Source organism: Daucus carota, chromosome 8, assembly GCF_001625215.2.
Source record: "Daucus carota subsp. sativus chromosome 8, DH1 v3.0, whole genome shotgun sequence".
Classification (NCBI taxonomy): domain Eukaryota; kingdom Viridiplantae; phylum Streptophyta; class Magnoliopsida; order Apiales; family Apiaceae; genus Daucus; species Daucus carota.
Window position 1 is genome coordinate 18,128,820 of NC_030388.2, and position 71,556 is coordinate 18,200,375.

Sequence of the window (71,556 nt, forward strand, 5' to 3'; positions counted from 1 at the left end):
TCAGACATGTCCCCTTAGGTGTGACCGCGCCCTTGCCCCAGTACTATGTCGACATGTGCGACTGGTTCAAGGTCGCGCCCATTCAGCTGTCGCCCAACTCCTATATGTTGGCTGCGGGATTATACATTCTCTTTGATAAGGTGGGTCTGGGCGCGCCCTCCATGCGCGAACTAAGCCACTTCTTTAGACTTGCTCAGAGCCAACCCGGGTATTTCTACTTAGTTGTGCAACACGAGCACAATAAGAAGGGCCTCTCTGAAGGGAGAAATACTCATGTCAAGAAGTGGAAGGACACTTTCCTCTACACTTACAACACGACTCGTGTCACCACCCAATTCAACCCTAACCCAGGTACAACCTTCAATCATACCATAGGAAGCGCGCGCCCTCATCCTTTGCAGGGGGCGCGACCTCGCTCCTTTTTTGTACTTAGGTATTTTTCTTCACACTTCTCCTCTTCCTTCTCTAGTTTATCACGATAAGATCTCCCTTACTGCAACGGAGGCCGCCCGCGTCGCCAAAGTGTTCGAGCTCCCGCCCTTGGAACGCAACATCCCATCAGTTGTGACAGAGGAGAACCTAATAAAGGTCAAACTGTTGCCTGAAGAAGTAGGCACGAAGGTGGGATGGAAGAGATTCATCGATGGGCGCGCCGTTGGTGACAAAACCAAAGGCGTTAAAAGGAAAAGGGCTGAGTCTAGTGACTCAGACAATGATGATGAAGAAGGTAAGCCGTGGTCGCGCCCTCAATAACGGGCGCGGCCTCTTTTAAGTAATATTTATATATACCGCGGTCATGTTGTCTTTTACTCTGCATTCCCTTTATGTCTGGTACTTGCGTTATCTTTATTGCTTCGCATCTAACGCATTTGTTACAAGTACTTGCCCCATTTCCCACGTCAAGGGAGGGCGCGCCCTTTTCTCACAAGGGCGCGTCTTTCCATCTCTTATCCAATTCTAACCCTTTGCATTGGTTTCTCTTTATGCAGATATGCCGCGTCCAAGCTTCCTGGGCAAGAAGGGCTCCGCTGCTCATCAGCCAGACAAGGCCGCGGCCTCGGGTTCCAAGCAGCCTCAGGAGAAGGGCGCGCCTTCGGCCCTAACCCGCACTGTTCCTGAGGTCCTCGAGATCCCTTCCTCTGACCAACAACCTGCCAAGAGGAAAAGGCATTTGGTTAAGGGCGCGTCCTCGATGAGCAAGTCGGCGCGCCACTTTGCCGATATGGGTGACACCTATGTCGAGGATGGGGAGTTGGAAAAATGGAGGGCCAAGCCTCAGGAAGAGAAGGACTCCTTCCTTCTTAAGGGCGCGGCTGAATTTCTGGTCCATCTCCATGACCGAGAGGAGCGCAGGCTGGAGGACGCGTCCTCACTGAAAAAGGCTGAGGAGAATCTGGCTAAGCTGAAAGAGGATTTTCAGTCCCAAAGGGAGCTTCTGAAAAAAGCTCAAGAAGGCTGGAAAAACTCCCAGAAATTGCTCAAGGAAGAGAGGGCGCGCCTTGAACCTATCCAGAGGGAAGTGGAGGCCTTGAAGAAGTCCAACGAGGACTTAACCTCTACCAACCAGGCCCTGAAGGAGAATCAGACTTCCCTTACTGCCGCAGAGAGGAAGGAGATCGAGGGCGCGGCCTTTGATGATGGGGTTAACAGCTACGTGGCCACATTCGTGGCAGGCGCGCCCTCCTTCGACTGGGCCAAGCACTTTGGCTCCGGGATGGCGCAGTGGGTGGAGGAGTTCAAGGTTGAGCAGCCAAACCTCATTGCTACAAAAAAGGCTGAAATTGAGGAGGCTTTGGCTGCAGAGGCATCTACTCATCAGACCGCTGAAGAACAGGCGCGCCCTCAAGACAATGTCACAGAGGACGCGACCAACAACCAAACTTCTTGACTTATTTACCTTCTACTTGAACAGATCGTGAGGTGCGGGCCCTCTTTTAATGCCTCGCAGGTTGTATTTAATTAACTTGCATTTGTTTACAAGACCTTTCATTTATCCGGGGGCGCGCCCTCCGGTTAATGACATTAATTTTCCAAGTCCATTCTTGCTTGTATTGTTGATGTCTTTCGGTAATTCTTGTTGTTTCTGTTAACTTTAGCTATGTGACCATTTCATGTGACAAAGACACTGCTCAGAATCGCAGACTCATAGTTTTCCTTTTAACTTTGCTGCAGGGCGCGCCCTTAAAGTTGTTGAGGGCGCGGCTTTGCGCAAATGGACTGCAAAATCGTAAAGTCTTTTATCGTCCTTCACGATACTTATTTTAAGTTATAAGTGTTATGTTCCCAACACGCATATTCTTGAGAGGGGGCGCGGTCTTGCTTTTGCCACGGGCGCGCCCTTCTTAGAAACGGGATTCTGTCACTCACATCGTTCTTCCTTTTCTAATACCAATAAGAGGCGCGCCCTTTGCTATTTCATAGAAAACTGTAACTTGAACTGTGCTTGTTTAGTGAAGCCATAAGTTTTCTACTGTATTAGAAAATGTGTCAAGTTGTGGCTTTGTTATCTAGATTTAAGATGCCATATCTTTTATAGCTATTGCGGCCTCCGTTTATCCTGGCACATTTTATCGGTATCAATGTCATTTTCTTGAGGGCGCCGCCTCCATTTGCCTTAGCATATTTTTCTGGGATTATTTTCTTATGCTATTGGCAGGGGCGCGGCTCCAAAGCTACTTTGACAATCTTGTTTGAACAGAAACATGCAACACATCTTTTTGTGGAAAATAGAGTGGCTCTAGGCCTTTATTAAGATGGTTGAAACATATCATGGCCTCGGGCCCATACTTAAATATGATAGAAATAATGCGCTCGAGTACGAAACCGCACCCGTCCCAGGGAGCTATTAACCCCAAGGGGACTTAAAAAGACTAGCAAAAAACCTAAGCTAAGAGAGAGCATATATGCACTACTACTCCCCTAGACTAGGGGTGACATTAATGTCATGGCTAGTCTATGCAGCCGTAGGCTACTGATAGTATTTCTTTAAGTGTTCCGCGTTCCAAGGGCGCGGAACAGGCTTCCCATCTAGGTCTTCCAACCTATAGGTTCCCTTCCATAGTATCACCTTTACTCTGTAGGGGCCTTCCCAGTTAGCCCCGAAGATTCCATGCAAGGGGTTCCTGTTGTTGAGCACAACTTTTCTGAGAACGAGGTCCCCCACTTGGAATGGGTGAGCCTTTACTTTGCTGTTGTAATACCTCGCTGTTCTTTGCTGATACGCAGCTAGCCGTATCTGCGAGGTAGCCCTGATTTCTTCGATCATATCCAAGTAAAGTCTTTGGTTGACGTCGTTGTCTTGCTTTTCAAAGTAATCTCGCCTGAACGATCCAGCTCCAACCTCTATTGGAACCATGGCTTCGCATCCGTAGTTCAACACAAATGGCGACTCCCCAGTCGTAGTCCTAGGAGTCGTGTTGTAAGACCACATCACCATGGGGAGTTCCTCTGGCCAGTTTCCCTTGCTATCCTCCAGCTTTGTCTTCAAGGTGTGTTTAATGATTTTGTTTACTGCCTCCGTTTGCCCGTTGCTCTGAGGGTGGTACACCGCTGCAAAGTCCTTCTTTATTCCTAGGTCGTCACAGAGGCCTCTCAGTTCCTTGCTGTCGAATTGCTTTCCGTTGTCCGAGATCAGCTTATAAGGGATTCCAAACCTGCAAACAATAGAGTTAAAAACAAAATCCTTAATCTTTTTGGCTGTGATGGTGGCTAAGGGCGCGGCCTCCGCCCACTTGGTAAAGTAATCCACAGCCACAACTGCGTACTTCACACCTCCCTTGGCTTTAGGGAGTTCCCCAATCAAGTCTATCCCCCACATGGCAAAAGGCCAAGGACTGGTCATGCTGGTCAAGGATGTTGCTGGGTTATGGGTGAAGTTGGCAAACCGTTGGCACTTATCACATGCTCTGGCAAAATCGAAGGCGTCACTCCTTAGGGTAGGCCAGTAGTATCCTTGCCTTAGGACCTTCATAGCTAATGAGTTGCCTCCCGAGTGGTTTCCACATATGCCTTCATGGACCTCTCTCAATACATAGGTGCACTCATCACCGTCTATACACTTCAACAATGGCTGGTTGAAGCCCCTCTTATATAGTTTGCCGTCATACTCGACATACCTGGCTGCCTTATATCTTAGCCTCCGTGCTTCGGCTTTATCTTTCGGTAACTTCCCTTCCTTAATGAAATCCCATATTGGTGTCATCCATGTTGGATGCTTGACACCGTCCCCTACCTCCATGACATCTAGTTCCGGGATGCTAGGCACCTCTTGGACTTCCAATCGAATCACCCCCAATAAGGAAGCTTCTTTTTGAGACCCCAATTTTGCCAAGGCGTCGGCGTCTCCGTTGAACTCTCTAGGTACCTTGTTTACTTGTACTTCCTCAAATTGGTCTAGCAACCTCTGTACGCATTGGAGGTACATAGCTGTCTTAGGTCCCTTGGCTTGGTACCCCCCTTTGATATGTTCTACCACCAGCATTGAGTCAAGCTTTACCACGAGTCTTCTGACTTTCATCTCGAGGGCTAGCTTTAAGCCCCCCACTAACGCTTCATACTCTGCGTCGTTATTAGATAGTTGGAAGGTGAAGTGGATTGCGTTCAAGAGCCTGTGTCCCTCGGGGCTTACCAATACTATGCCAGCGCCTGCTCCATCATTATTCACAGCTCCGTCGGTGTGCACCGTCCACCATAGTTCAGGGATGTCTTCTTTCGGGGCATCCGGTTGTGGTGGTAGGTCTGGGTCGTATTTGATTAGTAGGCCAGAGTTCTCTCCATCTTCCGAGAATTCTAAAATGAAGTCCGCCAGGGCTTGACCTTTGATGGCGGTTCGCGGTCTGTAGTCAATGTCGAATTGTCCTAACTCAATCGCCCACTTCATCATCCTGCCTGTTACTTCTGGTTTATGCATGATTTGACGAAGGGGGTACGCGGTCCTTACTTCCACCTTATGTGCTTGGAAGTAGGGTCGTAGCTTTCGGGATGCATGTACCAAAGCGTATACCAACTTTTCCATACTTGTGTAGCGAGTTTCTGCGTCCAATAACCTTTTACTTACATAGTAGACTGGGGACTGACCATCCGCGTCCTCCTTCACCAAAACGGCACTGATGGAGTAGTCTGAGACAGCTAGGTAAAGTACGAGCGTCTCACCTTCATCTGGTTTGGCTAAGAGGGGTGGCTCGCCCAAGTGTTTTTTTATTTTCACGAAAGCGCTTTCACATTCTACCGTCCATTCAAAATCCTTGGATGCACCCTTCACGGCCTTGAAGAACTCTTTGCATTTTTCGGAAGACTTCGACACAAACCTGTTCAAAGCGGCGATCCTTCCGATTAAGCTTTGGACCTGTTTAATATTGGTTGGAGACTTCATCTCTAACAAAGCTTTGATTTTCGCGGGATTGGCCTCGATACCTCTGTGATTTACCATGAAACCAAGAAACTTCCCTGACTCTACTCCGAAGACACACTTTTGAGGGTTGAGCTTCATCCTGTACTTCCTTAGGATTTCGAACATGTCACATAAGTGGGACACATGATCATTGGCTTTCTTGGATTTGACCAACATGTCGTCGACGTACACCTCCATGGTCTTTCCGATTTGATCCTTGAACATCATGTTTACGAGCCTTTGGTAAGTCGCGCCCGCGTTGATGAGTCCAAATGGCATGCCAATATAACAATATAGACCTCTGTCTGTAATGAATGAGGTGTGTTCCTGGTCAGGCTCGTACATGGGGATCTGGTTGTAACCCGAGTATGCATCCATGAAACTAAGGAGAGCGTGGCCGGCCGTTGAATCTACCAGCTGATCGATCCTAGGTAGTGGGAAGCTATCTTTAGGACACGCTTTGTTAAGGTCTGTGAAGTCTATGCAGGTACGCCACTTCCCGTTGGGTTTTTTCACCAGCACAGGGTTTGCTAGCCATGTCGGGTAGAACGACTCTTTTACTAGTCCTGCTTTCATGAGACGGTCTACCTCTTCCTGGAGGGCCTCAGCTCTTTCCCCACTTATTGGTCTGCGCTTCTGTCTAATACCTTTTTTGGTGGGGTCGATGTTGAGATGGTGACACATAACAGCCGGATCAATCCCGATCATGTCGTCATGACTCCAAGCGAACACATCAAGGTTGGCCTTTAGGAACTCTGTCAGCTTGATCCTTACCTCAGAGCTTAGTTTCGACCCTATTTTGAGGACCTTGTCGTCACTCCCCGGTGTAACCTGTATCTCGACTGTGTCCTCAGCTGGTCCCGTGTTCTGTACGAGCATAGGCAACCTAGGGTCTAGATCAAAATCAAATTGTTGGGGGGCTGCCTGGTGTTCTGGGGATGCATCCTCGGGTGTTCCTTCAACTGGTACGGGATCATCCAGTTCCATCACTACCTCTGCCTTGTCTATCTTCCGGATTTTGGTGGGGGGTGTGACCTCTACCTCCGCGACTTTTTCTCCACATTCTTCCACCTTTGGCTCATGTGTGAGAGGTAGTTTGTCCTCAAAGTGGATGTGTTCTTCTGATGGTAGGGGTGAGGGCGCGCCCTCCGTATCACTTTCTGGGTATTGTATGAAGTAGATGGCGTGGACTGAATGGAGTTCTTCGTGGGGTCTCACTCCTCTTTTTTCTTGGAAATTTTTGAGTGATCGGCCATAGCAGTCGCGAGACTCGTATTGAGATCCCTTTACGCACCCAACCCCTCCAGGAGTAGGAAACTTCAAAGTGAGGTGATAGATGGAGGTGACTATTCTCATGTCTTTCAAGAGGGGGCGCCCCATTAGTGCATTATGAGCTGACGGGTGGTCGATGATTACGAATTCAGATATCTGTGTGGCCGCCCGTGGGGCTTCTCCCAATGTCACGGGTAGGCGAATAGTTCCTTTAGCTTTAATGGCCTCTCCTCCGAAGCCATAGATGTAGAGATTCTCTACTGTCATGTCTTTATCCGGTAGTCCCATCTTCTTGTAAGTGTCGTAGTAGAGGATGTTAACCGAACTTCCATTATCCACGAATACCCGGTGAACGTTCATAGTGGCGATGCGCATGGCGACCACCAGGGCATCGTTGTGGGGATGGTGTACCCATCTAGCGTCGTCCTCTGTGAAAGTGATGTCCATAGTTTCTCCTTTGAAGACTCTCGGGGCCCTGGCTGGTAAATGGTTCACGTTGGTAAGAGGGTAGTCCCTTGCCTCCTTGGCGTATCTCTCCATTGCCTTTCGACTGCCTCCACCTATGTAGGGGCCTCCGAATATGCTCCTAATGCTACCTTCCCTCACAAACTAGGTATCGTTCTGCTTCTCATCATCTTTGTTTTCGGGTGACCTTCCGCGGGCGCGCCTTTCCGGCGGGTGATCCATTCTATATTTCTTCACCCATTCCGTTAGGTAACCTGCCTTGAGTAACTCCTCGATCTCCTCTTTAAGGTGTCTACAGTCCGCGGTGTTGTGTCCAGCTGATTCGTGGAAGTCACAGTACTTCTTCTTGTCTTTGGCAACATTATAGGGAATAGGCTGCGGCTTCCGAAAAGGGGCCTTATCTTTGCTTACCGCATAGATGTGCTCGGCTGACGCCACGAGAGGGGTGTACGTGCCTGGTTGTCTCGGGGGACTCCAATTCCTTCTATCACTAGCCATGTGTACCCTTGCTGGGGAACGTCCACGCCCTTTTGGTTCCGGGCTAGGTGTGTGTTCCTTTCTCTTACCCCGCGACTTAGCGATTTCTTTCTGATTCTCGGCGAGTGACTGCTCTACCTTCTTGAAGGACTCAGCTGCTGCATACAGCTCTGACAGGTTAGACGGGTCTTTCCCCTGTAGGTGCTTCCAGAAATCAGTACCGACCTTTAAACCAGCGATGAGGAAATTTTTCAAGGTTTCGTCCGACGCTCCTATAACCCCCATAGATTCCTGGTTGAACCTTTTGAAGTATGCGGTTAAGGATTCGTTATCGCGTTGCTTGACGTTGGCTAAGGTGGTGACCGGTGGGGCGTATTTGGTTGCGGCCTGAAACTGCATCATGAACATTCGCTGCATGTCTACCCAAGAAGAGATCACACCTTCCCCTAATTTCTGAAACCATTGCTGAGCGCTTTCCCTCAGACTTGCCGCGAGGAACCTACACCTGACGAGGTCTGGGATTTGATACAAGTCCATCTCAATGTTGAACCTGATTAAGAATTCTCGGGGGTCTGAATTACCATGGTATCGAAGGTCTGCGTTCACATGTCTGAATCCTGTTGGAAGTTGGGCGTCACGAACTGCAGCGGTGAATGGTGAAGGGATGTTTGGTACTGCGGTGGAGTGTCCAGCCTGTAGGAGGGCAAGCAGTTTCTTAAGGTCTTCTCCATTGATGGCTCCGAGTCCAGGGATAGTTTGCGTAGTCGTTTGGGTAGTAATGGGTGTAACCGTTGTGCCGGTATTATTAGCTAGGGTAGTGATAGGTGTGGTCACAGTATTGGTGTTGCCGCCTGGGGTTTGAATGACTGTCGTAGCAAGGGTCGTCTGCGCGCCCGTGGGTGTTTGCTGTTGGGTTGCAGTGGCCTGTTGGTTGGTCATGATGGGAGTAGTTTGCTGAGTATTAGTGATGATTGATAAGTGGTATTTATACACACTTATAGGCCTTCATTTCCGCTTAAATTGGTTGGTTGTACTTAAGTGTTTAGTGTCTTTTGATGTGTTTTTATTGTTTTTCTGTGCAGGTCACGAGTTGAGGTGATGAAGTGATTTTCTATCATTTTAGGTTGGTTTTGGTGCATTATTTGCAAGAATAGAGGACTGTGGATTCACCGCGACTTGGGATTTTGTGGGTACATCTTCTACAAACCCTCACGAGAGCACACTCGTCCACTAGAGCTATCTAGGGGTTTAAAGGGCTTGTTGCATATGCTAAATGCAACCGTGATCACCTACGGAAGTGGTACTAGGAGCGAGGAAGGACATGCACGCGAGAACGAGCTGAACATGAAGAAACTGGACTGCCATCACAGTCAGTAGCGCGCCCGCGCTAACCTATAGCGCGCCCGCGCTATCCTCGGGTCAACTAGCGCGCCCGCGCTAGTCTAGCGTGGTGGCGCCCAGCAGAACTTCCCCGGGCCGATTTTTGAAGCTTTTCTGATGGATTTTCGCAGCGGTCGAGGCCCGGTTGACTTAGTCAATGCATTTTAATTTCTCGTGTGTAAAAACCCTAGCCTCCAAGTAGAAGTAGTTGAGTAGAGAGAACAATATCGTAGTTTTCAGTTAATTCATTCAAGCACATTATCAGTTTGTATTAGATCGTTCTTTGCGAGGAAGTGACAGTTTCGAGCGAGATCGTGAACATCAAATCTGTAACGTGTGATCCTTATTATTATTAATTCAAGCATTTTTATTCCATTCAATTCTTGTCTTTTCTTTATCATGCTTTCATTAGAACCCATGATGTCGATTAGTTCGATTATGAACTAACCGCCTTCATGGGATTCTAATGGATTTATCGTTGTAGTCTAGTAACGAATATTAATTACTTGATTGTGTGACATACGTTGATTTCTTTGCATGAGCCGTGCTTATTCTTCTTAGGAGCGTAGCTAACTTCTAAGTTGTTTGTTAATTTTTTCTGAAGCGAGAGTGGATGATTGAATTTAGAACTATGCCATGAAAACATAGGATTATGTGAATGAAACATAATTTGTGGTAGACTTGAACTATTTTTATCACCCTGTGTAATCACGATAGACGACTTGCTATTAAACCTCTCTGCTTACACTACCGCTATAGAGATATAGGGTCTGAGCTTTGTTGGTGTCCATGAGATTTCTATCTTAATTGTGGATTTTGATTGGTATGATATGTGTGCAACGAGAGTTGGCATGTATTACTTTCGTGTTGTCTGATTAGGATCAACAGTCGCATGTTAATCAGTAATTTCAATTCTAGATGAATTCGATAATGAAGTTAGAATCCCATGTGTTTTCCTATTCTGAATTTGATTAGTAAGTTTATTTATTAGTATAAAAGAAACCAATCCTTGTTAATTGTCTTGGCAGTGAAAATTGATCATACATTGTTGCATAGGTGCGTATTCTTAATTCACCAGTCTCTGTGGGATCAAACTTAATATATTACTTGTGATCACGTGCGCTTGCGTGTAGATTTCACCGAACAAGTTTTTGGCGCCGCTGCCGGGGACTCGGTGTTAATTAATTAGTTTATGTACTTGTCATCAGTGTGCATTAAAATTCACTGACTAGGATTCTATTCTCTTCTCACTTTTCTTCTTTTCTTTATTTCAGGTACTTGGATCGCGTTTATGCAAACACATTCTCAAACCCGTAAGGAAGCAATGGATTCGTCTTCTTTTTCTGATTCTGAAACAATGAATTATGCAAGGACAGCAGTTGGTGAGGCGTCACGTGAATTTTCTCGTTTGAACATCAATGATAATCAGGCTGACATAATTGAACCAGCAATATCAGCCAGTGGCATTCGCATCAAGCCATCAATCATTCTCAAGCTGCAAGATACCATTCAATTTGGGGATTCTGTTCTTGAGGACCCAAACCTACATCTAAGGAATTTCGAGAAATTCATTACTGCATTGGATTTCAATATTGGACCTAAGGATCTAGTGAAGCTGAGACTCTTTCCATTCACGCTACGTGATGTAGCACGATCGTGGTTTATCTCTCTCTCGGCAAGCACTACTAATAGCTGGAACAAGTTGGAGAAAATATTCTGTACAAGGTTTTATCCTCTAATCAAAGTATCAGCTATCAAAAACACTGAAGGCAAATTCTCTCAATTCTCGGGAGAATATCTTTGCCTAGCTTGGGACCGATTCAAGAAGATTCTCGAAAATCTCAAGGAAGATGACATGCCTCCTGGAATGGCAATTAATTACTTCTACAGGGGTCTTAATAGTCAATGTAGAGCAGAGTTAGATGTGGCAGCTGGAGGAAGTTTGTGGAATAAAAGCTTCGATGATGCTTACGAACTGATAGAGAACCTAGCCGCTGCTGAGCACAAAGATCTAAAGTGGAAGACTCCAAAAGAGGAAGAATCGGAGGAGGATGAAGCGGTCGAAGTCACTCAGGAAGTCCAGATGACTAATTGGCACAGAATTAGAGCTCACTCAGACTCAAACTTTAATGCATGTGGAGACACTTGTCCTCTATTCTCTACCAGTGCGAGTAACCAATCTGTAATTCAATCACCTGCTGATTCAACATTGAATGAAGCACAGTACCGAAGAATAATCAGGCGCATTGACGCGTTGGAAGAACGAATTGGTCGCTTTGCTGATATACTAACGGATTCTCTTGCTGAAGCATTCTTGGCACTAGACATCAATGTTACTTGGGATTCGTTTGGTTATGGAACGAGGTATCCTCCACAGGATACTTCATCAGAATCGGATTAATTCTGGACTTCACGTCGAGCTAACGACGTTAAACAAGCGCTTCGTGGGAGGCAACCCACGCATTGGAACCACATTGTACCATTGTAAACCTCAAAAACACAAAAATCGAAAAAATTCAGCCCCCGGTGTCAGACACTAGCGCGCCCGCGCTAGTGTCCGGCGCGACCGCGCTAAGTTGCACAGCGCGCCCGCGCTATACTTAGCGCGGCCGCGCTACTTACTGCCGAACCAGCCGAAATTTTTCCCAAAAATAGTTTTTTTTTTTCGTTTTTAAAAGCCCACAATCCTAATTTTGCATGCCTAGCCCGAAATACATCTTCTATAACCCTAACTCAGCTCTCCAATCCTTATATAAACACAAAACACATCTCCAAATCCCATTATAATTCTCTAAACCCTAATTATATATACACATCCATACACACAACCTTCATCCAATCTCTCAAACCCACTACACATAAATCTCTTGCAAATCTAAATCTCTATCAATGGCACCCAAAAGAGCCCGAAGATCACAAGGAACGAGCACCCAAGCACCCGCATCTAGCGATTCTTCTTCGTTGGGGGAGGTTGAGTTCACCTCGGATGGTGCGCGAACCGAGTTTCAACGGCTTATGAATAAGTCGTTAGTTAAGGAGAGGGGATTCTTACCCACGGCGGAAGATGGTGAGCTCTTGAACATGGTTCAAGAACGGGGTTGGGAGTCTTTCTGCGAGGCTCCGGAGGCGGTTCCCTTGGCTATTATTCGAGAGTTTTATGCTAATGCCAAGGAGAATCGAGATGGATTCACGGTGGTACGGGGAATCCGGGTTGATTATAGTGCGGATGCGATCCGTAGAGTTATTGGGGGGCGTGCCAAGCGCCGTAATGAAGAAGATTGGGTGGTTGAGAGGATTGGGCGTGCTAAACGCCGGTTTGATGATGATCCGGTTGATCTTGAGCGGTTGGTGTATGATATGTGCGTGCCGGACACGGCTTGGAAGATGACAGCACCTCCTTTGCCAGCACATGTTTCGTTTCCAGCAGCCGCGTTGAACCGGTATGCAAAGGCGTGGAACGCCTTCATCTGTGCTAACATCATGCCATCTTCACATGGGCATGAGGTGACAGTGGAGAGAGCTATTCTGCTCTTTGGGATTGTCTCGGGCAAGTATATTGATCTGGGACATGTTATTCATCAGGGGATCCTGAGGTTCTTACAGGGAGGAACCACTGGTGCCATTCCATATGGCACAATTGTTACGAAGCTCTGTCGGTCGAGTGGTGTTCGTTGGCCAGCCAACGAGCAATTACAATTGCCAGGAGCACCTATTGATCATTCGGCGATCAGTCGGATGACGGAGTGGGAAGGAGGAGTTCCCCACCCTCGAGGCCTTGGGTACATATATGATGAGATGCCAGGGGGACGTCCAGAGTTCATTAGGAGGGAGCGTCCTAGAGCTTCGGGAGCTGGTACTTCTCAGACGGAGAGGAGGAGCTCCGAACCAATGGGAGATGTTCATTATCGCCGATTAGCGAGACGGATGGACACCATGCATGACATCCACCAGAGGTTTGCGTTTGATTTGACACAGGCTCTAGGTAGTGCTTTTCAGGCACAGGGGGTCACAGTTCAGTGGCCGGTATTCGGAGCAGGGATGCAGTATCCTCCACCTGATTCACCTCCAGCAGAGGAGGGGGAGGACTCGGACTCCGAGTAGGTATGTGGGTGCTCTAGCCTTTTTATCACTTTCAATGGGGACATTGAAAATTTTAAGTTTGGGGGTGGTAATCTAAGGAAGAGCATGTTATTGTAGTTTATTATTGCATGTGTTAGTTAGTTCATGTAGTTCACGTTTATTTGATTTTGATTTTGCTTGAGTATTCTCACGTTTTTTTTATTTTCTCACGTTTTTCTATTTTTCTCATAATTTTTTTATTTTCACATGTTTAGTAGTAATTGTCGTAGCTAGTATCACGAGCATTTGCATGAATTATGAAGTTAAGCCAAGCTAATTGCCTATGATGAATTATGTGCGTAGTTCTTGATTAGTAGTTTCAATTGCAATGCTAGGTTAGTACTTGGAAATTGCTTGTGTTGGAAATTGTAATTCACATATGTTCTTGAGATAGGATTTAGACGAAATTCCATGAATTCTAGGATTGAATTGAACACCCTTCAGCTTAGGTCTGTAAATCTTAAGTTTGGGGGAACTGAGGAGTAGATATACCTTTCTAAAAAAAAAAAAAAAAAAAGAAAAAGAAAAAAAAAATAGTAGTAAATAAATTCACTAGAAAAATAAGTGGTAGAATTAACTAGGTTGAGCTCATTAGTACTCGAGTAATTAAGTCTGAGGGGACTTTGTGCCTAACAACCTAAAGCCCTTCTTGGTTTGGGATTGTTGACCCAACGCTCGCTACATGGGTACTAGTGCATAAATCTTTAGGGATCTCAACCATTGCACGGTTAAATAAACCACTAGAATAAAGTGAATAATTGGTGTGTGAAGTCTTGTGGTGTTCGTAACGCATTTACACTGTGAAGCGCTCTAACCTTAGACCGAGCAATTAATCACCAATAGAAGAAAAAAAAAGAAAAAAAATATAGTGAATAAAATAGAAGGGTGTGGACATTCTTTGGGACCTTGGCTTTTAGTTGGACTTGAGTGACGGGGTGTTAGTTTTAAACTTTTACGATTCTTGATGGGGATTCTGTGGGAGTAGTAGTTTTGGTCTTGTCTCAATAAAAGAGCATGCTTGCACACACTGGCACTCCACACTTGTAAATAGAAAGGTAATTGACTTGGTAGCGAGAGAGATGAAATTCGAGAACATTAGCACAATCTGAGGTATTAAAAATTTGCAAGGCAATTACTTCATAGTTCACTCATTCATCACGTAGTTGCATTCATGCATTGCATTGTATTATTGTTAGTGTCGTTGACGCTTGAGGACAAGCATCAGTTTAAGTTTGGGGGTGTGATAAGTGGTATTTATACACACTTATAGGCCTTCATTTCCGCTTAAATTGGTTGGTTGTACTTAAGTGTTTAGTGTCTTTTGATGTGTTTTTATTGTTTTTCTGTGCAGGTCACGAGTTGAGGTGATGAAGTGATTTTCTATCATTTTAGGTTGGTTTTGGTGCATTATTTGCAAGAATAGAGGACTGTGGATTCACCGCGACTTGGGATTTTGTGGGTACATCTTCTACAAACCCTCACGAGAGCACACTCGTCCACTAGAGCTATCTAGGGGTTTAAAGGGCTTGTTGCATATGCTAAATGCAACCGTGATCACCTACGGAAGTGGTACTAGGAGCGAGGAAGGACATGCACGCGAGAACGAGCTGAACATGAAGAAACTGGACTGCCATCACAGTCAGTAGCGCGCCCGCGCTAACCTATAGCGCGCCCGCGCTATCCTCGGGTCAACTAGCGCGCCCGCGCTAGTCTAGCGCGGTGGCGCCCAGCAGAACTTCCCCGGGCCGATTTTTGAAGCTTTTCTGATGGATTTTCGCAGCGGTCGAGGCCCGGTTGACTTAGTCAATGCATTTTAATTTCTCGTGTGTAAAAACCCTAGCCTCCAAGTAGAAGTAGTTGAGTAGAGAGAACAATATCGTAGTTTTCAGTTAATTCATTCAAGCACATTATCAGTTTGTATTAGATCGTTCTTTGCGAGGAAGTGACAGTTTCGAGCGAGATCGTGAACATCAAATCTGTAACGTGTGATCCTTATTATTATTAATTCAAGCATTTTTATTCCATTCAATTCTTGTCTTTTCTTTATCATGCTTTCATTAGAACCCATGATGTCGATTAGTTCGATTATGAACTAACCGCCTTCATGGGATTCTAATGGATTTATCGATGTAGTCTAGTAACGAATATTAATTACTTGATTGTGTGACATACGTTGATTTCTTTGCATGAGCCGTGCTTATTCTTCTTAGGAGCGTAGCTAACTTCTAAGTTGTTTGTTAATTCTTTCTGAAGCGAGAGTGGATGATTGAATTTAGAACTATGCCATGAAAACATAGGATTATGTGAATGAAACATAATTTGTGGTAGACTTGAACTATTTTTATCACCCTGTGTAATCACGATAGACGACTTGCTATTAAACCTCTCTGCTTACACTACCGCTATAGAGATATAGGGTCTGAGCTTTGTTGGTGTCCATGAGATTTCTATCTTAATTGTGGATTTTGATTGGTATGATATGTGTGCAACGAGAGTTGGCATGTATTACTTTCGTGTTGTCTGATTAGGATCAACAGTCGCATGTTAATCAGTAATTTCAATTCTAGATGAATTCGATAATGAAGTTAGAATCCCATGTGTTTTCCTATTCTGAATTTGATTAGTAAGTTTATTTATTAGTATAAAAGAAACCAATCCTTGTTAATTGTCTTGGCAGTGAAAATTGATCATACATTGTTGCATAGGTGCGTATTCTTAATTCACCAGTCTCTGTGGGATCGAACTTAATATATTACTTGTGATCACGTGCGCTTGCGTGTAGATTTCACCGAACAATGATAGGAATAGTTTGCTGAGCATTGGCTTGAGGGTTCGTGCCCGTATGACCGTGAGGAGTGGTTTGAGTGGTCACGCCCGTCTGGCCATTAGGTGTAGTTTGTTGAGGATTGGTTTGATGGGTTGCGCCCGTGTTACCATTGAGGGGGCGCGACCTTCTTCGACCTAGCTGGTTTGGCGTGTGCTGGCTAGACTCGCTCTGCGAAGGGAGGTATTCAATTATGGGTGGTCCGCGACCTCTTCCTCCGACCGATGTATGGTCTCTGCCTCTACCTCTTACTCCCCGGTAGGTTCTGCCAACGCCGGTGTCGCGCCTTTGCTCTGAGGGCGCGCCTTGGGTCCCCTGGCGTTCTCGCTGTTCCTCTCCCGCCAAATGCACAATCATGGCTAAGCTGTCTTGTGTGATCCCAAGTCTTTCGGCCAAGGGTCGGGCGTTTGTGTTCTGATTTCCTCTTCCTTGCCCCGACCCTCCTGGCTGAGTTGGTGGTATGGAGACGGTCAAGGGCGCGCCCTGAGGGCCCTGAGCTCCCTGATTGGCAGTTGCTCCTTGGGGACGGTTAGCGTCAGGAGTAGTATCTTCATACTCCAACATTCGGGGTGTAGGGCGTCTGAAACGTCTGCGTCCTCTTCGGTCGTGATTCCTAGGCTGGTGAGGACGTCTGGGTGCGAGTTCCTCAAGCACGGACTCTATGGTGTTCAGCCTCGTGTTGTACCTTGCCTGGTTCTGCTCCATTCGGTGGAGGGCGCCGAGCAGTTCCGTGTTACTAACCACCACCGGAGGTGGGTTGTTTGGCAAAGTACGGGGGTCCTGGATGTGCACCGGCGAGTATGGTTCGTCCTCGACGTAGTATTCTCCTTCGTACAAATCATCATCATGGTTAGCCATCTCTTCCTCTTTGAGATTTCACCTGCTGCCCCTCCTTCTAGCGCCAATTTGTTGATAGAGGAATTTGGTGAATCAACAAACGTGAGGTTCGTTGACGGACTTAGGTGTTTTACGGTGATTATATGACGGAGATCCGCCGTGGACGGTGGTTTTAGGTGTTTGAGGGTGGCTGAGATCAAGGGAATATATTTCTGCTCTCGTTCTCACAACTCTCGATATATCCCCTTGATGTGCCTACGTACCCCTTTATATAGGGGATCAAGCCGTACGTAGTTCTATTGAACCAGGAGTCCTAGTTTGATCAGGACTCGGCCTCTTGGGGATAAGACCAACCGTGGGTCGGTGACTTATCACTTAGAGTTCTACTCCAGTTAGAAGTAAGCCTCAAGGCAACTACCGTAGACTCCTAGTCCAAGTACATCACGGATACAGCATCATCTCCACTACGAGAGATGACACTAACCGCTACTCTTTCGTAGCATGGAGGAGACATCGGATAGGGCCGTGACCACTTCCTTGAGGTGTAGTGACGCGTCCCTACCCCCTAGTGAAGGTTCTCACTAAAAGGTAAGACAAATGAGGAGCCAAGTTACACGATCGTCCCAGTCCCCCAATGAGGACTAACTCACCAGAATACAGGACCCGGACATATGATCGGCCTTCATGTTACCCCTGAGGGCCTTCTACAATCATGATCACCCCAAGCCCCCGCACGAGGACAACCCGGCAGATAGCAGGATTGGGAATTATAGATCACGCCCGGACGTAACCCGGGAACTACCAGATGAGCCTGATAACTACCAGATGAGCCCGGCACTAGTCTTCATATCCCTCGGAAGGGTTGGTCTTCATATCCCTCGGAAGGGTCGTCATCGAGACTCACTCAGCCTCACACACACATTACCTTTCTGTGGGCGCGACCATGGAGGGCGCGCCCTTCACCTATCTTCTTATTACTCACTCTTTCCACACTTCAGACACGTGACACCTGCTCTTCAGACAAAGGGCCGCGCCTCCCGGGATTACCCCACAGAGGGCGCGCCCTCCTCTATTCCTTCATAGCCAAAAATGGCTATAACACAATTCATGAGCTATTTATGAAAGAAAACAAACATCCTAGTTCAAATTGTCGTATATCGAAGTTACGGGGTAAATAACGTTTTGATCGTTTAACTGACTATGAATATTTATTTACTTGAGTTATCAAATTCAAAAAAGTTTCATTCAAATCACTTAACTGCGTAAATGTTTCACACGAATCAATAAACACAATAAAAATTTCATGACCGTTAATGGAGTTGATTTTAAACGATCGACAGTGTACTACATCATGAAACAAATCAGATTTTTATCGTACATATCTTTAAACCCGATCCAATACTGATCCGATCCAACACAAACCCGATAAATATATACATACAAATCACCCTCAATTCTATATCCTTAATTTACAAAATCCACCCCCAAATCATACAACGTTAGTGTGGATTGATGGTGTATTAATCGTTGATGGCGGTTGATTGAAGGAGGCGGTAATAGTTGGTGTCTCGATTGCAGGTCGAGTTAGTTTCGAGATGAGTACAATATTGGTGCGGGTCGATGGTGTTATGTTTGTATATTGTTTATTGGGTTGATTGAATACTTGAACGGCAAAAGCGATGTACTCCCTCCATCCCAAATTAGATGAGCTAGTTGATTTTGGGCACGCAACTTAAGGTGCATTGATCGTCTAGTTTCAAAATTTATTTTTTTAATTTTTCTTTTGTAAAAGAAAATTTCATATTTAAATTTACATTTGCAAAAATAAAATTTTAAAAATGAGCAATGTAGCTATGCGGTCAATGGACTTTAAAGTGCGTACCCGAAGTCAACGATCTCAGCTAATTTGGGATGGAGGGAGTATTTTGATATCTCGTTATTCGGGGACTTCATTTTATTTTCTTCATTATTATTTTCTCTGTTTTGAAATTTTTAATTTTCTCACACATTTTTTAAATATTTGATCACGTCGTTATAATTATTATTGTTGAATATTTTTATTCAAAAAATAGTTTAAAAAATAAAATTTATAATCATGCGATCCAAATATTTAGATATGTGTGAGTGTGATCAATATTTCAAAATAAAGCGAGTACGATGAAAAAAATAAAAAAATTATTGCATATTGTGACAACTGACAAGTGTATGCAGGACTTTTCTCATGAGTAAGATGCAACTATGTAAATAGTCAACCTGGTCCACAACTTCCGTGGCTGCCACGTCTGAATTAATTATTCTGAGTCAGCATTGGTAGTATTTTCGTCCTGAGGTTGATTTGTCAAACTCCATGTTGTCGGATCATGGATGCTAGCGAATAGCACAACTACACAAGTAATTATAGCTGTAAACCTCACAGACAACTACGCGGAATCATCATAAACTTAATTTCGATACTGTCTTCACAATCTTTACCAGAGAGCCTCGAAACTACTGAGAAAAAATGAATCATGACAATCAGGAACTAACGAAGTTTCTCAACGAACTTTAGTCACTCTAGCCCTTCCATTATTTGATATCACCGGCCTAATTTCCTCAACGACTAAATCAACTTACATGGTTGAACAATACTGGTGCTGTATGACTGACTGTCTGGTTCATCACTTCTGTTAAGTTCAAATTGCCAGCTAAGCCGCCAGTTAGCAAATGTAAAGGTTTTGCACTATCGTTTTTCTTTTCTAAAGAAATCAGTTTTTATTTAACCAGATTATTTCGGTTTGATTTAAACAAAAACCTATATTTTGGTCTCAGTTATTTTGGTTCGGTTTTTGATTTAACTGCATTATTTCGATTCGATTTCGGTTTGGTTTAAAAAAATTTATATTTCGATATCAGTTATTTGGATTTGATTTTGATCTGAACCGACCGAATGCTCAACTATATCTTATAAATATAAATAGTTTATAATTTATAATATGTTTTAATTTTAATATTATAATGTTTTGTTATTGAAGGTGGAAAAGTAAAAAAGGAAATGTGATATTTTAAAAGTGCGGAGAATTGTGCCGAATACTTCTCGAATAACTTATCCATTTTTTTTTATAACGGAAAGACACAAATCTAGAGCGATTGAAGATATTTTTATAAAAGAAAGACACAAACCTGAAATGGAATGAGTGTCGGATGGGCAACGTGATTATCCGCATTCACATAATATTTTTTGACACTTTTAAATAATAAAATATCAAGAAAAAAAAATGAATGTATAAAGTGATTGTCAAGGAGGGAGACTCATTTTAAAAATTTATTTCAACACTTGCAAGTAAGATGCAAAAAGTTACTAAAAAGCAAGAAGAGGTTAATTACTTGTAGTAGTAGAAAACTAGTCAACCAAAAGAGGATTAAGGAGAGAACCAAAGCTAGAATTAAGGAGGCGAGGTCAAAGTGACCATCCTTTGAAAACGAAAACACCCAGAAATTTTATAGCAAATCTCGCTATACATTGGCCGGCGGCGTAGCTCACTCCCACCTACCCAACCTTTCAACACGCTCGATCCCCTCTCTCTCTCTCCCCACTTTCTCTCCCTAGACTTTGTTACAACAAATTTGACTCGGCCCTTCTAACTTGATCCCCACGTTCCCCCTCCTTTCCCTCACCTTACCCAACCTCTCTATAAATATCACCCCCAAATATCCCTCCCTTTATTACCACTCTCAAATTTCTCGAATTTCTCGAATTCTCGAATTTCAATAAATTTTAAATCATATGGGTCGTTCAAGTCTTGTGTTTTTACTCTTTTTGCTGACTCTAGCCTCCTTTGCGGCTACAATACATGGAAGGAAGCTGAAGCAAAGCATGCAAGTAGAGCAACAAGCGTATCCACCACCACCTCCGCCACCTTCAATAGGAAGCTTGTATTTAGCTTCGCTTCCGAAGGGGACGGTGCCGAATTCTGTGCCCAGCAAACAGCACCACTCTTTCGTGGTCGACGAGAAGCTCATTGCGCGGCACCTAGCGGCTCTTGATCGTATTCTCCGATCCGTTCCCAGCCCCGGTGTTGGACATTAATTATTATATTTACAATTTTGTAAAATGTTCTTTGGTTTTTTGATTCTTTTTTCTTGCTTTTTTTCTTGTAATTTTACGTGTAGAGATGGGTACAGAGAGATTGAGACTACTTAGCGATGGAAGTTTTGTATTTTCTTGACCTTTATTTTGATTGATTGTACAGTACTCCGAGTTAGGTGAAAATATTATCATGTATACAATTCATTTGACTTTTAGTTTGCTGTCTTAATGAGTTTAATTGGGGTCATTTGGCAAATCTGAATGTAAATTAACTTAACGATTAATAAATCTGAAACATATAAATAAATAAGTTATCTGAATGATGAATGAGTAATATCATTTGATATATTTGTTTTTTGAAAATATGAATGAAGGCGTATTTTTTATTTTGTTTCATTTTTGTAAATAAATAATATTTTTGTTTAAAATTAGTATGTATTTTATTAAATAATTTTCAATATAAAACATAATAACATCTATGAAATATTTAAGTATTGTTGTTTATTTGATTAAACTTATATTATTTTTATTATAATTATATATTTGATAATAAAATTGAAGATATCCCATGCTAAACCTGGTTATTGATATAATAAAATAGTAAAAATATATTAATAACAAAATTGTATAATAATGCATATTACTTGTGAATAGGGCTGAGCAGAATCGAACTGAAACCGAAAAACCGGACCGGACCGAATAATTTCGGTCCGGTCCGGTCCTAATTTTCTGAAAGTTCGGTCCGTTCGGGTATTTCGGTCCGGACCGAAATAAAATACGGACCGGTCCGGTCCCCATCGAAAAACTTCGGTCCTGGACCGAACCGACCGAACTTTTATATATAATATAAATAATATTTTTATTTTATATATTAAATAACATATTATACTTATACACTTATATTATATTATCTAATATCTATATTCAATGACTCTATACGACTATACCTAATCTAATCGAACTTTGAGCATACCTAATCTTCTGAGTTCTGACTATCTAACTATCCACGGTGCCGCAACACAGTATCTTACTTGGAGGCAGGACAAGTAAGTTATGCAGTCAAGGTTGGAAGAGCAGGAAGAAGCTATGGCTGTTTCGACTAGCTAAACTCAGAGGCTAATACATGCAGTGATTTTATTTTTGATCAACTAGCACTCTAGCAGACTAATGTCAATTGTCATTGTTTTAATTTTTAAAATTTGTAAACTTAAGGCTATTTTGGAGTGGTGTTTGAATGTTACTTGGCTTTCTAAATCATGTGTTGGTCGCTGCATTTTTTTACATTAATTATGCTTGATGTTTCCTTTATAATACAGATTAATTTAAATTTTTCAAAAAAAGTTCGATTCTGGCGGACCGGACCGGACCGACCGAACTATTTCGGTTCGGTTCCGGTTCGGTCCATATACAAACTTCGGTCCGGTCCGGTCCAGAAATTTTCAGAAGTTCGGTTCTCGGTCCGTTCGGTCCGGTCCGGTTCTGGACCGAACCGACCGAATGCTCAGCCCTACTTGTGAAGGAGATAAAGTAATGTAAAGGGCAGATACATATTGGTTGATTGTGGTGCTGAATGGCTCCTCGAGAAAAATCCAGCTGACCGATTTGGCTATAGATGAATCATTAATAAAGTTCAAAAAAGTTGCCAAATGATCTGACCGAGCTGATTCGTTCTCTTTCAGCTTGCTTAAGCTTCGTTAAGCAGTAAACAAATGACTCCAAGTATCATGTTGTTCAAATTTATACTGTGTAAAATAGGCAACCGAAAAAGAATGTGAGAATTAAATTGTTCATAAAAAAATTCTAAGATCAAATGCGAGATCATCATTTCATTTCATATAAATCATTCAGATGTACACTAATAGAAGGATAAATTAATTCCTTTTTCACTGCAGAAAATTCTCAATTAAACATGTTTTTCTTTCCCGACAAAAAAACACATTTTTTCAAGAACAAAATACTTAATTTCGGATAAACGGGAAGCCAGGCATTATGTTCCATTCTCCTCTCGACTCTTGAAATCACATTAATTAATTATTAAAAACTTGTTACATAGAATTAAGATGAGTTAATTAGATTATGGATGCACTCTCTTATTGTCAACGTATACATCACCCTAAACCAAAAGTCGGACATTATTCAACAACTTGAATTGTAAACTAGTGCCTAGTGCCTAGTGGTATAAATGTTGATTATTGATGAATATAGTAATGCTTTGACTTGTAGTAGTTAGAGCATCCCATGAGGAGCCCAAGTCCACTTACACGTGTGTCCTTTTTAATGCCACATAAGCACGAAGCGGGACTTTAAAAAAATGTGGTCACACATCTCCAATGCACAAGCCCACTTCCACTTACAAATGGGTCCCATCAAATTTTATCTTTCCTTATATAATACTATCCCTCAATTTTTTAGGTTGTTTTTTGATTTGTTTAAAATATAGTTTCATAATATTTTTTTTTCAAATTTTTTCTCCTGTTTATTCAAAAAAAAATTGATAACGAAACGATTGCCACCCCTAGTCTCAAAATACGTGCTATCAGTGAACGTAAACTACCTAGATAAAACAAATATAATGAATACTTAATTTATATAAAAATATTAATCAAAAGTATTATTCAAATAAGTTAAATAATAAATATAATCCAAACAAATATAAAGAATACTTAATTTATATAAACATATTATATTTAATATATAATTAAAATACATTACATATGATATAAAGAAGCAGAAAAAGAAGAGCAAATCAGCTTTGTTTAATTACTGTGTCAGAAACCGGGCTTGGCCAGGACAGTGGGCCTGGCCACTTTTCTAGCTTCTCTCCAACGCTAGCAGCCATGGCCAGGTCAGTTTACTCTTCCCCAGGCAGCAAACGGGCTCGCGCTGGGGATGCTCTTAGATATCTCCTATATGCATGTATAGTTAGGCGCATAATTATGAGTCTCACTCTCAGTACCGGCTGCCGTATAAGGTGGTACCTACCTAAAAAGATAAAAAGAACAACTTTTTCAAATTTTAGAAAAAGTTGCTGCTGCTTATTTCTCTTCTAGGAGCTTTTTGGGGGACGAAAGGAGTGTTGGAATCTGAGTTTCTGATGAAAATTGCAAAGTCAAAAGGTACGCCTGTAGCACGGATTGCATTGAGAAGGGCTTATGAGCAAGGGGTGATTATTGTGGTGAATAGCTTCAACAAAGAGAGACTAAAGCAGAATCTTGATATTTTTGAGTGGGAGTTGAGCAACGAAGGGTCCAAGAAGATTGCCGCAATACGGCAAAGGAGGGCAAACCTTGAGCAGCTCTTTATCTCTGAAACTAGCCCCTTTAGGACAGTCCAGGAGCTCTGGGATGGAGAACTTTAAAGATAATCATGCCCTAATTATAATAGCATGCGTAAACCTTCTGAACATTGATACTGTATTTATAATGAATTATGGAATGAGCTTGACAAAAGGCCAGAACATACTCTTTCTTTGGAATGCAGCTACTAACTTGATTACAAGTATTTTATTTGTGGTTTTATTTGTCGATGTTAGATCGAAATATTAGTTAGCAACTTCAATATAAAAGCCGAGACATTGGCATAACATGTTCATTGTCTACTCTTCTTTATCATCATCTCAGGGTTTGTGCATATTTTTTAACTACTTCTTTTTAAAAAAAGATTTTTATTTACATTTCAAAATCTATTGGATATTATAAAATTTTATATTAAAAAGCTAACTACTTCTACTAATTCTATTTAGTTACTTATTTTATATATTAAATATTAATCGGTCTCATATTTCATGATGTGTCAAGTGGGGGGTGGAGAGAATAATTTATTAAATAGAAAATTTAGGATTATTATTTTGCATCGATTTTGAAAAAGTAAGATAAGTAAAGAAACCTTTATTTAAAGAAAGTTGTCTTTACTGAGTTATGCTTTCCAATTTTTATATGTAAATTATGTAATGATTTCTATAACGCACATTTTTTCTCAGTAGTAAGAAATTAATAATTTGAACAACTTCTTTAGAACTATATTTTTCTAACAAATATAATTATCTATATTTTTAGTTTTATACTTCAATAAAATTGTGTATTATTACCAATACCCATCTAGCAAATCCAACAAAGTAAAAATGCTGAAAAGTTATAAACATATCTTCATAAAGATGTAAGAAAGACAAAAATTAAATATTAGAGGATTATGTTTTTAACCAGAAGATGCCACCATAACTTTATATTACAAGTGGTGTTAAATGAGCTTATCAATATAATATCAATATTTTTAGTAAAATATTTATATATTCAATTACAAAACACTTATCAAAAAAAATTACAAAACAAATATTGAAAAAATAGAATAAAAAAATCATTGTAGAAAAATCATTTTTTTTAACGTAGAAACCCGCGGCCGCTCTTTTTTATATGCGCACTGGCTAAACCCACGAGCTCACGTAATAGCCTAATCATATTTGCCATGCGTAGTGGGAAATCTTTTTAAATATAATTATAAATTTTTAATTACTTATTTTATAAGTAATTAACCAGCATTAACAAACTATTCTTTATGTTATCTTCTTTATTATTTTTCAAATCTTTCTTAAAATTTAAATTCATTTTAAAATAAATTAATTTAATAATATAGAATTAATTTCTTAAACCATGCGTAGCGGGCAAAAAATCCTAGTCTCCTATATGCATGTATAGTTAGGCGCATAATTATGAGTCTCACTCTCAGTACCGGCTGCCGTATAAGGTGGTACCTACCTAAAAAGATAAAAAGAACAACTTTTTCAAATTTTAGAAATACACACCTTTTTCTGATCATCGAAGGATTTTCAATAGGATTTGAAAACGCGTACTTTGTCGGTTGTAAACTCTTCTGGGCGCATACCCAGTTCTGTGTGCAGATGGTTTGAATTTTTTTGAAGAGTTCAAACTTCAAATTTTAAACCATATCTTACTTGCATTATTTGCTAAGAGAAGCAATAGTGATTCGTACAAGAATGATTAAAATACAATTTTAGATGTTTGGCGAAAGTAATCCGGCAAAGTAGGAGTAAGTGCAAGTCCAATAATGTCCAAACAATGTCCTACTAGATAAACCAACCTAAACATAGTCAGTATATTCCGCTTAGAGCAGGGTGTGAGGAGGGTAAGATGTACGCAGCCTTGCCCCTGCCCTTAAAGTAGAGAGGGTCTGAGGAGGGTAAGATGTACGCAGCCTTGCCCCTGCCCTTAAAGTAGAAAGGCTGTTTTCGTGAAGATCCCCGGCTTAGTGCATAATAAATAATATAGTGTGTGATATAATATTAAGATACCTTAGCCCATGGCCTTCTTCACAGATTTACCTAAAAAGTTCCCGTTTGTCGATGATGGATGACAATAATGTGAAACCTTACCAAATCCCCCGACGAAACAACATCTGTGATAATCCATTAGTACGCACTAAACCTTATCAAATCCTTCGACGAACCAACATCCGTGATGATCCATTAGTACGCACTAAACCTTATCAAATTGTTCGACGACCAACATCCGTGATGATCCATCTTACCAAATCTTTAAAATGCACCCTGAGACCAGAACCCCATTTCTTAACTGTCATTCCTTAGCAGTTTGGTTTTAACTTTGTACGTATCTGCATTCTGCACTTCCATCACGATAGCATCAGATTTGATACCTTTAAAATTTCTGTCGATACAACACCGCTCACGATTACAGACGTGGCTCACGCAACTGCAAAGTGATACAGTTTTCTCCAATGCACAAAAATTACAGAACGTAAAAAGCCAATTTTCTCTTGGTCCAGCGCTTTATTAAAGTTAACACCCTGCATAAACAAACCCACACCCGCACTCTGCATCTATCACTCTGTCCTCATGACAAACAAACACCCACAAGCGCAGCCAAAAACAAAACATAAAGAAACAAGCCACTTCTTGCATGACCCAACCCAAATTACTCAAATAAATGTTACGGGAGTGATTCATACATCACATCCGACTTGAATCTCAATAGTATTCCCATTGTCAAGAGATAGAACGAATCAGGAATCATGTAATTTGTTGATATATGATTAATGTAAATGGAAAAATTGTAACCGCCGCAGAGCATCGTTGGAATAAATGGATATATAATGTCCTACTAGATGTCTTATATATATAATAATATATACAAAGTTATAAGCATGAACTCCAACAATGCTTTCTATATTTTTTTTCTATATCATATTGTATTCATTTTGAGCTCCACTATAACAAATATTCAAATTCAAAATCGAGGATGAATTGGAGGGAAATAATTTTTATTGATAAAAATAAGTTACTCCCACCTTCCTGGTGAATTGTATATGTTCAATATTTACACGTATTTCGAGACTTCTATAAAGTATAGTTCTATAATGTTATAAAATTTTATTTTTTTGAATAAAAGTTTAAACACCAAAAAAATAATTTGAAAAATATTATGAAAATTTGCTTTAAAATAGTCTTAAAAAACGTGCCAAAAAATAACGTATACAAATTGAATGGGACGGAGGGAGTAAGAGCCAAGTTGTAGCTCCTAAAAGAGAGGAGGAAGAATGAGCTCTCAACTTTTGAAGAGTCTCTTGGAGATCTAATTTGTACATGGCTCCTTATTTTTTCACTTAAGAGCTTGAATAGAGAGTATCTTGAAGATGCTCTATGGGAAAAAAAAAATTATTGATAAAAGTGAAATAGGGCATGCCTAGTGATACCTTAAAGATGAGGCACTTGGTGGATGTCCTAATATTTTAAGATATCACTAGGACATTGTTGGAACACTTATTTATATAAAATATCTTAAATTCTAATTTACGATACTAGTTTAGGACACTCTTGGACTTGCTCTAAGTTCGTCGAGTAAGAAATGAGTTGTTTTATGTATTCTAGTGCAAGATTTTTATTTTTTTTGGACACATAAACAAATCATTAATTGAAAATCATATAATGTCTATAAATATTAAAAATCATACAATGTCTACAAATATTCTACAAATATTCTACAAATTTAATATATAGATTATAAAGTAGATTTAATTATATATTTTTCAAAAATTTATCATAGTTGAGTTGGTATTGCTACATGAAACATCACTTGCCTGTGTTATCAAATTCATGATATATTGGTATCCTTCCCATTCTATTCACCGGATTCAATATTTGTTGAACACAAAGTGAGTATGCGAATCTATGAATAATGAGTTTGTAGACAGATAATAAAAACAAATTCGATCAAAAGAATAAAATGTATTTAAGAAATGATGATTTGTCTTCTCACAAGGGATGGTAATCATTGACGACAGTTGGTTCTAAATGACAATTAACTATAAAAAATACTGAAATTCTACAACCACGTAACTGTGATTATCAAAGATGATAATCAACGATAGTTATTAAGAGGATATAATAAAATTGATAAAAAACAGAAATTGAAAATACAAATAAATGAATTGACATAAACAATTATAATAGATGAGTATAGATTAGTATAGGGTGTATCTTGAATTGAAAAGGATAAATGAAATTTTTCTATAACGAGGAAATGGTACCTTTTATTAGAGCAGATTAAACTTAATAGTTTTCTTGATGATCCCACGTCAAACAAATCCTAAACGAATGCTCTAACTCTCAACAAAGAGATATTTTTTTTACATGAATGAAAAATAAATAAAAACAATAGTAAATGAAGTTCGGGATAAACGAATATCAATTAATATAAATCGTAAAATTTATAAAACAGTAGTATTATAAGTCCTAAATCTCGGTCTTTTTCCTTTAAAAAAGACGGATAAATACTTTTAGGGATGTAAGTGAGCCAAGCTGAGTGTTCGAGCCGAGTCAAACGCTATCAGACTCTGCTCGAGCTTGATCACAAAATTGGCTAAAGCTCAAACTTAAGTTCGACCGAGTCTTTTAATTCCAAGTTCGAAAAGTTTGGCTTGGAAACTCGAGTCATCAAATATTGACAAAATTCCAAAATATGAGGTGTTATTTTACACTAACTATGGCTAATATAGATTGTAGAGCGGGTTAAATACAATCTATTAAGTTTCAAACTTCTTTTTGAAACAAAATCACAATAACTTTTAAAATATCAAGTAAAACACAAGATATTTTAATATTTCAAGTTGATTGTTTTTCCACCTGGGATAATTATATTCAGAAGAAATATTCTGTGATATATATTATAAATACACAACTGCAGATTTTCAGCAATTGAGCTCATAATAACTCAATTTTGCTAGTATTTTCTCACTTAACTAAAGTGCTACTACTACTTGGTCATATATCTAGCTCAAATTTACAAGACTGACTAGAATACAAAATTACACTTTATTTTATGTCTTGTTTCTTCACTCTTTATCTTGTGCAGGTTTTTTGGATTGTATTCATCTTTGACTAAATTTTTTGTCTTAGTCCAATTTGTTTGTATAGATTTATAATATTTCAGCTTCTTCTTTATTTTCCTAAATAGGCTTCCATGTCCATGTTTGTACAATCAACCATGTAATATGTCAGAATGTATGACAAGTCATTTTCAATAGATATTAGTTTATCGATTGAAATATCTTTCATCTGTTAATATATTTGTCATTTTGACTTTGTTGCAACAAATTTCACTTATCCCTTCTGATTTGATCCCTAAGTTCCCCCTTCTTTCCCTCACCCCATCCAACCACTCTATAAATATCACCTCTAAATATCCCAACCTCCATTATCACTCTCAAATTTCTCAAATATCAATAATTTTAAACTATATGAGTAGTTCAAGTCTTGTGTTTTTACTCTATGGGCTTACTCTAGCCTCCATTGTGGCCACAATACATGGAAGGAATTTGAAGCAAAGCATGCATGAAAGAAAGAAGCAACAATTAGAGCAACAATCATATCCTCCACCACCACCACCACCTTCACGAGAAAGCTTGTATTTAGCTTCACTTTCAAAGGGGACTGTGCCGAATTCTTCACCCACCAAACATCACCACTCTTTCGTAGTCAATGAGGAGCTCATTGTGCGTCACCTAGCGGCTCTTGATCGTATTCTTCGCTCCGTTCCTAGCCCCGGTGTTGGCCATTAATTACTGTTGATACTTGATTCTTCTGGGTTCTTTTTTTTTTTTTACAATTCTGTAAAATGTTCTTTGGTTGTTTTTTTTTGTACTTTTTTCCTGAAATTTTATGTGTAGAGATGGGTACAGAAAGATTAAGACTACTTAGCAATGGAAGTTTGTATTTTCTTGACCTTTATTTTGATTGATTGCACGGTATTTCAAGTAACATAACAGATAGTACGATGTATACAATTCATTTGACTTTTCCAGTGAAAAAAAAATTAACCTATCCTTCTATTACTGTACAGGTGCATGATTTATATATAATGATCTTGTATTCGATCTTTAAAACTTTATATTGAACAATTTAATTATATTCCCATTTCTTTTTAATTATCCATTTTATATGTATATATTTGAATTATATATAAGCTTAATTGAACTCAATAAGTCAGCAGATAATAAGTTTAATTATCTTCCAGGTTTCGATCAATACATATTACATTTTTCAGTTTATCAAAAATAAACACCACTACTACGAACTAAGTGCAAAAAATTCTTCTCATCTATAATATTACTAAAATAAACACAAGTTGACACTATCATATACACGTGTTGCTTGGCATTTTTTTGATATTTAATGCTATGGATACTGCATGTATATCTCATCTTTTTAACCATTTCTCATCTCTTTATCCATTTTACATCTCGCTTAAGCCAACGCTCTATCTCTTTATCCATTGTACATTTCGCTTAAGCCAACACTCTATCTCTTTATCCATTGTACATTTCGCTTAAGTCAACACTTTGATATTTAATATTATACATGTACATCTCCTCCTTACATATACTCCTTTTGTCTCAAAATAAGTGTCCGCTTTGAATTTACACGTAATCTAAGGTGTAAAAAACATACTTTTACACTTTATTTTTCAAATTTTCTTTTTCTGAATAATAATTTAATATCTATATTTTTATTCAGAAAAGAAAATTTTGAAAAATAATATAAGAAAATATGTCTTTTAACACCTACGTGCAAAAGTCAAAGAGACACTTATTTTGGGACGGAGGGAGTACTATTACTAAAACAAACATCAGCTAAGATCATCCTTTACACCTTTTCACTTTTTTGATATTTAATACTATGCATAATATATATATATATATATATATATATATATAGGCAATTGCTCAAATACAAATCACTAAAATAAAAACTATAATACAAACCAAGAGAAACTATACCTACATGACATCACCCACCCCCTATATGTCATCACCCACCTAGGGCCCACTCTCGCCCCCGCTTAATCCACTCGGGGCCCGCTAGGGCCTTGTCAAGCCTCCTCACAGTCCCTGGACAGGCTTCAGACAGTTTCAGGAGCCAAAACTTGGCCCCACCATGGTGTCACTAGGACCCGCCCCGACCCAACTAGGCCTCACTTAGATCCCGTCTAGGCCCATCTCGAGGTCCATCCCCGGTCCCAAAACCATTATCATTCTACTTAATCGCGTTGGTTTGTTTTTAGCATATATATATATATATATATATATATATATATATATATATATATATATATATATATATATATGCTAAAAACAAACCAACGCGATTAAGTAGAATATATATATGTACATCTTTCTTACCTAAACACTTTGATATTTAATGCTATACATCTTTATTACTTCTTTAAAAGTCACTACAAGAACTCCCAGAATTACCGACAAAATTTCCCAACGGAAACGATTCTGTTACAATTTCCCAACCGAATGCCGACCACTTTTTGTATGGGACAAGGTCAAACAGTTAGCAACAAATTACCAACAGTTCACCAACCAATTTTTACCAACGAAATATTCTGTTAAGAAACGGGGGCACCAAAACTTCCCGACTTTAGCATCTGAATACCAACAGACTTATTACGGATTTAACGACGGAGTTTCTATTGGTAACTTGGTGCTTAGTTCGTCATTATTTTCATTGGTAAGTCCATTAATAATCTGTGAAGAAATGATAAAATAAGCTTGAAATGGCATATTAGTATTACTGTTGGTAATCCGTTAGTAAAGTAGATTGGTCATCATTTAACTGTTGGGAAACCGTTGCTAAAGTATATCGGTCAGATGTCATTCGTTGGGAAACCGTTTCCAAAGTAGATCGGTTGGATGTCATACGTTGGGAAACCATTGCTAAAGTAGATCGGTCAGCATTTTTACCGTTGGAATTAAGTTGGTAAACTAGATCAGTCATTTAATTCCGTTGACAATTCGTCAGTACTCGTAACATATTAAAGTTTTAGTAATCAGTTATTTCTTTCTTTCTTCGGTTTCTAAACTTTCTTCATCTTATTTTCACTCTAAAAACACCTGAAAAAGGCTAAAATATCACCTCAATTCTTCTATTTGTAGAGAAGAATTACTCCATTCATACAAATAAAGTTAGTTGCTCTTCATATCTATTTTAGTATTAATTAATTACTAATTTGAATTCTATATTATTTGTGTTGCTAATTTTAATTAAGTGTTGTAATATTAATCATGTATGCTGATCGCATTATAAGTCCTCATAATTAACGAAATTGTATGTATATGTGTGTGTATGGTAAAAAGGTAGTTTAAATATATTTAATCAATTATAATTGTTGATAAGCATGAATTTATGTTTAATACGAAAATAAATAGCAAGTATATAAATCTAAACATAATATATCAAAATGATAGGTCTAATTATGTTAACATGCATTAGTTATTAATTCGAAGAATCATTCAAATTAGCTTGAAGTAGTAATTAAATTCTACAATCATATAAAAGTTGTTAATGAATTATTATGTAGGTGGTCTTGAAAAATGAAAAAATTACTGATCTTAGATGTATGAGAGGATTGATAATAGAGGATTTTTGAATTCTCCATTTATTTCTGGTGTGGACGAATTTATGAATTATGTTATATCTCAGCCAACGTCTATGGGTGAGACAAGTATAAAATGTCCGTGTTCAAAATATAAGGATCGAAAATTTTGGAATAGAGATATGGTGAAGCTGCATCCATTGAAGAATGGATTTGTTAAAGCTTATTATCTATGAAGTCGACATGAAGAGCAGTGCCGGCTAATGGCCTGTGCAAGTGGAGCATTTGCACAGGGCCTCAAAATTTTTAGGGCCCCAAAATTATATTATATTAATATATTTTATAGTATGTATTTGGGTTATTAAATTATTTATATACTTTTTGTTATTTCACTGTTAAATAAAAATTATTTATATTTAACTAAAATTTCTTATTGGTGAAAATTAAAATTTCAAGTTAATTGATTTTCTTTTTAGCCTACAATTTTTAACATTTATGAAATTTTAAAATAATATAAATAACCACGTATCTAAAATTATTTATTTTTAAATGTAGATTTATTTTCATATATATTATTTTCTAATATTTATATTTGAAATAGATATATATTTCTTATTTTGAATATTTTATTATTTGTGAAAAAATATTTAAAAATGTAATATACATTATTACAGAGGCCTATTTTAAGTTTTGAAAAGGGCATCCTCAAATGATTAGCCGGCCCTATGATGAAAATGACGAACATCCTTCAGCAAACTTTTCAAATATATCACGGGGCACAGATGGGAACAACTTAATGTACAATATGATGATTGATTCAGCTGATCCTAGTTTTGATCCGCATGGTTCAGAAGAGATGTCGAGTGCAGTGGCAAAAAATATATACACCATGTTGAAGCCTTCAGAACGAGAGTTATACGATGGTTGTAAAACTTCACATGCAATTGGCTGCCATGACTCAAATGTTGAGTTTGAAATCTGATAATCATTGGTCGGAGGCATGTTATCAGACATCATTATTCGTCAAATTTGTCTTGCCTGAAGACAATACATTTCTTGATAGCTTCTATAGCACAAAAAAACATATGGAAGGATTGGGTCTACTTCCATTCGTATCAACTATTGTGTTAATGGGTGAATTATATTGGAAGGAAGACATTGACATAGAGTCATGCAAATTTTGTTCTTAGAGTTAACAGATCTACAAGAGAGAGAAAGAAAGTAGTTGTCCAACGATAATCAAATTATATAAGGGCTCCCCAGCAATCATATGCTGGACGTGTGAGAAAATTTTTAAATTTTGATCGTTCATGAACTGATCTAACAGTGAAAAAACTGTGTATTAAATAAGCGCTCTCCAGCAATCATATGCTGGGGACATGGACCCTTAGAAAAGATTGTACACCATCTTTCTGAACGGAAACATTATTAATTAACTTTTATTGATAAAAGAAAAATTTTAAATATAATACTCCTTCTGTCCCACTACACCAATCTCTTTTGAAAGAAATATTTTTCCATAATACTTATCTATCTTTAGTTTCCAATGCAAATATATTGATATTATTTCAAAATTACTCTTCTTGAAAGCTGTATAACAATTAGAGGGTTGAATAAGAGTCTACATGCATGCATTTATTAGGAGCACAAATGAGAATATATTATTCAATTAATATTTTTTTTAATATGCGTAATTTTTCAAAAAAGACTTGTATCGTTGAACGGAGAGAGTATTCCTTGAAAATTCTATGTGAATGTGACGGACCGGAAAGAGTTGTGCTGCAGTGACATGGACATGTTAACATTATTCTTTGACTTAAATAGTTGAAGTCCGTTGCTGAACAATTGAAATTGCAGAAGCAGATGCATTAATGCTCATCACGGAATACTTGGACATTTTATTTAATAAAAATTAATAATCATATAATCATGATTCATGTCACGCACGCCCCTGCCTTTTTCGTACTTCAATTGCTACTAGTTCTTATTTCTTGATTCGCTTCTCTTCCATGTGATCTCTTTAGTAGAAATACGTAAAAGTTTTGTCCATTTTTATACATTTTTCTTTTATAAAAGTCTCTTTTAGTTTTATAAATTTTAAATATTATCAAAAGTGGTAAAATTTATTATATCAAATCACTTGCGTCCACTATTTTCTTCAACTACACTCGGTATATGTAGTGAATATTAATTGATTCTGCTACTTTATTCATTTTTCTTATTATTTTTCCTGTTAAATTATACATTTTCTTAACTTTCATGTCCTAACCTAATGTGTACTATTGGCTGAGTTGAAGGAAATAACCAGATAGAACCGCAGAATGGGGGAACTTGAGTCCCTCAACTCCCAAGACGGATGTAAATATTCTGTAAACCAGAGGTGATCTGCATAATCTTCGGTCAAAATCAGTTTTCGAAATTTTAATCGATATAAAAAAATCTGTATATTTTTGATATTTTGAAGATAAAATATAAAGTTTTGGAGACCGGCTATAATACATTCAAGTCTTATCCGCGGACTACTCATATATAATCTCTTTACCTGTTTTTTCAATAAAATGTTTTTGTGTGACACCATTTGGTATTCGATCAAGGAACATAACATGAGTACATGACACTCTTATCTTTTTATTCGATTTTTTGAAATTTCAGAATAATAAAAAAAAAAGGAGTAGTGCTACCTACACAAAATTGGGTACAAAATTTTGCACAAAATGATGTGGCAACTGAGGTGTGAAGTTTTAATTGGTACTATTAATGAATATACAGGGGACTATTTCAATCAAAAGTAGACACATACTCATTATACTCATTATGTGAATGTTTTTGTATCCAATTATGTACCTCTAGCATTTTCCAAAAAAAATAGACACATGCAAGATTGTTCAAAACATTGGGCAAATAAACAGAAACCAAGAAGCTGGCTTGAAGGATATAGAGGTTGTTTGAGTAAGTTTAATAAAAATAACTTTTTGTTTAAAGTAGAAAAGTAGATTAGAATCGAGACAAATTAATAAAACATTTAAAAAAAAAAGTAAAAGTTCCGAGAAAAAACGTAGCGTTATCAACTTCTCTTCGCTTAGACAATCGGACACATAACAGAGTTGGTGGTAGTAAATCATAAGTCAATTGTGTTATAGCACATCAATCGCATACAGTATAGTGATATGTCCAGTACCGAATATAACACGGCCAAACATTTAGCCATCCTAGTACAATCATGAGAAAACAGAGTATAACGAAAGTAAACTAAATTTGTGACCTCTCGCATGTCTTTGAAGCTAAGCAACTAAGTATTCCGACACAAGCATCCCGAATGTCGGAGGTTCGAATCCCACTGTACGCTATTTTTGTCTGTCCTCGTTAGCATGCCTTGAATCTACTTGATTCTCTAAATTTCGTCAAGGTGGCTGTTGGAACATAGCGGCCTTGTGTCCCCGGTGGCTGGGAGCCGACGGTGGTGGCTTCCGGCCTTTAACCAGCATGGGAAGGAGGTTTTGGCCCGCATTATGAACCTCCGGTGCAGTACTCAACAAATCTAAACTTGAACTTGTTTCGAGGTTTTGTGGGCTAGGAATCATTCGAGATGAAGATAGGATGATATGTAGGTTTAAGAGTATGATGAAGAATAATATTTTGGTGTTTAAGGTGGCTTTATGGGGTGGTTTAGTGAAGAGAGACATGTATATTTGAAGCTGGACTAGAGGAGATTGGTTTGATATATAGGGTTAGAATGTGGAGAAATGGAATGAGAGAGGAGGAAAAGTGGAGTTGATCACTATATATTGCATGCGGGCTTGGCCTACATAAGCACGGATTTAGTGGATGCAATTATCTTTAGGATCACTAATGGTATTTTAATTGTTTTTAGAAAGTTGATTACAGCTTTTGAGCTTGATTGTTCCTGCTTGTTAGTCAATGTGTGATTAAAGGTTTACCAACAAACTCAATTCGATAAGAACGACCAACGACCTTTTATGTATTTTAGCAGGCTGAATTCAAAGTTTGCTTAAATTGATCGTTGGGAAACAGAGTAACGTTACGTACCTCGAATTTAGTCTGAGTTTTTTTTTTCCCGAATAGCATGACAGACAAATGACTGATTTTAATTGGATGATTTATGTGCATATATGAGATCTCATTATTATTATTAATGTAATTTGAACCAACTAATATTACTAATTAAGATTTGGAAAAAAAAGTTGAAAATAATTTTTAAGATACCTAACATATAATATATGTAAAAATTTCACTTATTTTCACAAAAAAAATTCTAGTTGTGCACTCCTACAAAGGATAATCTAAATCATCAAAATACTTGTAAAGCCTGCTCCAGTTTATGTTCTTCGTTCCGAATCTTATGTATCAAGCCTGCTCCAGTTTATGTTCTTTGTTCCGTATCTTATGTATAAGGTCATCAGAATACTTGTTAAGTCCATCCTAATTTAAATTCCTAGTTCCGTCCCCGAATACGTGTTAGTTACAAAACAAGGACAATTCATGCTTCAGATGGGCCAATATAAGTCAGATTCTTTGAGTCATTTGTTCCAATTCTTGACCATTTCTTATGTTTTAAACTTTAAATAGCACCACTTATTGTTCAATGAGTTACTGAGAAGATATGTGATAGCAAGTGCACATGAAATACATGGGCTCAAGATTAAATGGAACAACTGCAAGACTGCATGACCTGTAACAATCTGATAAGATAACAGAAGCATTAGTTGCTAGTACAAGTGTTTCTTTTTCATAACTGAGATTGCATTCCCACTGTTATTATTTGGAGCATATGTTATGTCAGCAGAAGTTCGGGATTAAAATCTTCATCTATGTTGAAGTTCTGCGAATTTTGTTCGGGAAAATGTTTTTATTCTCACTTTCCATTGTTCTACTAGATCTTAACAAGTCTACAGCAAAAACAACAAAAACAAAGCCAGAGAACCTTGCTTTTCAAAAAAAAAAAAAAAACCAGAGAACCTTGTTGTACCTTTCTTAAGGTTCTCTTCAAAATATCCAATGCTTCTGCATAATTTATACTTCACAAAATAAAATGTGCACTTAAATTTTCGCTGCAGCTAGATAAATCTTACTTTGAACCACCATCTTTCCAATCTTGAACCCCGGAACCACCATGAATCCCACGGTAACCTCATCATTTCCAGCCAAAAACACTTCACTAGTCACACTCACCATGTACATTTCCGAAAACATGCAGTTCTTCTTCACTTCAAAAACACTCACTTCTTGATTATATGTGAATGCTAAACAATGTAAAATCCACACCCTTCTAGCCATTTCAGCAAAAACTGCAAAGAATGTAGTTTCAGGGCACCCCCAAGAATTCACAAGCTTTCTCTGATTCAGATTTCCATAAAATGAAGCTTCCATTTTTGGGTGAATTAATTGAAGATACTTTGATCTGGTGAACTTTCCGAATGAAGAATTGGGATACTGATTAAAAAAATGAGTTGCATTTGCTGATTTTAGTTTCGTAAATTGATCAATGTAGTATGGTATACACTGACCATTTTGTAGAGAAAAGCCAGGAGTGTCGAAATTTTTGAACATTTCTTGACATACAAATGATTCGAAAGCAAACCATTTTTGTGTTCTGTTTGAGAATTGAAAATTGGGTTGTATTGCATTCACTGCAATATCAATGTCCCACTTAGCAATCTCCATTCGATTCACTAAAATATTGATGAACTCTCTCACTGATTTCATTGCATACTGGAGAACCAAAATGAAATCTCTAGGGTTGGAAGAAGAAGACAATACAATATTATCAAGAATTGAAAAACGCCCACCTGAATTTAGTCTTTGTGCATGTGCCTTGTTGATCAAAGTCGTTTCTCGAAGATTCTCTTGAAGAGCTGACAATTCTTCTTTTTTGACCTCAATCTGTGCTTCCAAGTTCTTGATTGTGATCTCATACATCTTCATATGAGAATGTTGTTCTTGGATTTCTGTAAGTAAAAAAGTGACATGGGGTGGTGATGATTTTATTTGTTTTTTCAAGAAGCTATTCTTTACTTCTGAAAGTGTTCTTAATTCATCTACTACAACTTGGTCTGCAGATTGGATGGCCTCAATGTTGTGGTTCGAAAACTGGGCCATTTGTAACTCAGCATAAGAAGCTTTGATAGTTGAAATGGTGGCAAAAAGTTTTGATACAAAAGCTTGCATGGCTGCTCTCTTTCTCGATTCTGATTCATCACAATCTCCGCGTTTCTTTTGTGGGATGATCAAGCAAAAGCTATTGTTTGAGAGGTTTTTTTTGGCTGACTTGAAATTGATAGCTTCATAAACTGTTTTGGTAAATTTGGTTATAGCAGTGGGTTTGTTTGATGCCTCCATGAGGTTTTGGAAGTGAAAGAAGGGGTTTTTTTTTTTTGCTGAATGTGAAAGGGGTTTTGTTATTTATAAGATATGAATAAGAATATCAAAGATGTTAAGTTATTAATTGAATTCAAACAGCAGAGTAAACCTAAAGCAGGATTAATAGCAATGAACATTGATTCAAATAGTTGATACTTGATATGCTGGAGCTCTAAATGTGAAATACAAAAGATAATACAAGTATTGAACAAACACACAATAATTTCTATAGGCATCATTAGTAGTTGTAATTAGTGACACTAATTTACTCTGATTATCTTCTTACTGATCTTTGATGAACTTTTACGTTTTCTGTTTAGTGCTATAATTAGTCTACTTCCATCTAAAAATTCCGCTGATCGAATCTGCAATTTACTGAACTCTTGTCTGTGTAACTATGAGTACCATACATTGCTAACCTGGCTGTCTGTGTAGCTATGAGTACTAAACATTGCAAACCTGGATGCTTATTGATGTCTCATTATAAGCTAAATGAAACAATTATAATAACTGTGGTTGAAATTCACCTTCATTCATCTCTCTCCAGCATATTGATATCTCATTATAAGCTAAATGAAATTTATAATAACTGAACAGAAATGATAGATATGAAGGTATACTTGGTTCAAGACAGATACATTTCATTGGTGCTGTTTTGTCATCATCAGAGGATTGCCAGTGGCAATATTTTCTGTTCCAATTATTTTTAACGTTGTTTCACTGCATTCGAAAGAATAGCTAATCATTTCTGCTATATGCACATTATATGATCATATCTTTTTTGGTCCCGGGGGCATATCCCAGGAGGGCTTATCTTATATACATTGGGGGACGGAACGCGGCACGGACTTTAATGCTCCTGTAAAGTATAGCTTTATAACTTATTTTTAAGATTTTTCTTTTCTAAATAAAAGTTTGAATGTTATATTTTTATTCAGAGAAAGAAAATTTCAAAAATAAATTATAAAACTATATTTTATAAGAGCATTGAAATGCGTATCGAACAGTGAAAAAGAAACGTATGGAATTAAATGAGACAGAGGGAGTATAGTTTTATAGCCCTACGGTTATAAAACTATATGCCAAACTATATGCCGAGAGCAGGACCCAATTTTCTTACCTCAAGAAAAGAAGCCTGGAAATTATATATGTATAGATGTCAACCTCTGTAAACTCTGCATTGTATAATAAGCCAGAGAACCTGTAGAAACCTACAAACTGACCAAGATGCTTGTGTATACAAAATTTGTTTCAAACCCCATAATTGATTCGGAGATACATATGCCAAGATGATCTCCCCATACAATTAAAAAGGTAAATGATCATTTGTAAAGCAGAAAAGAACCATAATGCAGTGGTAATGCTGGGAAAGTAACTAATTAAAACAAATCTCTTTACTGAATCTGTATGTTTCTCCTAACATTTAAAATTTTTAAGAAAAGTATTACAGCTAGAATTGTCAGTGCTGTCCAAGGATTTGACAATGCCACATTTTCGATTGTTGATCCGCAGAATGTTACAACATGTGTACCAAAACAGTCAACCTCTCAGCTCAACAGAAAGTAACCTAGACCCTACCTGGGCCAACTAATATCAAAACCATCAACTAGACACTTAAAAGCCAAACAAACCTAGTTCACTGGCTTTCTCCTTCTCAAATGTCTCGAAGTACTGATATATAATTGTAACTGCAAGCAAAATCCCAGTTCCAGAGCCAATAGCTCCCATGAAGTCGGCCAGGACAGTCAATGCACCAATACAGATACCTCCAAAGGCAGCTGCAGTGGGAATGTAGCGGTTGAGCTCCTTTTGCAGATTTGAATCACGATGGCCAGGCATCACCATTTGTTGCTCCTACACAATTATCAAGAGGATCGAGATATATCAATATAAGATTGAGCAAGATACATGTGAAAATGAGGATTGATGGCACTGAACACAGTATGCTTCAGTCATATACGTTAACATGATTTGTTTCCTGAAATAACCCTACCATTTCATGAAGACCTGCATACACTATACTAAAGAATACCAAACGCTTCGATTTAAAAGCTATACCCTTAAATGGTCAAACGACTAGTAGTTCACTTGAAAAACTCTAAACTTAATGTAAATCTAATGGTACCCTCAAGATTACAGTCTATAGAAAAACAGACACAAATCAGTCATATTTTCAAACTCAAAACAGTACAAAACTGTCCAAATCATTTAACAAACTGCTAATACTATGTGTAGAATCAGAAAATTTTGTATATGTAACGCCTACAGACTATTTACTCTCTTTTAAGAACTTGCATGGCTTTAATTAAAAAGCCATATAAACTAGAATGCAACAAAGACCTTTCAAGATACAAGATGTATACTATTTTCTCATCTAAGAATACCTTTAGCTGCTTAGCAACATCTCTTGCAGAAGATCCTGAAACCTCAATCCATGTTTTGGAGAAAAGTGCGCATGCTGACAGCATGAACACAATATAGAAAAGAGCATGGAAAGGATTGGCTGCCATATCCGCTAAGCTGATAGGACCAGGATAAGGGGTCATTAATATAAATACCAACAGAACCAATTGACATTACTTAAAGGAAAGACTGAAAAGGCCTTTAATACCTTGATGGTGCAGTCACATAATAAGCAAGACCGCCAACTGGGACAGATTGACCTGAATATTCAGATTCTTGCCACTTGCCCAATAAATTGACCAAGAAATTGCCACTATACTTCCTGTACAGCAACTGTTGAAAGGATAAAAAGACAATTTAATACGGTTCTGTTATTGTTGTTCCACACACCACTATTTCACTCAAAAATGTAAGCCCCATTACCTGTGAGATGAAATAAAGGTTGGACACAAGTGCAGATTGAAGAATAATTGGCATGTTAGAAGTGTAGAATAGCTTAATGGGGTAGGATCCTTGTTGTCCACGAGCATTCTTTGATCTGACAGGCAAAACCACACGGAAGCCTTGGAAGTAGATCACAATGAGGAAGATCAAAACAGTGGCAAGAAGATTTGTCACATTCGGCAGATTCTGCCGATAAAAAGCTTCCCGAAGAGCTCGAACTTTGTCCGTCCTTGTTATTAGCAAATGGAACAAAGCGATGACTGCACCTTCAAATTCAGCACCACGCCCGCTGTTGATAGTTGTAGGGCTAAATGCTTTCCAGATAATACTTTCACTGCAAGTTAAAATAAACAAATTTTATATAACAATCAGGAATAAAGCTGGCCCAACAATCAAATTAGAATCAGTATCAATGACAAACCAGATATTGGTAGCTATGAACAAAGATATTCCAGATCCAAGACCATATCCCTTCTGAAGCAGCTCGTCTAAGCATATCACAATGATACCAGCAAAGCACAGCTGAACGATAATAAGAATAGCATTACCAACACCAAGCTGACCGACACTCCCATACATTCCGGAAAGAACATATGCAACAGCCTCACCAACAGCAATCAGGATGCCAAGCAGCTTCTGAGCGCCATTTCTAATAAAAACAGTAAAGTCAAGAAGAAAAATATAAGTAAAACTAAAGCAGTTGATCATGTAATTACATGTCAATGACTGTTAATATTCAGTTCTAGAATTTTGACATGAACACATATTCTCTACAAAGAGTTCCCTTATAAGAAGAAATAATGTAATCAGAGATTACATGCATGCAAGAATGTAAAATATAAAACTTCAATTGCAGCTACATGAGAATATATAAAATCTGATCAACATAAAGGTTCCGAATAAGAAATCCATATTAATTGAAGTTATATTTACTCAGAAAAGTGTAGCAACAATGTACATACAAGAGTGCCCGATCTTCGCGAACATTGTTATCCACTTCAATAATCTTAGACCCAGCCAATAGCTGCATCACAAGTCCCGAAGTGACAATTGGTGTGATCCCCAGCTCCATGACTGTACCACGATTTGAGGCCAGAATAACACGCATCCAGTAGAAGGGGTCTGCTCCAGTGGTCGAATGAATTCCATACAACGGGAGTTGACTGCACACCAGAAAGATGAAAAGGGAGATCACAGTATAGATAACCTTCTCTCTGAAAGGAACTTTCCTGTCAGCACTCTGCACCTCTGGCAAGAAGGACAGAAATGGCCTAACCAAATGCAGCACTCTAAAACCACCACCCATGTTAACGAATCACAAAACTCTCAACCTGGATACAACAAAGCAATGTGAGAAACATCATTATCAAACAATTTTTATCAATGCATCCTACAAAAATTAATAAATACTTGCAACTTACATGCAAAATACAACCTAAAATTCAAACCAAGAAGCCTTTACAAAAAAAACCAAGGCACCCCGATTGCCACAATCACTACATAGTAACACTTATCTATATAAACTTTAGAAATCAAAGTATGAACCTCGCATATTTATTAACCATATAAAGGTTCATACACAACTAATACCAAAGATACAGTGATATCCAGACCTTCAGGTGCGTGTGTTAGCAATCGCTTAAATAGACTCCGTATTTTCAATTCTTTAAACCACCTAAGACCTAAATCAGTTCTGTCTGCATAACAACCATTAGTTCCAGTTCAAGCAATTTTAACGAGCTTAAAAAGAGCCGCCTCGATATCTAATTCCCGATCATATCAACAACGACAAGTCAAACATATCAAATAAACTTGGCAATTCAATCTTTATATCACGAATACGATAACACACAATCATAATATCTTCTAGCTAAACACATCTCCCAACAACACACGGTAACAATCAAAACGATAAAAACCACATATTTCTTAATAACTAAAACTAGATTAACAGATCCAAGACCTAACAACAACTCAATCACAAAACATATATAAAACAAAATATTCAGATCTAAATAAATAAATCAGAGATTATATAAATAATCAACACATAATGAAAAATCATACTGATTTGTGTGTGTGTAGAGAGAGATGAAGACTTACAGAGATAAAAGTGGTGGATCTGGTTATGGAGAGACGGAGATAATTATGTGTATGTATATTGTGTGTATAGGCTTTGGGGTGGATGGATCGGGTGAAATTGTGAATGCACAGGCGTAGTTGATAAATACGACTTATTGAACTAGTCAACTAGTCAATGTACACGTGGACTGCTGCTTTGACACGAGCAAACCAATCAGGACATGCCATGTGGATGCTAATGTCTGATGTGGAATTCAACGGTTTTTTTTTTTTGCTAAATAAATTCACTACGGTTTTATCACTACGGAAGAAAAGAAAGGAACCAAAATTTGTTTCGGAGGGATATTTTTTGCCACCAAAGGTTTCCAAGTACAAAATCGATTCTATCTATACTAATAAAAGCAGGACAACTTGTGCTAACAGAATTTATTCCCGTATTTTTTGTCATTCCTATACAAATAAGGTATATTATTATTATTATTATTGTTATTATTATTATTTTTGAGAAGAGGTATATTATTATTTTTTGTTTTAATTTAATTAAATATTGTAATTTATTATTGATTTGATGTATTAAATTTATATTAGATTGTTTAAATATAAATTATATATATATATATATATTAAAAACTAATGAAAAAAATCAATACATTGTAGGGATTATAAACTAGTTAAAAGTAAAAAATTAAAGGGGAAAAAAAGTTGTTGTAATATTAGGATTCATTTGTTAAATCTTATATCTGGATGAGTTGAATTTAATGATTGGTTAATTTAAATATGGATGAATGCTGTTGTTTGTCATTTTTTCTAATTTATCAGGATGACTAGCTTATACCATCAATTACTATTAAATATATTATTTTATTAAATAATTGGTACTATTAATTTTTCAAATAATTTTAAAATAAAATAAAAATATGATTGTTGGAATTTTTAATTTATTTTTATTTTTAAAATTAATATTACAAAAGAAATTTATTATAATATCGATGGGGAAAATAAAACTTAAATCATATAATGAAATTTTCTTACGTATTGTATCAAATGTTGATATACTTGAAATTCTATAAATAAATTTTAGGCGGCTAATATTTAGAAATAAACTATTTGTCTGGTAAATTTATCTAATTTAAAATTTAATATTTTTACAATAATGTAATACATTTTTTAAATATTTAATTTTAAAATATAAATGTTAAATATTTTTGACAATTGGGCTCATTAACATATATTTAAAATAAGTATTCTTAAATTTCAAAATCTTTAACACTTCAAATTTATAAAATAATTATATATAAATATATAAAATAATTTAAAGAGATTATATATATTAGTATTATGGATAAGGAAGAAATTAGTCCATCTGGATGATTGAGGCGGAGGAATTAGCCTCTATTGTCCAATAGGTTTTCAGTATCATCCAGTTTAAATAGGAAATGTTATCTGTTATCAGATGAGGCTTTAGAGACCGTTTGGTTTGTTTCGGAGAAACAACGGAATAGAATCCAGGAAAGGAAACGTGCAGAAATGAAAGGAATGATGCTGAATTATTTTACCAGTTTTGATCCTGAAACAGAATGAAAATTTGTGTGATTAATTTTATATTCATTTTTTTAATAGTATATAATAAGATAATTTATTTACATTTTAATAAATTAATACAATTTATTGTTTAACGGTACTATTATTTTTTTGAAATAAATTAACATTTGAATATATCACAATTATATTTAATTTAAAAAACTAAATAATTTTTTTTTTAATTTTTAAAACATTTATACGATAATCTTTTATTTTAATTGTTTAAAATATGAATTATAACTCAAAATAGAAAAAAAAGTGAGGAAAGAGAAATCAAATACCTAGATGGGGTGGGGAATGAGGAATGACTAGGGGTGAACATAAACCCGTTCAACCCGTTAACCCAATCCAAACCGACCTTTTTTCAGGCCGATTAACCCGACCCGTTCAAAACCGAAAAATAAATGGGTTAATTTTTAAAAAACCCGATTAAGTTGGGTTGGGTCAGGGTTTTACAGATTTTAACCCTGAACTAACCCAACCCAACCCGATTATATATATACATATATATAATATTTACATATCTATTTTACATTTTTTAGTTTATCTCAATCAATCTTTAACCTAAATTTGATTTATCTAGGGTGTGTCTATACATTTACAACAGCAATATGAATAATTTTAAGTATCTCGATAACTATAAAAATGTAAATGATGACTTTTGGAAACTGAACATGGTTAATGATTTGTTAATGAACTGATATACACCTTATAAATAAGAGTTCATAACTGAGTGTGTGTATACAACAATTTTCTATTATTTCATCATTGTTCAAATGTTTCACCAATGCAGTAGGCTTCCCTCTTCGATCAAAAACTTACACATCGACTGATATTGATGAATGATTCATAGAAACTGATGAGTAACTATAAATATGTATGCCGACTGTTACTAGCTACCGGTGTGCGAGTGAGTATTTTTTTTCCTGTCGCGATGAATGACTAAATTTTTATTTATTATGATTTTCGCAAGTTTAACCCAAACCAATCCGACCCAACCCGAATTAATTGGGTTGGGTAGGGTTGGGTTAGATAAATTTTTTTCAGTTAACGGGTTAAATTTTTATTAACCCGAACTAATTGGGTCGGGTCGTTTTTTTTCAAAAACCCGCCCAACCCAACCCATGTTCACCCCTAGGAATGACCAATACTCGGTAAATCCATTACTTAAAAAGGGGAAAGAGAATGATGATTTTTACAAAATAAACACGTACAAAGGGAATAAATGGGGATGATTCCTTTTCCTAGTTACTCCTAACCAAATCTCTTTACTGAATCTGTATGTTTCTCCTCTAACATTTAAAATTTTTAAGAAAAGTATTGCAGCTAGAAATGTCAGTGCTGTCCAAGGATTTGACAATGTCACATTTTCCATTGTTGATCCGCGGGATGTTACAACATGTGTACCAAAACAGTCAACCTCTCAGCTCAACAGAAAAGTAACCTCGACCCTACTTGGGCCAACTAATATCAAAACCATCAACTAGACACTTAAAAGCCAAACAAACCTAGTTCACTGGCTTTCTCCTTCTCAAATGTCTCAAAGTACTGATATATGATGGTCACTGCAAGCAAAATCCCAGTTCCAGAGCCAATAGCTCCCATGAAGTCTGCCAGGACAGTCAATGCGCCAATACAGATACCTCCAAAGGCAGCTGCAGTGGGAATGTAGCGGTTAAGCTCCTTTTGCAGATTTGAATCACGATGACCAGGCATCACCATTTGTTGCTCCTATACAATTATCAGGAGGATTGAGATATATCAATATAAGATTGAGCAAGATGTGAAAATGAGGATAGATGACACTGAACAAAGTATGCCAGCTTCAGTCACTATACTTGAAGCTTGTAAGTAAATATAAAAGGATACGTTAACATGATTTGTTTCATAAAATAACCCTACCATTTCATGAAGACCTGCAAACACAATACTAAAGAATACCAAACGCTTCGATTCAAAAGCTATACCCTTAAATGGTCAGACGACGAGTAGTTCACTTGAAAAAATGTAAAGATTACTGTCTATTGAAAAACAGACACAAATCAGTTATATTTTCAAACTCAAAACAGTACAACATTGTCCAAATCATTTAATAAACAGGTTAATAATCAAGTGAGTCATCAAAGTGCACTCAATATATCAAGTTGGTCACCGAACTCAAAACGGTTTCAAATTGGTCACTCAAGTCAATTATAGATTTCTTTTAATATGAGTTCAAGGAGTAATAATATTATTTATAGAGGTTTACACATTATTTTTGAATGTTGCTGCAACTAAGTAGAAAGTTATGACTTCTACTATTTATGATAGTATTTTAGATTATATCGAGTTTATTTATTTTTTCTTTTTATTATATAGTTATTTTTTGATTTTAATTAAAAATAAATAGTAAACAAACTTGATAAAATCGAAATATGTTATCATAGATACTAGAAGTCATAATCTTGTACTTAGTTGTGATAACATTCAAGAATAATGTTTAAACCTCTATAAATGATATTATTACTCCTTGAAATCATATTTAAAGATACCTATAACTGACTTAAGTGACCAATTTGAGACCGTTTTGAATTCGGTGACCAACTTGATATATTGAGTCCACGTCAGTGATTCAGTTGATTATTAACCCTTTAATTAGAATCAGATAATTTGTATAAATAGCGCCTACGGACTATTTTACTCTCTTTTAAAGAACTTGCATGGCTTTAATTAAAAAGCCATATAAATTAGAATGCAACAAAGACCTTCAAGATACAAGATGAATACTATTTCTCATCTAAGCATACCTTTAGCTGCTTAGCAACATCTCTTGCAGAAGATCCTGAAACCTCAATCCAAGTTTTGGAGAAAAGTGCGCATGCCGATAGCATGAACACAATATAGAAAAGAGCATGGAAAGGATTGGCTGCCATATCCGCTAAGCTGATAGGACCAGGATGAGGGGTCATTAATATTAATGCTAACAGAATCGACTGAAATTACTAAAAGGAAAGACTGAAAAGGCCTTTAATACCTTGATGGTGCAGTTACATAATAAGCAAGACCGCCAACAGGGACAGATTGACCTGAATATTCAGATTCTTGCCACTTGCCCAACAAATTGACCAAGAAATTGCCACTATACTTCCTGTACAGCAACTGTAGAAAGGATAAAAAGAAATTTTAATACAGTTCTGTCATCGTTATTCCATACACCATTATTTTACTCAAAAATGTAAGCCCCATTACCTGTGAGATGAAATAAAGGTTGGACACAAGTGCAGATTGAAGAATAATTGGCATGTTAGAAGTGTAGAATAGCTTAATGGGGTAGGATCCTTGTTGTCCACGAGCATTCTTTGATCTGACAGGCAAAACCACACGGAAGCCTTGGAAGTAGATCACGATGAGGAAGATCAAAACAGTGGCAAGAAGATTTGTCACATTCGGTAGATTCTGCCGATAAAAAGCTTCCCGAAGTGCTCGAACTTTGTCCGTCCTTGTAATTAACAAATGGAACAAAGCGATGACTGCACCTTCAAATTCAGCACCACGCCCGCTGTTGATAGTTGTAGGGCTAAATGCTTTCCAGATAATACTTTCACTGCAAGTTATAATAAACAAATTTTATATTACATTCAGAAATAAAGCTGGCCCAACAATCAAATTAGAATCAGTATCAATGACAAACCATATATTGGTTGCTATGAACAAAGATATTCCAGATCCAAGACCATATCCCTTCTGAAGCAGCTCGTCTAAGCATATCACAATGATACCAGCAAAGCACAGCTGAACGATAATAAGAATAGCATTACCAACACCGAGCTGACCGACACTCCCATACATTCCAGAAAGAACATAAGCAACAGCCTCACCAACAGCAATCAGGATGCCAAGCAGCTTCTGAGCGCCATTTCTAATAAAAACAGTAAGTAAAGAAGAAAAATATAAGGAAAAATGAAGCAGTTGCTCATGTAATTACATGTCAATGACTTTTAATATAAGGTTCTAGAATTCTGGCATGAATACATCTTCTCTACAAAGAGTTCACTTATAAGACAAGATAATGTAATCAGAGATTACATGCATGCAAGAAGATAAAATATAACACAGCAATTGCAGCTACATGAAAATATATAAAATCAGATCAACATAAAGGTTCCAAATAAGAAATCCATATTAATTGAGGTTATATTTACTCAGAAAAGTGTAGCAACAATGTACATACAAGAGTGCCCGATCTTCGCGAACATTGTTATCCACTTCAATAATCTTAGACCCAGCCAATAGCTGCATCACAAGTCCCGAAGTGACGATAGGTGTGATCCCCAGCTCCATGACTGTACCACGATTTGAGGCCAGAATAACACGCATCCAGTAGAAGGGGTCTGCTCCAGTAGTCGAATGAATTCCATACAACGGGAGTTGACTGCACACCAGAAAGATGAAAAGGGAGATCACAGTATAGATAACCTTCTCTCTGAAAGGAACTTTCCTGTCAGCACTCTGCACTTCTGGCAAGAACGACAGAAATGGCCTAACCAAATGCAGCACTCTAAAACCACCACCCATGTTAACGAATCACAAAACTCTCAACCTGGATACAACAAAGCAATGTGAGAAACATCATTATCAAACAATTTTTATCAATGCATCCTAAAAAAATTAATAAATACTTCCAACTTATATGCAAAAGACAACCTAAAATTCAAACCAAGAAGCATTTACAAAAAAAATCTAAGGCATCCCGATTGCCCCAATAACTACATAGTAACACTTATTTATATATACTTTAAAAATCAAAGTATTAACCTCACATATTTATTTACCATAAAAAGGTTCATACACAACTAATACCAAAGATACGGTGACATACAGACCTTCAGGTGCGTGTATTAGCAATCGCGTAAATAAACTCTGTATTTTCAATTCTTTTAAACCACCTAAGACCTAAATCAGTTCTGTCTGCATAATAACTATTAGTTCCAGCTCAAGCAACATACAACAAAATTATTTATCATGCCAATTATATCGAGCTTTAAACGAGCCGCCTCAAAATCTAATTCCCGATCATATCAACACCGACAAGTCAAACATATCAAATAAACTTGACAATTCAATCTTTGTATTACGAATACGATAACACACAATCATAATTTCTCTTAGCTAAACACATCTTCCAACAACACACAGTAACAATCAAAACGATACAACACACAGTAACAATCAAAACGATAAAAACCACTTTTTTTAATAATTAAAACTAGATTAACAGATCCAAGACCTAACAACAACTCAATCACAAAACATATATAAAACAAAATATTCAGATCTAAATAAATAAATCAGAGATTATATAAATAATCAACACATAATGAAAAATCATACTGATTTGTGTGTGTGTAGAGAGAGATGAAGACTTACAGAGATAAAAGTGGTGGATCTGGTTATGGAGAGACGGAGATAATTATGTGTATGTATATTGTGTGTATAGGCTTTGGGGTGGATGGATCGGGTGAAATTGTGAATGCACAGGCGTAGTTGATAAATACGACTTATTGAACTAGTCAACTAGTCAATGTACACGTGGACTGCTGCTTTGACACAAGCGAACCAATCAGGACATGCCATGTGGATGTAATGTCTGACGTGGAATTCAACGGTTTTATCGCTTTGGAAGAAAGAAACCGAAATTTGTTTTAGGGGTCGCAGAAGGGAAAACTTTTTTGTCACCAAAGGTTTCGAAGTACAAAATCGATCTTATCCACATACTACTATGCAATAATAAAAGCAGGATAACTGACTAACAGAATTTATTCCCGTATTGTTTTGTCATTCCTCGGCTATACAAATAAGGTATATTATTATTTTTTGTTTTAATTTAATTAAAAATTATAATTTATTATTGATATCTCATGTATCAAATTTATATTAAATTGTTTAAATATGAATATATATATATATATATATATATATATATTAAAAACTAGTGCAAAAAATCAATATATTGCAGGGATTATAAATTAGTTAAAGTAAAAAAAAATTAAAGGGGAAAAAGAATTGTTGTAATATTAGTGTATTGGAATCGATTGAGCTGTCGAAAAAAGTCCAAAAAAATTGATATTCGTTTCAAATATCTCAATTTGTATACGAGATAAAGCGGATATTATGCATATTCGAAATAATAAAACAGATATTATTTGCATCTGAATCCGACAATTCCAGATAATTACACTGATATAAGCATATTTGTGTCCAATAATATCCGAATCCGAAATTTAAATATATACTATATTTAAATTTTAAACACATAATATTTATTCTACAAATTTTGTAGTGTGTGTATTTATATGTTTTCATAAAATAATATATTTATACAACTTTAATATAACTCGAAAAATATTATAGAAATATATCATAATATTATTTGAGGTTAATATTTTAAAGATAATAAATCTGTATTAAAAGATAAATAAAAATTAATTTTAGAATAAATATAAATATTCTTTAATGACTTTAACTTTCAGGGTCATTTGGCAAATATGAATCAAAAGTTTCGGTCAGATCAATCTTGTTCAACACCGTGGAAACAAATGGCCCCTTAATCGAAATTTGTTTAGCCTGAAATATCATGCGTGCTTTAAGCAGGATAAATATATAAAACCAAACAAAGCATGGCAAATTTCCAAATAAATTATTGCTCACCATGTTATGTTCTTCCCTACAAACTCACTGAGGATAAAAGCCGTAAATTCCAGATTACTTTCCTATCTTATATATCCGACTTTGTCCAGTACAGAAATCTTCTGATGTACTGAAGATTGTCACAATACAATACAAGACTGCTTATTATTCTCTCATAGAGCTCCAACTCACATTGCTGATCTTGCTTCCTTGTTTTATAACCCGATAGATTCCTCCATTTTCTTTATTTGGCTCAAGAATATCCAAGTCATCTGCAAAGTGAAGACATCGGCATTGTGAAATACATTTTCTGCCGTATTTAAGAAAGTGCGTATGTAAGCACATTTGGTGAGGCTAGAGAGAAAGAGAGTGTACCATTACATGAGGAGCAATCCTCAAGCAATATACTGGAAATCCATCATAGAATTTGAGGGGTCCTCCGGCCTTAAAGGTTTTCACTACACAATCCAGCGAACCTGAATATGGATATTTCCCCTGAGCATCCGGTTGCATCTTCTGTATTTGGGTTTTGACATAATCAACAGGCAAACTGCAAGCTGCAGCGAAGAAACCAGACACTGAACTGGCCCCTGAAACGAAACATTGGACACAATCACATTCAAATATGTTATGCATCAAAAATTGGCTGGATCTAGAGTTTTTACTTGCAATTTGCAAATAAGCAACTGAAATAATTCAATTACTAAAGTAGCAAGTATCATCTGTTACAATGATGAAGGAACTACTAACAAGCATTACTAACAGTAAATAATGGAGCGTATTTTACATTCTAATTAACTGCTTTATGTACATAGAGAGATAATATCCTGTAGCTTCTTTCATATTGTGACAGTGAAATAAAGATGGTTACCTTCTTGATATCTTTAACTGTAACTTGGGATTGGAGGGGCTTCTGGGATAGTCAATTAAAATATATTAATCCCCACATAAGCTTGGTTTCACTTATACGTGTCGAGTTAGTAAAACATAGTTTGTCCTCTAATTTGTTTCATTTAAAGATACTATGTGTAAATTGCCTTCAGATTACTTGCACCACAGGCCAAGCCAAAACGGCACCATGAATCAAGCACGGAAACAGATAAGAGTGCAACACAAAATGTAAAATTAAATTGCCATAACTGATGTATCCCTCAGATCAGCACAAAAAGCATTCCTCCTTCTCTTGATACGAAGGCAAGTAAAGTTGCTATTATAATTGTCATATGACCGTAAGAAATTCAAGATGGAGCTATTTAGGAACATTCTCTTGTTTTAGCATAGTATGTTCACATAGTCAGTGAAGAATCCCAGAGCAAAATGTGAACATAAGTGACTGAATATATTTACTCCTGCATGAGCAATGCAAAAGACATACACAAAATACAGATAAAACTGGACTTTAAAAAGTATCTTACCTACAACAGTCGAAACCTCACTAAAGCCATTATCACTGAAGAACTCAATACACTGATCATAAGATGCAAGCATTCCCATATTCAGAGCCATTGCTCTCACTACGGTAGGACCAGCACCTTTCCAGAGAGACAATATTCCTTCATCTGCAGTTATACGATAGAGAGCTTGGAATGCGTTGGTGTAATTTCGACGTTGAGCAGCAGGTACGGTAGCATCAGCCTGCATGCGGATGAGTGCTAAATCTGCTGGACTGCCTACGCTTGCTCCAATTGCTCCAGCAGTTAGTCCACACAAAGCTTTCTGATACAGAGGCAGGGGCTTCCCATCATTAGATTCAATTGCCTTATTTGTCAATATTCTGATACGCAAAGAACATGCCAAAATGTTATGAAGCTTATTTTGTTCCACGAATAATAAAAATGAACATTATCATTCCCATGGATACTTTAATCAAGGAAGTTTAAGCATGCATGTGGAGGTGACTCCGCACTCTTCCAAGTCCATTTGACCCAATAACAATATGCAAATGTGTGCAAAAGAAGAGTTTAATTTTCTAAATCCAGGATGAGGCAAACTCATGACAGGCAAAGAACACAATTTTTAGATGAGCCCCTCTTTATGCATGTGCCAGTAGATAGAAACACAATACCCTGGCATCTGAACTTTGTTGCAAGAAAATATGAGATTGACCAAGTTCTCTGGACATGTAGAATTAGAAGACTATGGATGCACCTATGCAAAGATACATCGCGAGTAGTTAGTGCCTCACATTATCCCATTTTATTAAAGATTTATAAATTAGACATGGTTCAGAGGCCTTGAAGTCGTCTAGTATTTGCCTTTAAATTGTCTTATACTAACTACACAACTACATGATAATATGATCAATTTTGGTAGCATACAAGTACCGGTAAGAGATGTGCCATGAAGGCTTATCATTTCATACCAGTTTCTTTAGAAAATGGAACACTTAAACTGTGAACAGATACAACCAAGAATGTTAAGGAGCAAGCACCTGAAAGATCCAAGTCTGGTAGTTGTATATGTAGCTTGTCTGAGCAGCCCAGCAGATAAACCCTGCCCAGGATAATAAATTGGGACATTTTAATCATAGATAAGCCCAAACAAATTTAGCATCACAAATAGCTAGCATATCGTTATACAAGTGATTATACAATGCAGGATCACAAATTACTTTCGTTGGGCTCGTTAAACATGCCCTCTTTCAGTCTTTAAGTATGATAGCTCAAATCAGATGAAGTTTTATCCTTTATGTATGATGAATACCTCAAACTTTCTATGCTTGATAGATGAAGATTCTAAATAATAAAGTTCAGAATGGCAATCAAGCAAACCTTGTAGAAGGCACGAATTCCATCATTTTTAAGCATTTGCTTTGTCACATGAGCAGCTGATCCCTGGCCCAACTGAATTCTCACCTGTCAATAACAAATAACTAATGAGAATCCTCCTTATAAAATACCATTAGTTTTTTATCAGAATTATGTAGACAATATTAATATTCACAAGCCTTATGAGAACTAAAAATGACCCACTTGAACAATAAAGTTCAAAATTTTACATTAAGGGGAGAACTAATTGGTTCTCTTATTCTCATTTTGAGCATAGTTCTCGTTTGAGTCAAACCCAGGAATACGTGACAAAATAAAAGCCATAAATCACAGATACATTCACAAGTTTTACACATCAAATCACCTCGATCCAATCCGCACTCATTTAAATCTAAACCCCATAAAAAGCCACAAGAAATGAAAACCTATCCAAACCGGACATGCACACGAATAATCACCCAGAACCAATCAATAAAAAGAACAAACACGCATATATATCATAATCATAAAGCCACGTACGTAAACATTATGGAACTAACAAATAAATTTTGGATAAAAAAAAAGTAGTACCTTGATCATGTCGATGGGTTGTATAACACAAGTAGCGAGCATGCCGGCGGCTCCTCCGTTAACAAATGGCTTGATGGTGGGCCATACGCCGGATGATACAGGCTTTTGATCTCCCATGTTTTTTAACCTAGTTTTCAGAGAGGAAGAAACAAAGAGCAGTGTAAGTAGCAGCTGTTGGTGCACTACTCTAAAAGGGCTTTTTGTCAGGAATACGATGTATATCACATTATCAGTCCCAACTAAATTGCGGCCGGTTTGTTTACCTCAACTAATTTGTTACTTGTTAGTATACTAATGTAAAATGAGAATTTTATTTTTTTTGATTTTTTATAGTGCATACAATAATTCTTTCATTTTTGTGAATCAAAAATAACTTTGATATGTTTTATATGTCAGTTTTGATATATTTTATAATTTCAAAATTTTTATCAAAAACTTAGGTGACCATTCATGTTATGCAATCAAAATATTACAAAATTTTGTTATGATACAAAACATGTTATAAAATAAGTTTATAATGCTATTTTATTAAAAAATATTAGTTTTGCAAACTGGACATGTTCTGTAAAAACAAATAATGATGATTTGCATACTAACCTTTGAGATTCGCAAAATAACCTGCTCAAAGAATGGAACGACCAACTTCTCTTATCACGTCAGAATATCAGATGTGATCATCTGTACCAATGCATACCACTCAAACTTACTCTGCAAGAACATACTGCAGAACTATAACTCAGACATACTTATATTTTTTAGCTGTATTATACTTAAACAACTGGGGTTACATAGATTGCACGCATTGAGAGAACTAGTTAACAAAAAGAGAAGAGTTTATGGTTAAACTTGTACGTGTACAAAACTCAAAACTAGGTCACAGCCTTAGAATAAACAGCATCCTGAGACATTGCCAGTTGCAAACATTATATTTCAGCTCGGTAACCCCCAGCGCCAAAGTAATCTCTCCTAGAGCTAGCGATCTGCATGCTCTTCTGATGCTCCAACTTAGGGCAATCACGTATACGATGACCAAGTCCACCACAATAGCCACAGCCTTTCTCCCCACTTGCATTTGCAACTCTTTCTGCTTCCTTCGCCTCTTCCATGGGGTCACTCAGCTCGGCCAGAACAGGTGGTATTCTCTGTTTTGCTTCTTGGAGCAGATGCTTCAAATCAAGAAGTGTCGTCTCACTTTGATTCTTATTGATAAATGTAGTGGCTATTCCAGTCTTCCCACATCTACCCGTCCGTCCAATCCTATGAACATAATTTTCAATTTCAGCAGGCATATCATAATTTATCACATGCTGAATATCGGGAAAATCCAAACCCTTCGAGGCCACATCTGTCGCAACCAAGACGTCTTTCTTGCATGCCTTAAAAGATGAAATGGCATATTCTCTTTCTTCTTGATCCTTGCCACCATGAATCGACACTGCTTCAACTCCTTTTAAAAGAAGATATTCATGTATGTCATCAACATCAGCTTTGTTTTCGCAAAATATTAGTACAGGAGGTGGAGTCTTTTGAAGACACTCCAGAAGGTAAACAATTTTTGCTTCTTGTTTCACATACTCAACCTCTTGAATGACATCAAGATTTGCAGCTCCTGCTCTTCCTACATTAACAGTTACCGGCTTAACCAATGCACTTCTGGCAAAATTCTGGATCTTTGTAGGCATAGTGGCAGAAAATAGAAGAGTTTGTCTCTGAGCTTTAAAGTGATCAAACACTTCCCGTATATCATCTTCAAAACCCAAATCCACTAATCTATCCGCCTCATCCAAAGTTAAATACCTGCAATTATCAAGATTCATTTTTTTCTTTGCAAGCATATCCTTCAACCTTCCAGGGGTAGCAACAACGATATGGACCCCTTTTTTCACAACTTCCAACTGAGAGCGCATATCAATACCACCAATGCAAAGCAGAGGTCTTATCTCTGGATAATTGTACTCTCTCATCGATGTAAGAAATTCCTCTACCACATCATAAGTTTGCCTAGCAAGCTCTCGAGATGGACAAACTATCAAACCGAATGGTCCTTCCCCGGGAGCTATAGGCATCATAAGTTCTTCTTGAACAGCCATCATAATTAATGGCAACACAAAGACCAGTGTCTTCCCAGACCCTGTAAAAGCAATCCCAATCATGTCCCTTCCTGATAAAATCACTGGGAGCCCTTGAACTTGAATAGGTGTTGGCTGCACAATTCCTTTCTGTGCCAACTTCTTTAAGATGGGCTCTGGAAATCTCATGTCCTTAAAATTCTTAATCGGTGGCGGGGTATCTTCACCATCAACAATAATATGCCACTGCTTCCGAATGCCTTCACATGCTTTCCTAGACATCTTCCTGATAGGCAATGGAGGCTTCCATCCAGTTGGCAATGGTTCAGAGTATGTTATACCTTTTGCTAGTTCACGAACCGACATCAATGTCTTGCGATCTGACAGATGCTCCATCATCTCTTTCTCTTGTTGTACCATCTGTTCCGTGGGACTAACCTCCGGAAGGTCACGCTTAAGCTGTGAAGCCTGAACAAGGAGGCTAGGTTTAGCCTCAACAACTTTAGTTGTTTCTAACTCACTTTCCGGAGCAGTAGCATTCCCTTTCCTCTGAAGAATCTTTTGGGCTTCAAGTGCCCTCCGCTTTGCAACAGGGACATACTCAACATAATCATCATCATCCTCTATTTCCTGAAAGCTCTAAAAGCATCCAAGTCAGATGCGTCATACATATAAGGAATTATAGAGCTTGTAACAACAAAATTTCACTAATGTAATGCTGAGTGAGATCACGATCCATCATTCAAATAATAACAGGTAACAACTTGTTTATGTGATCAACAGTAACTAATACCTGTATACATCACTCTTGTTCATATGTTTTGCTAATCCCATTCTCACGAAGAGTCAATGAATGAAAAAATTACCCTATCACTAAACGTTTGCAAGTTTGTCATTACAGGTAGTTCCTACAAAAGATAGGACTAATATCTCAGATACCTACAGCAATGAAGAGTCTAACCTAACAACTTAATAAGTAACCTCGGAAAGTTAAATTTATAACAAAATACATATTCCTAACATGTACAGATCAATAAACCTCTAGAGATGTACTGTTACCAATCCAGAGAGCCACTATATACAGACCAATAAATCTATAATTCCATTGGCTTTGTTGATCTTATGTTGTGTTTGGTTGGGGAGAATGGAATGAAATGAGTAAAAAATACTTGAAACTAATAGAGATAGGAAGAAAGTTTTGGAAATATTTGAAGGAGTGCAAAATTGCTGTGATGAGATTTGAGAAGAAATTGAGGATGGGAGAGAATGGAGCATTCCATCTCAAATGGAAGGGGTGATATCTAGCATATGATGTAGGGAATGGAATGGAAGAAAGAATGAAATTTCTTAAAAATCATCCATAAGATAGTTCATTTTTCATTCCATTCCTTCCGGAATCATTCACCCCAACCAAACACAACATTAGTTTCAAACAGAACTATAGAAAACACCAGATGCACATGACATGTTTGTATTTGAACAGGAGTATAGGCTTACTGTAAGGAAATATTGAAAGGCCAAAATGTAAATGTGGTATACGACTAAAAAGCAGGAGCACGGCACTACCATGTGAAAATAATACCTTTGCTTTTCTTCCATTTTGGATAAAACAAAGATGCAAAAAAGTATGTTAAGTTCATAACTCATATGACAACATGGATTACCGATCACGAAATTCATACACAAATATAGTTATAAGTTCATAATGCCACAATATTCCGTGGTAACTACTGACCATTCGTGAGCGTACAAACGTAGACTGCATAAAAACTAATTACTATCTAGTAGTTTGCAAACATAGGTTAATATGCTGTTTAGTACTCGTGCAAAGGGCATACAGCTATCAGTACTGATGAAATCGTGAATAAACATTAGCTACTAGACCTCTATTCGTAATATAATTATATAATTATTATATCAAAACATAAACCTCTTGCAGCAGAGAAGCATAACACACATTTTCCTTCGGAATTTACAAAAACGCCGAGCCCTACCACACGAATCATAACTAATTCCAATTCCCATCAGTCTAAACAATCTATATCAAATCAGTATTTTTGGAATACACTATGAAACCCTAATTACGTAATAGTCCCAATTGGTGCAATCATGCATACTAAAAATTGATCAGAAGTTGTATTATCGAGAAACAGTCATAAAAATCAATCGATTATACTTAAATTTGAGTACAGAAAAGTGAAGAATAGCAATTAATAGAATGAACAGATAGCGGGCTGTGTGAAAAAAAATATATAAACAGACAAAGAGAAGAATGAAATTACCATAGTTTAGAGCGGATAAAACGCGAAAGAAGAGCTCCGATTGTGAAATCTTCAGCTGTGTTTGTGTGGTTCTTCTTCGACTAGTTCTTAGGTTTTTGATTTTCTAAGAGCATCTCCAACCATGAAAACCCCTTAGCTAAAAGGTGAGTTGTCATGCCAAAAATAAAAAATTTAGCCAACCACTTGAAAAATTCAGACTCCAACCACAGTGACCTGTTGTCTATAAATTTAGCCAACCTCCTATGGATGGCTAAATTTGTCGAACCTCTACAGGTCTGTAAGAAATCTATAGGAAGATTGCACATTATTTATTACTATATTGAATTGATATATTCTATTTTAACAATCTAAAATATTAATAACATGCTATTTTTAAATTATAGCCAACCAATATAGCCAATACCATTGAAGAGAAATGTCTTACAGGTTCAACAAATTTTACATAACGTCTTACAGGTCCAATTTAGCCAACGATTATAGCCAACACGGTTGGAGATGCTCTAATGCCACGAATTAACTTCTCAATTTGTTTCTTACTCGCTCGCCACTGTTAACTGTTAACTACTCTCCCTCTGTATATATAATTTTGATTTAAGTTAATTTATACATATATTTTGTTCTTTAAAAATTTCACTATAATTTAGAGAAAAATGACACTATAATTTCACTATAATAGTTTATTATTTCAATTTTCTTTTACTAAACTTTAATCAAGTCATCAATCACATATAAGTTAACTATGAGTTAGTCGGCACAATTTTTTAATAAATAATATAATTAATTAACTCTTTTCAGTATTTAATTATAATTCATCTAATTAGACTCCTTTTTATTATCTAATTAGAATAATCTCAATTAGATAATAATAAAATTTTATTGTTATTCAAAAAATGATAATTATAAAATCAGGGGGTTTTGTTTTTGATCTTTTTATGAAGGATATGAGATTGGGGGAATACCGGTAAATAAGGGAAAATGTTTCACTTGAGGATGTTAGAGAGATTGGCTTTTTTATGAATCTTTAATAACGTACCCAGTTGGTTTCAAAGGATGTGGGATCCTAATAAACCTTGTAATCATGCAATCTGTGTCATTCAAAGAATGGGATATATGAAAATGGTTTGGAAGTGGGGTGGAGATAGCCATTTTGGGAGGAGATTGATGGAGATGCAATACTTCCATCATTAATGATGAAGCAATTGAAGGGAAGGTCCAAAAAATAAAGGAAGGTTGAGAAGGAAGAGTAAAGGAGAAATTACAAACATGACTAGGTTGGGAAGGGTTATGCATTATGCGCTTTATAAAGAGAATGGACATAACAGAGACAACTGTTCTAATGAGCCAGAATGCTATGTTGGACAACCAAAGCATCGAGGGGCTAGGGAAAGAGAAGTTACAAATGAAGAAGAGTTGGAGGTTGAAAATGGGTTGGAGATAAATAAAGAAGACCCAAACTAGAAGCTAAATTAATACAGCTTTGAGAATGAATGTAGAGGAAATATTCACACCATATATCACCAAACAATTCCTAAATGTAGTCAACAACCAACTTAGGTACAGACATTGATTATTTACATGTGTTGTGTATTTGTATAACGAGTAAACGACAAAGTAGTAGCTGAAGTTTGCCAAATTTTACAGAATGGTGGCTGGATTTTGAAAACTACGGAATGGTGGCCGGAGTCCACTTCCGCTTTTTAAAAAGGTGGCGATCGTGAAGCTCCGTTAGTTTCTTCCGTTAACTCCAAAAAAAAATTTAAAAAGAAAGGATAAATGCGGGTTTTAGGTTAAAAACTCTCAAACTGATTATCCCCAAATGAACTAATGTTCCAGGGACTACAATATCTCTCTTTCTGTCTGAGCTCGTAATAGCTTCTTCCGACTAGCTAGGGCTCCTTTGTGCATGATTTTAGTTGTAAATATAATTTCTGGCCCCACCTAACTCCGTCAGATAAACACTGCCTCTATCTCCACATCATAACTTTTTAGATAGCCTGAAGTGGTTCAGCCCCAAGTTCCCATCACGAGATCGGATGGCTTGAATTGTTTCCCATCTTGAATCATTTGACTTGTGTGGTTTGTTTATTGTGCTAATTAAACTACCGAAGCTACTTTTATTACTAAAATGACTAGTTGTGCTTCCCTAATACTTGTCTTACTGCTCTCAGCAAAATCACATGAGTAAGTAACTTCACCACTTTCGATGGATTTCTCTATACTGCTTGCACATGCACTAACTTCAGTGGTAATTGTTATACACAAAAATCACCATGAAGACCCGGCCCATAAAAGAAGATTATGATGGGCTTAAGAGTGGACCAAGCCCAAACTAGCCATGTAAGTCAGAAAGGATCACTACACGAAGATTGGGCGCGCCTTATCTTCAGGGCGCGCCAAGTTGAAGCTTACAGAGAAAGATCATCATTTGAAGGGCAGAAGGGGACATATTTTACCTAGGGGGACGCCCTTGGGTGTGTATAGATCCTACTGTTAATTTGTCGAAGACTCTACCTTGTAGTCTGAGGAGTTGCCCTCCTTGGGAGATAGAGAATGAAGATTAGAGGAGGCCTTGCTCTGTAGTCTGGCGAGTTGTCCTTGTCGGGGAGCTTGTGGAACCTTCTCGAAGATACGCCCTGGAAGGCTCTATCTCTGTAGTCTGGCGGGTTGTCCCTGTCGGGGAGTAGAGAAGTGCCCTTGCATTTGGGGTAAGTTTTGGGTGCTCGAGAGTCTACAAGGCCCAAGACTAGGCCTCATCGTATTGGGCCCCTTTCAGGAGGAAGATAGCAGAAGGGGAAGCCTAATCCTATTAGGTTTAGGTTTCCTAAGGAGAAAAGAACTACGTACTGGCTTGATCCCCTATAAATATAGGGGTACGTAGGCAAATTAGGGGGACACGAGTTGGGAGCATCTGGAGGCAACTCGAAACCCTAATCTCAGCCACCCCAATATTTTCCATCACCACCGCTTAGCCACCGTCACAGAACTTGATTCCGGCCACGAACCTCGAATTTTGTTAACTACCAAATTCCTCCGTTAACAAATTGGCGCTAGAAGGAGGGGCTGTTTCTAGATTCATCTGCGGAGGACAGATGATGCGGCGTTAAAGTTTATACACGTGATCGGCAACAGATGGAGAATATTACCGTCACAGCTTTGTCTCGGACACTGGGATGCATATCATGCACGACAAGATACTCACATTGAAATCCAATAGCATGCCTAAACTTTAAATAAAGTTCGGGAATTAATGGGTGTGAGATGTGTTAAACAATCTGTGCAAAAAACCAACAATACAGTACGTGTGTTTGTGTGTGTGTGACAAAACAGTAGGCTTAAGGAGACAAAATAGAACGAAGGATATATGAACGGAAATCCGAGTCCAGTGCGTAACTGTCTCCTTAAAGCGTATTTCGCCCTCACCGTGTGTGATGAACGATCGCCTCCCAGGATAAAACGGATTGAACGATGCAGTAAGCACCTTCGACGAACCAGAACAAGGCTGAGAACTATCACCGACGCGGCTAAGGTTTTTGGACGTGAGAGGCTGTGTATATTTCGTGAATGCAAACCCTAAACTATAATGAATATATATAGGCAATGCAAGACTTGTGCGCTACGCTTTGTAATTAATTAAAACGCGTTAATTAATTCACACGGTTATAAATTAAATCCGAAATCAAATCGAATTAATTTAAAACCAAACAATTAATCCGAAATCAAATCGGAATTAATTTCTGTCAATTTAATTGAGCCCAAGCCCAGTGGAAAAATAAATTCAGCAAAACTAGTCCGTAATTCTTCGGGCCCAGATTTTGCTGCATTCGTGTCCGCAGGTCGCACACGCGGAAAAGCCCGAGGCTTGCGAAGCCACGAAACTCCCCTCGAAATCCCACAATTTGCACCCCCCCCCTGCGCGCACGTAGGTGGTGGAGCATAACATACTAACACAAGTTAAACACTACAAGAGTGTTCTACTATATAAACCCATTAAAGGCCCATATTCTTTTCTATGTGGGATACTAGCTCTCTTTTCCAATTTTCCACTACCAAGGAAGCAACTTTGGATCATCATAACTCATCCATTCCTTAGTCGTTTTGAGTGAATAAACATGCATTGGAAAGCTCTCTCGGAGGAGAACATAATCCAAGCATAACCCGCCACGAGCACGTAGCCGAGCCTCACTCAAATTGGTGCTCAAAATGACAAACTTCCAACAATCCCCCACATGGGTGAGATTGATGATTTTCAGTAGCACACACCAGACAGACAGACACGGGGTTTGACTTTTGGTGATAGTTTCTGCGATCAGATATAGCATACGATAGGTAGAGAATGCTCCTTGAACCTTCGCTCGATTAAGCACATCGACTTTACTGGTAGACAGTGGACGTGCTTGTCCTTGAACTGTTCGACCGTTTGTGTAAACGATGATATACTTATCACTATATCCTTTCTGACTTGTTCAGTTCTCATGAGTATGTCCATTTTGGCCATGGAACATCGTCCTGGTTCTGCGGGAGTTTCTAAAGAATTGTGCCTCGCAATTCTCCTTTGAAGCGGCCCCACTTCTCTCCTACATAGGTGATCTTTATCTTATAGAGTAACCCGCGTTTACTCAACTGAATTCCATGCGTGTACCACTCCATGTATTCACCAAAGATCATTAAAAGCTCAAGGCTTAACCTCGTACCTTACGGGTCTCACTGTTTCTTCATCATAGGAACAGGCCAGGGGTTACCCCCACAGTGATTAGGTCATTATGATTTAGTTGTCCCATTGAACCAAGTTCTTGGGATCTCCAGTCAGCAATGGTTGGGTGTCCACCATGATGCCGTTAAGCTATAGGCTTAAGACCCATTCCTCTCGATGATTTCTCAACCACTTCTCTTGGTAACCCTTTGGTTAGCGGATCCGCAATATTATCCTTTGACGGTATATAGTCAATAGTGATAATTCCGGTTGAGATTAATTGTCTAATGGAACTATGTCGTCGTCGTATATGACGGGACTTTCCATTATACATTGTGCTCTGTGCTCTGCCAATAGCGGATTGACTATCACAGTGTATCCCTATTGCAGTCACAGGCCTCGGCCATCTTGGAATATCCTCCAGAAATTGGCGTAGATATTCAGCCTCTTCAGCACATTTATCTAAAGCCACAAACTCAGCTTCCATTGTGGAGTGAGTTATAACCGTTTGCTTGGAGGATTTCCATGATACTGCTGCTCCAGCTAGTGTAAACACGTAGCCACTCGTAGACTTTAGTGCCTTCTTGCTAGATATCCAGTTTGCGTCAGTATATCCTTCTAATACTGCTGGGTATCTGCCATAGTGCAATCCATAGTCTCGAGTTCCCCTTAGGTACCTTAGTACCCTTATGATCGCTTTCCAGTGATCATTTCCAGGATTACTCGTGAACCTACTCAACTTGCTAATTGAGTACGCAATGTCTGGTCTTGTACAACTCATTAAGTACATCAGACTTCCAATTATCCTAGAGTACTCCAACTGAGATACCCCCTCACCTTTATTCTTGGATAGATGTAAAGTCATATCCACAGGTGTCCTAGCTTTCTCAGTATCATCCTTAAGAAACCTCTCAAGGATCTTGTCAACGTAATGAGGTTGACTTAGTGCGAGACCCTCTGATGTTCTAGAAATTTGGATTCCTAGAATTACATTTGCGAGTCCCATGTCTTTCATGTCAAATCTTGATTTTAACATGTCCTTTGTGGATTTGATCACTTTTTCATTGCTTCCGGCAATAAGTAGATCATCCACATACAATGTCATCATGACATAACCGCTCTCGTCATCCTTATAATAGGCACAGCTATCACATTCGTTGATCTTGAAGTTGTGTGCTAACACGACTTCATCAAATTTCTCATGCCATTTCATAGGCGCTTGCTTCAAGCCATATAGTGATTTCACTAATTTACAGACTTTCCTTTCTTGCCCAGGGACAGCAAACCCTTCAGGTTGTTCCATATAGATTTCCTCATCTATATCCCCATTTAGAAAAGCTGTTTTCACATCCATCTGATGCACTGTCAAGTTTCGCATCGCAGCGATTGCAAACATCATCCTTATAGACGTGATTCTCGTCACAGGAGAATACGTATCAAAATAATCAAGGCCTTTCTGTTGCTTGTATCCTTTGATTACAAGTCTGGCCTTATACTTATCAATGGTTCCGTCAGGTTTCAATTTCTTTTTGAAAACCCATTTGCTGCCTAGTGCTTTACAACCAGGTGGCAGGTCCACTAATTCCCAGGTGTGATTCTGTAATATAGAATCAATTTCGCTTTTGATGGCCTCTTTCCACATAGGTCCATCAGGTGAGGTGACCGCTTCCTTATAGGTTTTCGGATCACCTTCTTCGAGCAAATAGGTCATGAAGTCTGACCCAAAAGATTTCTCCGTTCGTTGTCTTTTGCTCCTCCTCACAACCCCCACATTTTCATCTTCACTTTCATCATTCTCATTTTCATCATCTACAGATTCATGAGTTCGTTTAGATGTCGTAGGGTGCTCGTTTCTTGGATTACAAGGAAACGTAGTCTCAAAGAATGAGGCATTTCTTGATTCCATGATCGTATTCTTTTGAATCTCAGGAATCTTAGAATCATACACAAGAAACCGATATGCTGTACTACGCGGAGGATATCCGATGAAGATACAATCCACGGTTTTCGGACCAATCTTCACCTTCTTAGGTGTAGGGATCAGTACCTTAGCAAGGCACCCCCACACTTTCAGGTGTTTGTAACTCGGTTTCTTTTTCTCCCATATTTCATAAGGACTCACATCCTTATTCTTGCGCATCGTAATATTTAAAATATTATTTGCGCTTAAGATGGCTTCCCCCCACATTGATTGCGGAAGTCCAGAGCTTAGCAACATCGCATTCATCATCTCCTTGAGAGTGCGATTCTTCCTCTCAGCCACTCCATTTGACTGAGGGGAGTATGGTGCAGTGACCTCATGGATTATACCATGTTGTGAACAGAATTCCCCAAAAGGTTCAACATATTCACCTCCACGATCGCTACGAATCCTTTTGATTTTCTCAGTTTGTTGTCTCTCGACTTCTTCCTTATAGATTTTAAATTTATCTATAGCTTCATCTTTGCTTTTCAGCAAATATACATAGCAGTATTTTGTACAATCATCTATGAATGTAATAAAATACTTATTTCCTCCTCTTGTTGGAGCGAATTTTAAATCACATATATCGCTATGTATTAGGTCCAGCACCTTGGTGTTTCTTTCCACACGTTTAAAGGATGATCTCGTTAATTTTGCCTCAACACAAGTTTCACACTTATGTTTTGAATCAATAGTTAATTTTGGTATGTATTCTTTTGCACTTAATCTTCGTAAAGTGTCATAATTCACATGTCCTAATCTAGCATGCCATAAATTAGGAGACTCAAGCAAGTAAGCAGAAGAATTCTTCATTTCATTATTTTCCTTAATGGACATTACATTGAGCTTAAACAGCCCATCACTAGCATAGCCCTTGCCTACAAACATACCACTCTTAGACAAAACAACTTTATCTGACTCTATTACAATGCGAAAGCCATGTTTACTCAACAAAGAACCGGACACAAGGTTCTTGCGAATATCAGGCACATAAAGTACATTCTTCAGAGTCAGATTCTTCCCAGAGGTCATCTTCAGAATCACCGTGCCTTCCCCTTCAATGGTAGAAGTCGCAGAGTTTCCCATGTAGAGCTTCTCACCAGCATCAGAAGCTACAAGGCTAGAGAAAGTCGCCTTGTCGGAGCAAATATGCCTAGATGCTCCAGTATCAATCCACCATTCTCGCGGATTAGATCCAACCAGGTTCACCTCAGAGACCGTAGCACAGAGGTCTATATCACCTATCTCCTTGGAGATATCATCAACCATGTTTGCTTCCTTCTTCTTGTTTGTCTTCTTAGGCTTCCTGCAGTCAGCAGACCTATGACCAACTTTATCACAATTGAAGCACTTTCCTTGGAACTTCGAAGGCTTCGAAACTCCTCCTTTAGGTGCCAGTTTAGCCCCTTTCCCGGAACTGGTCTTCTTGGACTTGGAGCTTTGTGCATGCTCCACCACATTTGCCTTTTCACCGACAATAGGCTTCTTTCCGGATCCCCTGTTATTTTCTTCAATGCGAAGTCTAACAATCAGATCCTCCATAGTCATCTCCTTTCGCTTATGCTTAAGGTAGTTCTGAAAATCTTTCCATCCAGGAGGCAGCTTCTCTATCACAGCAGCAACTTGGAAAGATTCCGTGAGACCCATCCGCTCGGCATGCATCTCATGAATAATCAGCTGCAACTCTTGCACCTGACTGTCAACAGTCTTGGAATCCACCATCTTGTAGTCAAGAAAGCGTCCAACAATCCACTTCTTGACACCGGCATCTTCGGTTTTATACTTACGATCAAGAGATTCCCATAAGTCCTTAGATGTTACCTTCGAACTGTACACATCATACAGCGGGCCAGTCAGACCATTAAGCACATAGTTCCGACAGATATAGTCGGTGTGCTTCCATGCATCAACGGCAAACACCGCCTGCGCATCGCTCTCAGCAGTGAGCATTGGTGTCTCTTCTCTCAGATAGCGAGACAAATTCAGTGTGGTCAGGTAGAACAACATCTTCTGCTGCCACTGTTTGAAGTTCGTTCCGTTGAACTTTTCCGGCCTTTCAGCGTGAGCAGTAGGCACATGAGGCATAGGTGGCACAAAGGGCGCAACAGGCGCTGTATGCACAGCAGTCCCATTCGGCTGAGGAACATGTCCTGCCGGACAGTGTGTAAGTGGAACACTGAACTGACCAAAGGTCATCTGTCCCGCAGGACCATAGCCCGGAGGCGTAGTCCTAGAACTGTAGCCCGGAGGCGTAGTCCCGAAGCCGAAGCCCGCAGGTGTAGGTCCAGAACCAGAGCCCGCAGGCGTAGGTCCAGAACCAGATGGCACACCCCCATCTGGATTAACCAGTGCGTTGGGGTTAGCCTGCGACTGCTGCGTCTGACCCCCATCTGGATTAACCAGTGCGTTGGGATCAACAGCCGTACCGCTCGTGGGGATAGCATTGTTAACATTCTCCATTATACTGTGAATCAACACGCAAACAAACCAAATCAGATCAACCACAGATGTAAAACAGAATACAATACGCTTTAAGATTGTTAAACAATCTGTGCAAAAAACCAACAATACAGTACGTGTGTTTGTGTGTGTGTGACAAAACAGTAGGCTTAAGGAGACAAAATAGAACGAAGGATATATGAACGGAAATCCGAGTCCAGTGCGTAACTGTCTCCTTAAAGCGTATTTCGCCCTCACCGTGTGTGATGAACGATCGCCTCCCAGGATAAAACGGATTGAACGATGCAGTAAGCACCTTCGACGAACCAGAACAAGGCTGAGAACTATCACCGACGCGGCTAAGGTTTTTGGACGTGAGAGGCTGTGTATATTTCGTGAATGCAAACCCTAAACTATAATGAATATATATAGGCAATGCAAGACTTGTGCGCTACGCTTTGTAATTAATTAAAACGCGTTAATTAATTCACACGGTTATAAATTAAATCCGAAATCAAATCGAATTAATTTAAAACCAAACAATTAATCCGAAATCAAATCGGAATTAATTTCTGTCAATTTAATTGAGCCCAAGCCCAGTGGAAAAATAAATTCAGCAAAACTAGTCCGTAATTCTTCGGGCCCAGATTTTGCTGCATTCGTGTCCGCAGGTCGCACACGCGGAAAAGCCCGAGGCTTGCGAAGCCACGAAACTCCCCTCGAAATCCCACAATTTGCACCCCCCCCCTGCGCGCACGTAGGTGGTGGAGCATAACATACTAACACAAGTTAAACACTACAAGAGTGTTCTACTATATAAACCCATTAAAGGCCCATATTCTTTTCTATGTGGGATACTAGCTCTCTTTTCCAATTTTCCACTACCAAGGAAGCAACTTTGGATCATCATAACTCATCCATTCCTTAGTCGTTTTGAGTGAATAAACATGCATTGGAAAGCTCTCTCGGAGGAGAACATAATCCAAGCATAACCCGCCACGAGCACGTAGCCGAGCCTCACTCAAATTGGTGCTCAAAATGACAAACTTCCAACAAGATGTGAACAAAAGCACGCAACAAGTCGGCCAGACGTCGAGCAACTTAAGCCGTAAGCCACCACAAATTTCCGATACGACCGACGAAGAAGATAAGTTTCCGTTTTCAATTATTAAACTTATTTATTTACAAAAAATATTGTTTTGTGAAAATCATGCTTTTTACTCAAAATATACATTGAATATATTCATCGTTGTTAACGTGAATATTTTATGGAAGGACATGTTTATTACGTTTGATTGAGTTGTTATATGAATTTATTATTTACGCGTACTTAAGGTCCTGAGTTTTTTTTTATCAGTCACGATATATGTGTCGAGGCATAAAATTAGCAAAACAGTAAAAAGGAGGACTTGTTTTGGAATAGCCGGATGACAAAAGCCTGTTACTTTTTACTAGTACATGAGTTTAGTATGTGCACTGACGTCACCGAGGTCTCCAGCTAAGCGCCGACTTGTAAACGGAAAAGATAAGCTTTTTTCAATTTTATTTAATTTATATAGTTTTACTTGTAATTGTACATGTGCAGAAAAAATATGGTTTGTGTTCAAACACTAGGAGGTTGTAGTATATAAACCAATAAACAGCGCGCGGAACTATTTGACTGAGGGACAAGCGGAATGATTCCCTGCGGTAAAGGAAACCAACTCCAGCAGAACAAATTCAGACCCAAACAACTTTCAAAGAAAAAAAGAGATAAGATTTTCTTTATTTAATTTATGTACTTGGATTTATTACGCGGATTGAATTTATTATGACATGCATCATTGTATTTTATAAGATTGTGCACCAACTCGGCTATTAAACTATTAGGTCCTCTTATTATAATTTTTACTAATCATGAATATTACAATATTTTATTATATGGACCAAAAGAACGGCAGGCTATGAACAGGTTTAAGAAGAGTGGTAATTGAAGGGGAAGAGAAAGAAAACCAAGGAATGGAGCAAATTGCCGAAGCTTGAATGGCTGGTTTAAAAGGAAACCGACACTTAAGAATTAAAGGAGCACATGACGAGCTGACATAAATGGCAGCCAGCAAAAATAAAGATAAGCCTTTCTTAATTTTCCTTCGTATCATATATTATTTCTTTTCTGTACATAAATGCACGGATTATTTTTAAAGATAATTTGACACGTAGAATTGTGATTGTGTACATGTTAAGTGTATATATTATTATTATTTTGGAGTTCTTTGTTTGTGGGTCAATGTGGAAAAACAACAGGATCTTGGTGATAGTGCATACAAACATACCGGAAGATAGAGAGCATATGTTGTTATAATCGCTGACATGTCTTGAGGTGCAGGTGCATGGAGTTTCTCATGTTCAATGTAAAGATAAGTATTTTTCATTTTTTGTAACTTTCATTTGGTATATATATTCTTGTCATGCATATATTTATTTTTGAATATATATGTTTTAAA

General features: G+C 37.9%; 8 protein-coding genes across 10 annotated transcripts; 2 read left to right on the forward strand and 6 right to left on the reverse strand.

The window, feature by feature from the left end:
- Nucleotides 1–2,968: 2,968 nt before the first annotated feature.
- Nucleotides 2,969–7,201, reverse strand: LOC108198257 (uncharacterized). The gene has a single exon (XM_017366020.2). The coding sequence runs from the start codon at nt 7,199–7,201 to the stop codon at nt 2,969–2,971; it is 4,233 nt and encodes a 1,410-aa protein (XP_017221509.2).
- A 16,465-nt stretch (nt 7,202–23,666) lies between these two features.
- On the forward strand, nt 23,667–24,187 carry LOC108198258 (non-functional NADPH-dependent codeinone reductase 2-like). The gene is made up of 2 exons (XM_017366021.1): nt 23,667–23,793; nt 23,880–24,187. The coding sequence occupies exons 1-2, from the start codon at nt 23,667–23,669 to the stop codon at nt 24,185–24,187; spliced, it is 435 nt and encodes a 144-aa protein (XP_017221510.1).
- Nucleotides 24,188–29,595: 5,408 nt separating this feature from the next.
- LOC108198259 (precursor of CEP14) lies at nt 29,596–29,916 on the forward strand. The gene has a single exon (XM_017366022.1). It carries the CDS (start codon nt 29,596–29,598, stop codon nt 29,914–29,916), a length of 321 nt encoding a protein of 106 aa, XP_017221511.1.
- A 7,880-nt stretch (nt 29,917–37,796) lies between these two features.
- Nucleotides 37,797–39,095, reverse strand: LOC108198260 (protein GRAVITROPIC IN THE LIGHT 1). The gene has a single exon (XM_017366023.1). It carries the CDS (start codon nt 39,093–39,095, stop codon nt 37,797–37,799), a length of 1,299 nt encoding a protein of 432 aa, XP_017221512.1.
- A 1,397-nt stretch (nt 39,096–40,492) lies between these two features.
- On the reverse strand, nt 40,493–44,202 carry LOC108199718 (uncharacterized). The gene is made up of 7 exons (XM_017367661.2): nt 44,067–44,202; nt 42,926–43,294; nt 42,385–42,612; nt 41,943–42,297; nt 41,728–41,852; nt 41,501–41,636; nt 40,493–40,970 (listed from the first exon to the last, which is right to left on the reverse strand). The coding sequence occupies exons 2-7, from the start codon at nt 43,267–43,269 to the stop codon at nt 40,731–40,733; spliced, it is 1,428 nt and encodes a 475-aa protein (XP_017223150.1). The 5' UTR covers nt 43,270–43,294; nt 44,067–44,202; the 3' UTR covers nt 40,493–40,730.
- A 2,691-nt stretch (nt 44,203–46,893) lies between these two features.
- Nucleotides 46,894–51,170, reverse strand: LOC108199703 (uncharacterized). Its single transcript, XM_017367645.2, has 7 exons — nt 51,033–51,170; nt 49,837–50,205; nt 49,297–49,524; nt 48,855–49,209; nt 48,640–48,764; nt 48,413–48,548; nt 46,894–47,357 (listed from the first exon to the last, which is right to left on the reverse strand). The coding sequence occupies exons 2-7, from the start codon at nt 50,178–50,180 to the stop codon at nt 47,118–47,120; spliced, it is 1,428 nt and encodes a 475-aa protein (XP_017223134.1). The 5' UTR covers nt 50,181–50,205; nt 51,033–51,170; the 3' UTR covers nt 46,894–47,117.
- A 1,113-nt stretch (nt 51,171–52,283) lies between these two features.
- On the reverse strand, nt 52,284–56,362 carry LOC108199815 (mitochondrial dicarboxylate/tricarboxylate transporter DTC). Of its 2 annotated transcripts, XM_017367804.2 has the most exons (7): nt 56,228–56,362; nt 55,631–55,757; nt 55,064–55,147; nt 54,724–54,785; nt 53,708–54,066; nt 52,668–52,882; nt 52,284–52,564 (listed from the first exon to the last, which is right to left on the reverse strand). In XM_017367804.2, the coding sequence occupies exons 2-7, from the start codon at nt 55,745–55,747 to the stop codon at nt 52,508–52,510; spliced, it is 894 nt and encodes a 297-aa protein (XP_017223293.1). In that variant the 5' UTR covers nt 55,748–55,757; nt 56,228–56,362; the 3' UTR covers nt 52,284–52,507. The 2 variants fall into 2 exon arrangements, with proteins under 2 accessions (XP_017223293.1, XP_017223292.1); XM_017367803.2 differs by lacking the exon at nt 56,228–56,362 and having other exon boundaries at nt 55,631–55,830.
- An 11-nt stretch (nt 56,363–56,373) lies between these two features.
- LOC108199814 (DEAD-box ATP-dependent RNA helicase 35) lies at nt 56,374–60,139 on the reverse strand. 2 transcript variants are annotated; one of them, XM_017367802.2, is made up of 2 exons: nt 59,982–60,139; nt 56,374–58,329 (listed from the first exon to the last, which is right to left on the reverse strand). In XM_017367802.2, the coding sequence occupies exons 1-2, from the start codon at nt 59,982–59,984 to the stop codon at nt 56,554–56,556; spliced, it is 1,779 nt and encodes a 592-aa protein (XP_017223291.1). In that variant the 5' UTR covers nt 59,985–60,139; the 3' UTR covers nt 56,374–56,553. The 2 variants fall into 2 exon arrangements, with proteins under 2 accessions (XP_017223291.1, XP_017223290.1); XM_017367801.2 differs by having other exon boundaries at nt 56,374–58,338; nt 59,982–60,111.
- Between the last annotated feature and the right edge of the window lie 11,417 nt (nt 60,140–71,556).

Coding starts and splice junctions, on each gene's coding strand:
- LOC108198257 (XM_017366020.2), bottom strand. CDS start 7,201: ATGGAGAGATACGCCAAGGAGGCAAGGGACTACCCTCTTACCAACGTG.
- LOC108198258 (XM_017366021.1), top strand. CDS start 23,667: ATGGCCAGGTCAGTTTACTCTTCCCCAGGCAGCAAACGGGCTCGCGCT. Junction 23,794..23,879: donor CACTCTCAGTACCGGCTGCC/GTATAAGGTGGT, acceptor TTTCTCTTCTAG/GAGCTTTTTGGGGGACGAAA.
- LOC108198259 (XM_017366022.1), top strand. CDS start 29,596: ATGAGTAGTTCAAGTCTTGTGTTTTTACTCTATGGGCTTACTCTAGCC.
- LOC108198260 (XM_017366023.1), bottom strand. CDS start 39,095: ATGGAGGCATCAAACAAACCCACTGCTATAACCAAATTTACCAAAACA.
- LOC108199718 (XM_017367661.2), bottom strand. CDS start 43,269: ATGGGTGGTGGTTTTAGAGTGCTGCATTTGGTTAGGCCATTTCTGTCC. Junction 42,613..42,925: donor CGCGAAGATCGGGCACTCTT/GTATGTACATTG, acceptor TGTTTTTATTAG/AAATGGCGCTCAGAAGCTGC. Junction 40,971..41,500: donor ATGTTGCTAAGCAGCTAAAG/GTATTCTTAGAT, acceptor ATAATTGTGTAG/GAGCAACAAATGGTGATGCC.
- LOC108199703 (XM_017367645.2), bottom strand. CDS start 50,180: ATGGGTGGTGGTTTTAGAGTGCTGCATTTGGTTAGGCCATTTCTGTCG. Junction 48,765..48,854: donor ACCTTTATTTCATCTCACAG/GTAATGGGGCTT, acceptor TCCTTTCTACAG/TTGCTGTACAGGAAGTATAG. Junction 48,549..48,639: donor TATGTAACTGCACCATCAAG/GTATTAAAGGCC, acceptor TGGTCCTATCAG/CTTAGCGGATATGGCAGCCA.
- LOC108199815 (XM_017367804.2), bottom strand. CDS start 55,747: ATGGGAGATCAAAAGCCTGTATCATCCGGCGTATGGCCCACCATCAAG. Junction 54,067..54,723: donor ACCAGACTTGGATCTTTCAG/GTGCTTGCTCCT, acceptor TTTGCGTATCAG/AATATTGACAAATAAGGCAA. Junction 52,565..52,667: donor GGATTGCTCCTCATGTAATG/GTACACTCTCTT, acceptor TTCACTTTGCAG/ATGACTTGGATATTCTTGAG.